Source organism: Cornus florida, unplaced genomic scaffold (genome assembly GCF_030987335.1).
Source record: "Cornus florida cultivar Cherokee Brave unplaced genomic scaffold, ASM3098733v1 CherokeeBrave_3.0.0_Hap2_Chr11, whole genome shotgun sequence".
NCBI classification, from domain to species: Eukaryota; Viridiplantae; Streptophyta; class Magnoliopsida; order Cornales; family Cornaceae; genus Cornus; species Cornus florida.
The window spans coordinates 113763139-113824086 of record NW_026775581.1 but is presented as its reverse complement, the minus strand read 5'-3'; the positions used below and the strand labels follow the sequence as shown (position 1 = coordinate 113824086).

Genomic DNA, 60948 nt, shown 5'->3' with positions numbered 1-60948 from the left:
GAATTTGGTATTGCCATCTTAAAATTATATGCTATTGACGGGATCATGTACATATCTGTGTACATATTGCATAATTTTTTTTCTGTTGGATTGAATTTCCGACCCTAAAAAAATGCTGATGGGACTTTATGAGATGATCACCAATAAAATCTTGTATCTTTTTATGAATTTGTTGCTAGGTCAAACTTCAATCGGCTGAATTACAGTGGCTTCTTAACTGCTATTCTAGAGAGAGTTGGGACATAAATGGAATTACTTTTGAGTATGTTGATTTGTAAAGGGTATTTTTGGTAACCCATAATTTATAATTTACTATCCCTCCCTATCTCTCCCTATCTTCTCAAATTAGGAGAAAAAGCATATAAGGAATAGGGAAGGATAGCTATCCATCTCTATCTCTCCCTATCCTCTCTTTTTTCTCCACTTAACCCACCCAAACACTTTCACACTATCCTCTCTTTTAATTTCTTTCCCTGTGCCTTCAAATCAACCCTATCAAACACACCCTTACATGCAACTTCGCCTACTACAAATTCATTTTCCATTGATGATTTAGGGTGCTCGGTTGGACCCAACACCTTCATTTCAGTGAACAACATAATAGAAGCCATTCAACACAAGTACCAAGTGGAGGGTCACACTTGTTGCCCCTTTGAATTTCAAGTGTTCTTCAATGACCATGTTCAGAATGACTACAATTTCCTCTTTAAAAACCTTCCAACAGATAGCCAATACTTTGCTTGTGGACACTACAACAATTATGGTCTCTAACAACAATTTTTATTTGCTGTTAGAAGTAAAAAAAATGAATTAAATTATACATCAAGATAGATAAAATTTGGACTCTTACGTTCATTTGGTTCGACAAAAAAGGAGAAGGAAAGAGATTTCAACAAAATTCTCAATAATTTTGAATTAAATTATACATCAAGATAGATAAAATTTGAAATAACGTTCTAAAATCAGCTTCAAACTCTTAGAAAGCTAGGGTTTCTTATAAGATTAACATAAATTCCCAATTAAAGCATGAAATCCAACAAAAAAAAAAAACCAATATTGATGGAATTTACCTGCAAGTGAATAGACTGATGAACTCAACAGTTTGGTTTGGCGTTGATTGTTGGCCTGTTTTGGCGAATCAGATGTCGATTTGGCTCCCAAATCAAATAACACAACAGAATATATGCTCAAATAGCACAACCGGGACTTTGTTCGCAGTATAATTTTGGTAGATCAAGTCTCCATTGAAGAGTGAGGAGCGAGGAGACCAGTCTGAGTCGAGCTAGAGAGAGAGAAAGGAGTGGGGTTAGAGAGAGAACGTTAGGAGCCCAAGAGAGAAAACGATGAGCGGCGAGAGAGGATTGGGGGTAGAGAGAGAGTCTGAGTTGAACTAGAGAGAGTGAGGATTGGGGGGAGGGAGAGATTATGGGTAGAGTGAAAAATGAAAATTGGAAAATGAAAAATGAAAAAAGAAAAATAAAAAATGAATAATAAAAATGAAAAATGACGAGGGTTTTTTGGTTTTTTTTTTTTTTGGTAACTCCTGGCGGCATTTCTTATGAAGTGCTTTTAAAAATGATTTTTTAACAGCATTTTTTAGTTTTTGCTGCTAGACCCATCTTTTCTTGTAGTGGCAGGCTCTTTCTATGGCAGACTGTTTCCTAAGTCCTCTCTCAATTTTATTCACTCTGCAAATGCACTCCAATGGCTTTCCAAGGAGTCACCGGAGCTCGGTGACCTAGACTCTCCTTGTTGCAATAGAGGGAGGATTTTTTATGCTAATGCTCCAAAAGTAGTTGGCGAGGCTTATTCAGCGCAGTATGAAAGGGACATGGAAACATTTCTAGGTGCTCATTCGCAAGAGCTTGCTCCCGGGGGGTTAATGGTGCTTCTGATTTCCGGTCGCCACAGTGGGACACTTCCGGGACAGTCATCACTTGGCCCCCGGTTTGAACCCTTGGAATCTAGCCTTGTAGACATGGCTAATGAGGTCAGTAAACATAACCTCTTTTTTTTTTTTGAAATTCAAAATTTAATCAAACTCTTAATAACTTGTATTAGTTTGACAGAATATTGCACCATAGTATATACCATGTTAAACATAATGATATATATATCCAATGTGGTTTTGATTTGAAGGGAATAATAAGCAAGGATAAAGTGGACTTATTTAACTTGCTCATCTATAGCCCATCACCACAAGAGATGCAGAAACTAATAGAAAGAAATGGGAATTACAGCATTGTGAAGATGGAGGAAATGGAAATTAAGTTTGACGGGTTACTTAGTAGTGTAGAGCAGGGTTTGAGGCAATTGTGAAAGCTTAGGCCCTGCTTGGATCAGAACTCCCAAAACAGTTTTCTGTTTTGAGAGTTACCAAAATCTGAAAACTGCCTTTTTGTTCTACTTGGATCTATTTTCACAAAACAATTTTTTAAAAACTGAGAGCTCATAGTCTCAGTTTTTAGAGAACACCTTTTTGCTGTTTTGGCAATTTTCAAAAACTCGGAGACCACATAATGAAAACACGGAGAACAAAAGTTGACTTAAAAAACGACGGAACCCTATCTCGTTTATAACGAATGTCTTGGTTCCATCATCTCCTCAGCCAAAGAAGCCCTCTGTACCGTCCCTGTCCAAGCGCTCTCTCAGATTTCTAAGCCAAAGTCTCTCTTCAACCTCTCTTTCAGTTTCTTGAAGCTTGTCTCTTAGACAAGAAAGTCGATCTGAGATTTTTTTCCTGCGATTGTCTCTCTATTCAGGTAAAAATCTCTATTTTTCTCTATTGGATTCATTGATTTTGTGGTTGTTCACACTTCCGATTTGGGTTGGGGGTTGATAATTTGTTTTGGTTGTGTTGTATTTTCTGTTGTTGTTCGCGATTTTCTGTGCTTTGGTTAAGGGTTGATTATTTGCCGTGATGGATTTGGTTGTGATGGGTTATGGGTTGATTATTTGGCTTTGGTTGTTTATTGTCCAAACTTTCGATTTTGGTTTGGTTGTGTCAATTTGAATGGTTTCTAATCTTATCTAATTAGGGTTAGATAAGAAACAACAGTAAAAATTCATCAAAGTTTGAACTATCCCTAATCTATCTGGATATTGGTATTTGATTATTCATTTTTGGGTTCTCTGTTGAAGCTGCATGTGTGGTAATTTTTTTTTACTTTTTTAATTAATTTGCACCGTTTATTTGGCTTTTGATTTTCTACTTACTGTTATTTTCTATTTGTTCAAAGTTCATTTTTTTTACCCTAAAATGTCAGTTTATTTGGTAAGCAATTTTTATATAACTTCATATCTATATGTGTGTGTGTCTATGGATGCATGTATATAGATAATTTATTAGTTTGTTTTTGTTTTTATTTGTGCTAAAGTTTATATATATATTTTTTGTTGATAGAAATATTACATTATAATTTTATATTTGGGAATTTAGTATTATTTTGTAAGTCAGATATCAAAATTTCATTTTTGGCATTAGTATTAAGTGTATTAATTTGGTCAGATCCCATATTGTTTAGGGTTGAATCTTTTATTTCGAAAATTGATTCTAAATATCTGAATTCAATACAGAGGGCATCACTATGTTTTTGGTTGAGTTTAATAGCTAAGGGGCATTATGATATTTTTTGTTGTTGCCTTTCTTTATGAATATATTTAAAAGAGAACCAGTTAAAGATAAAGATAGAGAACTTGAAAATAAAGAGGCCCCATTGTTGCCTTTGCTTGAAGAATTTCTTAAGACTTGGAAGATCAAGCCCACTCTCTTAAACCTGAAGCTTGAATTGAGAGCTAGTTGGTGCTCCATCTGTGAAGATCAAAGGCAACACTGATATACACTCAAATTGATTGAGAGACTAGATGATATCATAAGTTGTTTGAGAAATTCTTCAGCTTCAGCAAATGACCTAAAAAAAGGAACACCATACATCATCAAGAGAAGAACTTTGAGGCCAAAAGCCTTCTGCAATTGTCTCATTCTCAACACTGAAGCAGGATCTCATTTTAACATTCTTCAACTTCACAATTTCCTCACAAGCATCAGTTACTTGATTTCAAAAGCATGTACAATAGTCAAAGCTCTATTCATTGTGTATGCATGTAAGCTAAATTATATTGTCTCTTAAACATTTTATCTTGCTAGTTTGGGTGGTTGTGGTGTGAGAAAGATATTGTAAACAGGGGGTTGTTCTTGGTGATTTATTGTAAACAAGGGGAGTGATTAGTGAAGAGTCTGTGTCCAAGCTTCTTTGCTGTTTTGAGTGGTTTGTTAGGCAGTCCATGTTGAATTTTCATAGAGGGTATGCTCTCTTTAAGTATGTACTAAATGCTTGATCTTTTGGTTCAATATAATATCTCCATTAATGAAAAAAAATATATATATTTGAATATCAGGATTCAATTTCTTTTATAGAAAGTTTTTTTATTTTTTTTTATTTTTTATTTTTTAATGAATGCAATTTATGGGTCTTTTGATTCACATATCTTATTAAATATCTCTATCCCAATCCATGCATGATACACACGTCTTAATACTAAATATTGGTGTACTGAATGCACTTAATTTATCTGATGGTGGTGCAGCACAAATGGGAGCCCTTAGAACTCATTTGATGAATCAAATGTGGGCATTATTCAGAGGCAATGCTAGATGAAGTTACTCTTATTAAGTTAAGAATACTAATTAAAATGAATTCACCTCCAACAATTATATATATATATACACACACACACACACACACACATTAATAGTTAATATCATAAATTAAAGAAATAAAAGAGTGTATAATAATATTTTTATTTATTTTCTTAGTTCTAAAAATTATTTTCAAAAATTCAAACAACCAAGTAGTTTTATGAATTTTTGTTTTCCGGAAACTGTTTTGTAAATTCTCTTAACCAAGCAGGCTTGAAATCTAAAAAAACTAAAAACTGTTCTCTGAAAATTGTTCTTGAGAACTGTTCTTGAGAACAGTTTTCATAAATTCATTCCAAGCGTGGCCTTACTTTGGGAGTGACATTCTAGACCAGCTGTTCGATCGATATGCCGCCAAAATCACGGGGCATCCCCCTCCAAGCAATACTGGCGTTGGAATGGGAATATTATTCATTTTTCTCAAACTCAAACAATGATTAGGATCTGTTCTTCATTTCTTAGATTACAGTTATGAAATGATATTATTTATCTTTTGTTCTTTGTTTTGAATAAGTATCTCTTCAATCTTGAGGTACAATGTCTGAATTTTTTTTTTTTTTTTTGGCAGTGTAATTGGTTCTCATGTTGTAGAGAATATGATTGAACCTCTTGTTATGTTAGGAAGAGAAATATGTTTGCTTATTGAAATACTATGGAGGGAATCAAATAACTTTAATGATGCTTCTGATAATGACAAATGACACCTTTATTGTTAGTATTAGCCTTCACTTTATGTCATTTATTTTGTTTATTGCAAATTTGAAAACAAAATACTCCTAATATTTTTATAATTCTAAGTAAAATAGATTGATCACTGTGCAATTTTTTTTTGGAAGGGTCCTGCAAAACAACTCTTAATATATTATTATATATTCATCTAAATGTTTTCAGTCTCCAAGTCCTTAATTTACAGTATTCTAATGGAGAATTATGTTCTCTATTATTTAAAATCATTTAGGTATATGTTTTTTTAATTTATTGCATAATTTATTCTATTGAATAAAGTGTAGGAAGAAAATAAAAATGATGATTTTTAATTTCTAGATTAATTTTACTTTATCTCAGTGGCTGCTTGCAAATTTGGCAAAAGTAGCCAAATTATTTTATTCTTGTTTCTTTTAATAAATTGTCTAATTTTGTCATTTTCCCTTAATGATATTTAATGGTATGGAAAGAAAATGTAAATTTTTTAAAATAAAGAGAAGAAAAGTTAATTAACTAATGCCGTAGGATTAGATCCTAAGGCTATAATTAAAAATGAGTATATAATTTCTTATTCTCAGTGAGCAATTGAACACTATTGTGTGTATATATATTATATGATTTACTTGATGATGGTTATGAAAAAAATCTCTAGGGCTAAGGCATAATAAAAGACGGATGATCACTACCAATAAAATAAAGAAAATAAAATTCCTTCTTTAAATTTTTTTTTTTTAACCTCAAAATTGAATTGAGAAAAAGTAAACTTATATGGAAAGTATAGTTTTTTGTTTTTCGGTAAGTAAAGCATTGTTTTTAGTTCCTTCCATTTTTTAATTTATCAAAACACTATAGAAGAAAACAATTACAAAATAAGTTAAATATGTATTATGTTGAAAAAAAATAAGGAAAGAAAAATAATTGACTGTAGGAATAATTTCTTCAGAGTATGAATTAATTTTGTTATTTAGATCATTTTATGGGCAATTTACATGTGAAAAAAATGACTTCGTAAAAATGGTTTATATGGTAAAAAATAACTTAATTTTGTTATTTAGACCATTGTTTTGGACTTGTTTCATTGGTTTACATAGTAAAAATGTTCATTTGGTTGATTTTTTTTAATGGCATATTGAAAAAACGCAAAATAGTTTTTGCAATTTATTATTATTATTATTATTATATATGGCTTGTTACAGATAAATTTGATAAATTGAATGAAGGACAAAATAGTTATGTTAATAGTATAAGAACTTTAGCAAAATTTTTGCGAAACAAATAAAAAAAAAAACTCTTACAACATTAAAAGCTCTTCTACAATGAAGTTCCCAAACACTAACAACCTTTTTTTATTATAAATAATTGACTCATAAATTGTAATTGTTAATCACTTTTTATTCATTAGTGATTCACTCTGTAATTTATGTTCAAACTCATTAAATTTTTGAATATTTTACCTTTATTATCCTTCATTATTCATCGTAATTTTCTTTTTATCTACGTCCGCTTTGATATTCAGACAAAAACATCCAAGGGGCCTGCTAGACAAAATACATGTGGCGGTTCAGTTGGCAAAAAAATTAATCACATTAACATCATCACGTCATCAATTCATCTCTGTCAAAATGATTGGCCATAATATCATTTTTCTTATTCTTTTAAGTATGCTAGTAAAAGTGTACGGATATTTAAGTAAGACAATCAGAAAAATACTGCAAACTGATTTAAAGATTTTTTTTCTATGAAAAAATTTAATTAGGCGGCAGCACGTAGGTGTGCGGTGTGTGTGCACCGTTGGGAGGGGGATGGCTAGCTTCCGTCGCATAAATATTTTCATATGGGGTGATGACCAAACATTATTTTGTGTGTGCGCGTGTGCATGTCTGTGAGAGAGAGATGCTTCTTTCTTTCTCTGCTTCTGAGATAGAGATTTGTGGGAATAAGACCTATTATTTATACTGAAAATTGAGCAAACATTATAGAGAGAGGGATGGGTGATCAGCAAGCAACTTTTCCTATGACTGGTGGAGATGGCGAATACAGCTATGCCAAAAATTCCAATCGACAGGTAATATTCTATTGTTATATTTTTATTGATCAGTTATTATTATTATTATTTTTTTTTGGTCCATTGTAAATATTTTTGCTGTGTATCATTTACAATAAAACAGCACTTTCAATATTTTTCCAATTAGTATAAATTTCAGTGGTAAATGAATTGGCTCAGAATAGTTTCAACTGATTTTATGCCAAAATCTTCCTTGTCTACTCCAAAAAAAAAAAAAAAAAATGGCTGCTGATATGTGTATTCATATCAAGTGTATATGTATCTGTATATTCATCTTTGTATATATGCAGAAAAAGGCGGCTGATTGTGCCAAATCCATGCTTGCCGCGGCAATTGGTGAAAACTTACATGCAGCCTCGCCTACTACAAATTCATTTTCCATTGCTGATTTAGGCTGCTCGGTTGGACCCAACACCTTCATTTCAGTGAACGATATAATAGAAGCCATACAACACAAGTACCAAGTGGAGGGTCACATTTCTTGCCCCTTGGAATTTCAAGTGTTCTTCAATGACCATGTTCAGAATGACTACAATCTCCTCTTTAAAAACCTTCCAACAGACAGGCAATACTTCGCCTGTGGAGTAGCAGGCTCTTTCTATGGCAGACTGTTTCCCAAGGCCTCTCTCAATTTTATTCACTGTGCAAATGCACTCCAATGGCTTTCCAAGGTGCCACCGGAGCTCGGTGACCTAGACTCTCCTTGTTGCAATAGAGGGAGGATTTTTTATGCTAATGCTCCAAAAGAAGTTGGCGAGGCTTATTCAGCACAGTATGAAAGGGACATGGAGGCATTTTTAGGTGCTCGTTCGCAAGAGCTTGCTCCCAGAGGGTTGATGGTGCTTCTGATTTCCGGTCGCCACAGTGGGACACTTCCGGGACAGTCATCACTTGGCCCCCGGTTTGAACACTTGGAATCTAGCCTTGTAGACATGGCTAATGAGGTCAGTAAACATAACCTTTTTTTTTATTTTTTCTGAAATTCAAAATTTAAGCAAACTCTTAATAACTTGTATTAGTTTGACAAAATATTGCACCATAGTATATACCATGTTAAAAATAATGATATATCCAATGTGGTTTTGATTTGAAGGGAATTATAAGCAAGGATAAAGTGGATTTATTTAACTTGCCCATCTATAGCCCATCGCCACAAGAGATGCAGAAACTAATAGAAAGAAATGGGAATTACAGCATTGTGAAGATGGAGGAAATGAAAATTAAGTATGACAGCTTTATTAGTAAGCAAGAGTGCCGAGCTGGGTTTGAGGCTATTGTGAAAGCTCACTTTGGTAGTGAGATTCTAGACCAACTGTTCGATCGATATGCCGCGAAAATCACGGGTCATCCACCTCCTAGTACTGGTGATGGCGTTGGAAATGGATTATTCATTATTCTCAAACTCAAACAATGATTAGGATCTGTTTTTCTTTTCCTTGGATTACATTTATGAAATGAATAAGTATCTCTTGAATCCTGAGGTACAATGTCTGTTTTTTTATTTTTGTCAGTGTAATTGGTGCTCATGTTGTAGAGAATATGATTGAAGCTCTTGTTATGTTAGGAAGAGTATGTTTGCATATTGAAATACTATGGAGGGAATCAAACAACTTCAATGATGTTTCTGAGCCTAATCCCTTTATTGTTGGTATCAGCCTTCGTCTTTATGTTTTATTGCAAATTTGAAAACAAAATACTCCTTAAGATTTTTATAATTCTGAAGGTACCCGAAATTGCTCTCTATATTCAGAAAGAAATCCACTACCCTTCACACAAAAATTCCCCTATTTCCATCTCTTTAACTTCTATTTACAGAAGTGTACATTTGCCCTAACATCCCTCTCAACATTCGCCAACTTGGGGTAATATCAAGGAGTCGGTACATTTGTATACACACTCATAATTCACAAAACTCAATCTCAGATAAAACAAAAAAATTCACCATCAAAACTTAGTCATCTCCGGCCGTAAAAATTTGCACAGTATTTAAGATATTTTAGACTTTTAATCTGTAGTAATTTTTTAGGTTAAAAGAGCTCTATGATAAGTCAAAAGGTATTCAAGTTATTTTGTATAATGCCAGAGCTTTGCAAGTGCGGTTAGGATGTGAATAAAAGACGAAACAAACATTTTGAGTGTGAGTGATAATAATTTTCGAAAGATATTTTAAAATAATATTAATTCTCTATTTCCATATATAGGATAATAGGATACAAGACTTGTCGCCCGCCATTACAAATTATTCTCATTAATTATTAATATTTGAAAGGAATTCTTAATGAGAAATGATAGGTCTTCAAACCTCAATTGCCGACTCCTCCTTCGAATACAATGTGGTTAGGAATGAGTCGAATAGAAAAAGAAATTTATGAATTTTTTTTTTTTAAAGATTTCTAACATGATCTAATCACGTTGTATTTAAAGGAGGAGTCGGCAATTGAGATCGAAGACCTATCATTTCTCATTATTAATATTTAATCCTTGCAAGCAATTTGGATAGTGTTTTGGCTAAATTGCCTAATAATTAAGTCAACTGCCAAATTGCCAATTAACAACTTCATTGAATTGTTATCCCATTACAAATTATTCCCATAATATTTGATCCTTGCAAGCAATTTGGATTGTGTTTTGACAAAATTGCCTAATAATTAAGTCCAGCTGCCAATTAACAACTTCATTGAATTGTTATGATGTGGTTTCTTGTATAAAATCAAGGATTATGCAGAAAAAGAAAGCCCAAATCTCTTATCACTCACGTTAACTCAAGGACCAGGTCCCAAACTCGACATATTTGACTGATGTGCTATCTTTCTTTTCCTAATAAAATGGATAAAGGATATTCGAGACTTTGCCAGTGTAAAATACCACTCCCTTCATGCAAGTCAAATATCAGATCAGATACTTCACAAGGCAAAGATTTAAGTAACCCACCATCGAACCAAATCATATAATTGTTTAATATCAAGATTGGACTTTTATGAATTTGATCACTAGAGAAAAGTTTTAAAAGGGGACAGGTGACAACAATTTATAGGTAGATTAGATTTTGATTTCTTCGTACTTATTGGTTCCAAACTGCCTAATCTCATACACCATGCACAAGGTATTAACCCAAAAATTTGCAATGTCATAAAATTAAAAAAAATATCATTCTATAAATAAATAAATAACAATTCTATAATGCTCAGGGCCTAGGAATGGCAGATTTGATCTTTGAGCCTGGTTGGGTCGTCCTTGAAGTGGGTCGACAGGCCAATAATGCTCAGGTCGAAGTGGACCGGCCCTAACGAAGCCTGGTCCACTTTCTGCTCCTTCAAATTCTAAGTAAAATAAATTGATCACTGTGGAAACTTGGCTCTTGACTACAGTAGAATCGAACAATGTAGTAGTGTTCTTAGCGCTTAGCATCTAATAGGAGAGGGAGTTTCTATAGCCTGCATACAATTGCAAACTTTTTAAATGACAAGATAAAACTGACTGATGATATCAATGAAGTGATATGAGTCTTTTTGGATGATCTCAAATTTTATTATTCTTTTCCAATGAATATTGCTAAATTTTCCTTTAGGGCTTTTAGTCCTTCATCGGCTAAAAAGGGGCAATTGATAAATTAAAGAAGTTTATTGCCAAAAATAAATAAATAAATAAAAATTGAGACAAGTATTATGCTAACTTTTTAAAGCTACAGATAGGTTTAGTGGAATTTGTCCTGTAAATGGGTCAAAGTTGAGGTGGAAAAATTAATTATATGTAAGGAAAAGATTAAATTTGTTACAGACCGACTGAAGTGATTATGTGTCAATCGTAGAATTACGCTTTAAAAGGGCAGATTCCATCTTATGGTGTGATGGCAAAACATTATTGGTGAAACATTTATTGTGAGATAAATGGCTCTCTCCTTTGCTCTGATAAATAGATTTGTGGGAATAACAATTAAGACCTATATAAAATACATATACTCAAAATTAGGCAAACAATTGTAGAGAGATAGAGAGATCAGATGGACAAGCAAGCATCTTTTCCGATGACCGGTGGAGATGGCGAATACAGCTATGCCAAAAATTCCAATCCGCAGGTATTTTTCTATTTGTTACATTTTCACTCATCTGCTTTTTAGGTCCATTGACACCAATTTTTTTTATTCAATTTCCTTTCATGATAGAAATTAGAGAAAGATAAACAATCTGTGGGGTCAAAACTATTTAAAATTTTAATGAAAGATTAATAAACGTATCCTATTATTATATTAGATACATATAAAAATATGAAAAATAATTCTTAAATTGAAGACATTGCAGAATCTTTAATTTTTAAGTAACAAAGTTCAATATTCCTTTTTACAATTAACCCACCCTTAAAGCCTTTTCGACTATATATATAAAAAAAGTTATTTGTAAGGAGAAACTGTCATGTATACAAGTTTTTGCACTTTAATTGCTTTTTTAATTATTGAAAATGTTGCAGGAACCTCCAATATTAGGAGAGGGCACATTATAGCACTTACAATAGTTGAGGGAGGCAGGCGGAGCTAGGGAGGGCCAGTGCCGCCTCAAATATTTTCAAATTTATTCTTATGTCCCCACAAAAGTTGCTATTTTATATAAATACCTTTACTTTTGACACCCAAAATTCATATAAAATTAATTTTTGAAAAAAAAAATCATATAAAATTTTAATTGGCCCCTTCAAAATTTCAAAACACCTATTTATTGCCCGATAATTATGAATTAAAAATAAATATAGCTTGTGCTATCTCAGAACTCATATAAAATTTTAATTTAGACATTTTTAGCATGCTTTCGAAATCTCAAATTTTGTGAAATAAAAATATAAGTTTGCTGTATCTATATCATTGTTTTATTTACATTTACATATATACAAGTAGTATAATATCTATTGTATGAAACCAAGGGAGAGAAGAAAGAATTACTGTGATGACCTTGTGGGCGGGTGTGCCGTGGGCGGGTGCAAGAGACACTGTCAGGCTACCATACTGGTGAGTTACGGGTGCACAAGTCCCACATCGTCTGGGAGAGGGAAATGTGAAGTGCTTATAGGTAAGTGTGTCATCTCCAATTGGTATGAGGCCTTTTGGGGTGAAGACCAAGAGTAAAACCGTGCAGGCTCAGGCTCAAAGCAAACAATATCATACCATGTGGTGGAGTGAGGCGTTACAAATGGTATTAGAGCCTGACTCAGCCGGAAGTGTGCCGATGAGGACGTCGGGCCTCCAAAGGGGGTGGATTGTGATGACCTTGTGGGCGGGTGCAAGAGACACTATCAGGTTACCACACTAGCGAGTTACGGGTGGACAAGTCCCACATCGCCTGGGAGAGGGAAAGGTGAAGTGTTTATATGTACATCTCCAATTAGTATGAGGCATTTTGGGGTGAAGCTCAAGAACAAAACCGTGCGGGCTTAGGCTTAAAGAGGACAATATCATACCATGTGGTGGAGTGGGTTGTTACAATTACTCTAATGTCTCTTCATATTTAATTAAAAAATACTCTAATGTCTTTTCATATTTAATTAAAATGCTTGAACCTTTTTTATAAGTTAATTTCGTAAAAAGTAATAAAAATTAAAATGTTGTGATACCAATGAGACAGGGACACGCTCCTTGACTCTTGTCTAGTAAATGGGGTGGAGATATGTCCTGTCATTGCGGAGTTGGGGGCTGAACTAATACTATGTAATTAAAAATTTAAAACTTATAAATTAATCATAATATAATATTATTCTTATTAGATATATTGAAGAAAATAAAATTCAGAAATATGAATCTAATTAAGTAGTTATGAAATGTGATATAATACCAATTATGAGAGGGAGGGATGGCACCAGGGGCGGAGCCACGGGGGCTACCCCCACCAAAAGTTTTTAAAATTTTTATTATACTCTCAAATAATAATTAATTTACAAATAAATTTTAAATTGAAGTCCTAAATCCCCCTCCCCTAACTTTTTTCAAAATATAGAGTTTGAAAATTAATTTAACTTGTATCATTTTGAAACTTATATAAAATTTTAACTTTGACCATTTTAGTCATATTTTTGAAAACTCAAATCTTCTGAAACATACCTTTAATAATTTAAAAGAGAAAAATACATTGATGTCCCCTGATTTATAATAAAAATGCATTTACTTTTTTTTTTTAATTTTTTTTTGTCACACATATTAGTCTTACGATTTTTACAATTAAAATATCTAAAATTATATAGTAATCACCATTTGCGAGTTTTGGGTTCATTAGAAAAGAGGAGAAATTAAAATTTTGTGAGACCTAAATGGCAAAATGCCAACAGTATCAATGATATTTTATATATTAATACTTCTAATTGTCACTTGCTAAATGGCAAATTGTATGGCTATTAATTTTTTTTGTATAAGTTACTAAAGTTATAAAGCTTGTGTAATTTTATTTAGTTAAAATTATTATTTTTTTGAATCTTTCATGAAGATAATAATGATATATTTTTTCAAAAGTAAAATCAAAGTACTCAAAAGGTTTTTCCAAAATGACTTTTTGAATAATTAAATAATTGTCGAAGAAAATTTGATTCTTTAACACTGCTCTCTTTTTATTTCTTTATTTTTTACTTAAAAGTTATCGTTTGTTCCTCTACATATTTCTTTCTCATATCAATTTTTTTTTTTCTTCTATTTATTAAGTTTGTATTTTTTTCATTTTTAAAATTTCTTAAAGTATATATATTATGAATATATACTATATGCAAAATTATATTATAATTCATTTTAAAAATAAAATTTAATTACAAACTAAAATTTCTGGCTCCCGCCCTCGATGGCACGTACTATGGGGGCACGCTAGAAAGAAACCATGTAGTATTATTGCTTTCAGGGTTTTCTCATTACCTCTCCAATTACTTAATGTGCACTTTAGTTGATGAGAATAAAATAAAATGTATTTTACTTAGTTTTGACAATGACAAGCATAGATATATATATATTCACCTTTGTATGTAGAAAGAGGTTATTGCTTGTGTCAAACCCATGCTAGCCGCTGCAATTCGTGAAAACCTTGACATAGTACATGGCTCTCCTGCTTCAAATCTATTTTCCATTGCTGATTTAGGCTGCTCAGTTGGACCCAACACCTTCATTGCAGTGAACAACATAATAGAAGCCATACAACACAAGTACCAAGTGGAGGGTCACATTTCTTGCCCCTTGGAATTTCAAGTCTTCTTCAATGACCATGTTCAAAATGACTTCAATCTCCTCTTTAAGAACCTTCCAACAGAGAGGCAATACCTCGCTTATGGCGTACCAGGCTCTTTCTATTGCAGACTGTTTCCCAAGGCCTCTCTCAATCTTATTCACTCTGCAAATGCACTCCAATGGCTTTCCAAGGTGCCACCGGAGCTCGGTGACCTCGACTCTCCTTGTTGCAATAGAGGGAGGATTCATTGTTCAAATGCTCCAAAAGAAGTTGGCGAGGCTTATTCAGCACAGTATGCAAGGGACATGGAAACATTTCTAGGTGCTCGGGCGCAGGAGCTCGTTCCCGGGGGATTGATGGTGATTCTGATCCTCGGTCGCCCGAGTAGGACGCTTCCGGTAAAGTCATCATTTGGCACCCGGTTTGAACCCTTGGAATCTAGTCTTGTAGACATAGCTAACGAGGTATGTTAAAACAAAACAGTTTTTATGGTTCATTCTCATATTTCTAGGGCTGGTTTTGCAGTTTGGTATCTACCCAACCTTTTAAACTGGAGACTCTTCCCAACCCGATCGGAGGTGAGACAAGGCTATAAGGTTATTTATTAATTGTGTGGCCCATATAATTTGGACATGTGATATATTTTATTAATTAGTAGTTAAGTAAATAGATATTAGATTAATATTATATTATTTAGTCAACTTATTAAATTACCTTTGTGGTAATTAATTATTGGAGAAGTGTTTTCTTATTTACTTCTTAGATGGAAAGTGAAATTAAAATTACTAAAAAGAAAACTGATCCTCTCTCTGCCTTTATAAAAATGTATATTCTCATCAGTTATGTACGCTAATGAAATAATACGTATAAACTTTTATGATAAATCAGTTTCCAAGCTTTGCTATTGTTTGTACTTACAGTTTATCACGTTGTTATTTCTGCAGAAAGGATCCCGGCGTTTGGTTTGACCTCTATTAAATTTGCAATTACAGATCGAAATATTTATATCTACCTATATTTATTTATGCATTATAGGTATCTGAAAATAATAAAGTTATAAGATTTTAGGGTTCATGTTTATTTGTGATTAATGTTTGACACGAATTAATTATTAATTACATGTGGTATCAGAGCTTATAGTTTAGGGACTCATTATTTTTCACTAAAGTTGGCATAAATAATATGTGTAAGTAAAAATTATAATTATAAAATTATAAAATTTATTTATTTATTAGGATCGTGTATAATTCACCGATTACGATCAAATTGAAATTGGATTGTACTTTATTATAAATTTAAACAAGATGCATCTAGAATGTGTTTATTTATTGATTTTCGTGTGTGATCCAATGAGTATATAAGTATGTGCTTTTGACATACAAGTCATTACTTTTTACAATTACTTATACAAAAGCAATGCAATGGTAAAATAATAAGACAAACAATATGCCAATTCATGTATTTGCCTTTTCATTTTAGTGCATGATGGGAATAACAATTTGATTTGAAAACTGTTAGTAGCTATTTCTTTTGTTACTGTTTTCATGAAATCACTTTGCGTATCAATTGTTATAGTTGATTACAGATTAAATTTTATTAATTATCTAAAAATTAATAAAATATTAATAAATAAAGTATGTGTATTTATTTATTTTATTAAAGAAATTTAAAATTTTAGAATAATGTATGAATCTAGAAATTTAATTTAATCTTATTGGACATGCAAATAACTTATTATTTTATATCCAGACATACATACATACATATTGGAGAATCAATTTTAAATTGATTCAATTATGATCTTCAAGTCCAAAAATAAAAAATAATATGTTTTATTAAGTATATAAAGTAAACTGATATTTTTATTAACTTTTGGACTATTAAGTTTTTGGGATAGAACTTACCTAAACTTAAATCGATCAGTATGAGTATGTGTGTATAATGTTAAATGGGTAAATTAAATATTAATTAGTTACTAACTAATTTAATATTCATATTATGTTGGAGTTAGTAGTTACCAAAGTGGCCTAACTATAACGGTCGATAAATATTAATTTTAGTAGTAAACATAATTAATGATGAATTAGTCACTAGCTAATTTAATATTCATATTATGTAAAGGTTGGTAGCTGCCAAAGTGGCCTAACCATAATAATTGATGAATATTAATTTTAGTAGTAGACATAATTGTAATATTTCATGAATTATTGATGCTTATGATTTTTTGTGATACTCATGAATATTGAGTTTATTTAATTATAAGAAATAATTCTACAAATGAAATTGATTTTCAAGTGATTAAATGAACATTAAGGGATTGTATGTATTTTTAATTATGTAGATATAGGATATCCAAAGGTAACTTATCTGTTTAATTAAATAATGCATCACCAATTAATGTATACATATGAATACAAATAAGTATCATTATTAGTATTTTATAGTTGCCACCCAAAGGAGTACTATAGTTATACATTGTATTTATATTTTTTAAGTTATATATACGTGTTGTTAACTCAAAGTATTATTATTATAAACATTTTATCTTATTATGTTTGTTTTATTATATTTCTTAATTCGCATGTTACATCTGTTCTGATCTCAATAGGACTAATTTTTCATAATGAAATGAGTAAGTTAAGTTCAAAATTTAGTCGTGTTAAATCTTGATTAAGCATTTAAAATTGAGAAACCAACTGTTATTACTGATAAATACAGTGATTAAGATAAGATTCTTCATAAAGCTTGGGAGAGATCGAACAGATTAAGTATTATGGTTATGCGAATAATTGTTCCCATAATGATAGTGCTAAGGAATATTTGCCTATAAGAATGTTTTCGTATTGTAGATAAATATCTAAAACGAAAATTGTTAATTGATATCACTACTATGAATTTTTTGTTGGTACTCGTATCATGTATGAACATAATTATGAGATAACTAATGTTGCTGCAAAATTAAGAACTTTAGGAATGATTGTTGATGAGAATTTTCTCGTTCAATTTATTCTCAATTTCTTATCTACTCAGTATGGGTCATTTCGAATTAACACTATTAAGACAAGTGGAAAGTGAAAGAATTGACCATTATGTTAATTTAGGAGGAGACAAGGCTTAAGAAGCAAAGTAATCATTATGTTCATCTGATAACTCAAGAAGTTAGAAAGAAATTTGAGAAAAAGTTTGAAAAGGCATTAAGTGAGCAACACCCAAAATTAAAAGATTTAGATCAATTTACTAAAAGAAATGAATGTAATAATGTAAAAGTGTCATTTATGTATTGAATACTTTTAGAAAGATTACATGAAACATAAAGAATGATTCGAAAAGAAAGATAAGTCTTTTGACTTTTGTATATTTCGAATCACTTATTGATATTTCTTCTAATACATGATAAGTTGACTTAAGTACTAATGTTTATGTGTCTAATAGATGCAAGGATTTTTAATGGCCTAAACCACAAATTCAGATGAGAATTTCTTATTTATGATAATTGGAAAAAAAATTTGTTGAAACCATTTTGAAACCATTGAGACATTTTGTTTAGTGTTAAACAATGGATTTTATTGAAATTGTTTTAAACTCTTTATATTTTTTCAATTTCTCTCAATTTGATTTTATTTCAAAACTTTATATTAATAATTTTTCCTTTAAGTTTGATAATAATGTTTATTCAAGAAAATCTAATTTGTGAGTTATGGTATTATTGTTGATGATTTTTGTAAATTCAAACTTGATATTTTATTTATTAAAACCCTCTTGACCTTGCATCATAGTGTTAGAATTAAGTGGAGTTCAATTAATGAAAATTCATTTATCTTGTAGCATAAAAGACTGGATAATATTCAGTGAAAGGTTAGAAAAATTAGTAAATGATGTGATTCTTTTGTATCTAAACTTTACTAATTTTGGTGTATATGTAGATTGTATTAAGGGTAAACAAACCAAACACACAAAGAAATGAGCCACAAGAAGTACAGAGCTTTTTGAAAATTTTCATACAGACATTTGTAGACCTTCTGATATTCTATCTTTTGGTGGAGAAAATTATTTTATCGTTTTTATAGTTGATTTTTTCACGTTATGGATATATCTATTTGTTGCATGAAAAATCTCAAGCAGTGGGTACTCTTAAAGTATACATAAATGAGGTTGAAAAACAACTAAATAGAAAAGTGAAAATCATAAGGTCATATAGAGGTGGTGAATATTATGGAAGTATGATGAAACGGGTTAATACTCTAACCGTTTGATAAACTCCTTAAAATGTATGATATTTGTGCTCAATACACTATGTTAGACATGCTACAGCAGAAGCGTGTAACTGAAAGGTATAATCGTACTCTTATGAATGTGGTTAGGAGTATGTTAAGTAATTTTTTGTTACCCATAATCTAAAGGGTACAAGTTTTACTATCCTAAACATAGTATGAGAATTGTTGAAACCAGAAATATAAGATTCATTGAGAATGGTGAAATCAGTCGGAGTGATAAAAATAAGAATGTGATCATTCAAGAAGTTATGGTATAAATTTCTTTACCCATAACTTCTAAGAAAATAATTGTTCCTTCAGTTATTGAATCGTATAACAACAAAAAACAATTGAATGATCAACAACTCCATAATGAGATTGTCACCAATCAATAAATTGTAGAAGAATCATAAGGAATAATATTAAGATGATCTCAAAGAGAAAGAAGATCTGCTATTCCAGATAACTATGTGATATATCTGCAAGAATATGATTTTAATATATAGTGAAATATATACGGATTCGGTTACATATGCACAAGCCATTAACAGTAATGATTTTACTAAATGGATTAGTGTCATGAATGAATATATTATAAAGAAACATTATCTCTAGTATCTAAGAAGAATTCTTTTAAAATATTATGGTATTAGTAGGTTATTATGATTTAGAGTTACATTAAATGGATGTGAATACAACATTTATGAATGAGAGTTTAGAAAGAAGAAGTCTATATGAAACAACTTAAAGGCTTTACACTAGAGAGTAAAGAATTTATGATCTATAAACTTAAGATGTCAATATATGAACTTAAACAAGCTTCCTGATAATAGTATTTTAAGCTTAATGATACCATTATTTCTTTTGGTTTTAAGGAAAATACTGTTTATCAGTGTATATACTATAAGGTTAATGGGAATAAGTTTATATTTCTGATTCTATATATATTTATGATATTTTGTTTACTAGTAGTGATTTTAGTTTATTATATGAAAGTAAAAGTTATCTCTAAGAACTTTGAAATGAAATATATGGATAAGGCATCTTACGTGATAGGAATAGAAATATTTCATGATAGATCACGTGAATTTTTAGGATTGTCTCAGAAAGTATATATTTAAAGAATTCTAGAAAGATTTGGTATGAAACATTATTCAACCAGTATTGTTTCATACATAAAAGAGGATAAATTCAGCCTAATGCAATCCCAAAGAATGAGTTAGCTAGAAGGTAAAGAAACGAAAAATATTCCTTATGCATATATTGTGGAGTTTGATGTATATACAAGTTGGTATGAGATAAAAGATTATATGCTCACACTTAGGAAGACATTTTTTAATTGGTTATTTGTTTCTTTTGGCTAGAGGAACAATATTATGAAAAAGTGTAAAGTAATTTATTATTACTTTGTCTATTATGAATTTTTAATTTGTAACTTGCTTTGAGGTTACAATTTATGGTTGCAGAATTTATTTCAGGATATGAAGTCATGTGTACCATTTTTTCAGATTGCTGAAAATTTATGTTGCAATTGTTAATCTTCTTGTATTTTAAATAATAGGCATTATAAAGTTGAAATAATTTATCGTTAAAAAAGATGTTTAGAAATAATGAATGTCTATTGAACATATAATCACATAACTTATGATTGCAATTCATTAACGAATGGACTACCACCCAAGACATTTATGGAACATGTTGAAAGAATGGGTCTTGAATGTAATCAATGTTGATTATTTTTTAATTGTGAATTGCTTCACAGTGCTTATATATATTTGACATTTTGTGCTCATTAAATGTGTTTCTGATATTTCATATTAATTAATGTACATGTACATATTACTTTAATAAATGGTAATAGGAATAGTCTTGAAAAATATATTATTGTTAGATCATTATTGATATTTCTTATTAGTATTGTGGTACATGGAAGGAACTGCGTCATTTAAGGACATATAACCGCCATGACTTGTATTGATAGTTTATTTACCACGGTATTTATGATGACCAATTTAATAAGTCAATTTGATTTATGGTGCACACTAATGACTATTTTACTAAACCACTACAAAAGTTATCATATGGGCCAAGTGGGAAAATGTAAGATTATTTATTAATTGTGTGACCCACATGATTTGGACATATGATATATTTTATTAATTAGTGGTTAAATAAATAGATATCAGATTAATATTATATTATTTGGTCAACTTATTAAATTACCTTTGTTGTAATTAAATATTGGAGAAGTGTTTTCATATTTATTCCTTACTTTGATGGAAAGTGGAATTAAAGTTATTAAAAGGAAAACTGATCATCTCTCTGTCTTTATAAAAGTGCATATTCCCATCAGTTATGTACGCTAATGAAATAACACGTATAAACTTTTATGTGTGTAAAAGGCCAAAAGAGATAAATTAGTTTTCACGCTTTACTATTGTTTGTACTTGCAGTTTATCACGTTGTTCGTTCTGCAGAAAAGATCTTGGCGTTTGGCTTGACCTCTATTAAATTTGCAATTACAAATCGAGGTATTTATATCTAACTATATTTATTTATACATTATAGATATATGAAAATAATAAAGTTCTAAGATCTTAGGGTTCATGTTTCTTTATGATTAATGTTTGACACGAAATAATTATAGTTTACAAAGGCAGCTATGACAATAAACTCTAGATTCACGAGCTAGAAATATTAAACAACAGTTTACTACAACAGTATAATCATCTAAAGTGGTATTTGATTTGCAGGGAGTCATAAGCAAGGATAAGGTGGCCTTATTTAACTTGCCATCCATACACCATCACCAGAAGAGATACAGAAACTAATAGAAAGCAATGGGAATTATAGCATTGTGAAGATGGCGGAAATGCACTTTAACAGTTTTTGTAGCAAGCAAGAGTGCAGAGCAGGGTTTGAGGCAACTGTGAAAGCTCACTTTGGGAGTGACATTCTAGATCAACTGTTCGATCGATATGCCGCCAAAATCAATGGGTGTCCCCTTCCCGGAACTGTTGATGCTGAAATGGAGTTGTTCATTATTCTCAAACGTAAAAAATGATTAGGATCTCTTCTTTTTTTGGTTTACATGTATGAAAGGATATTAATAATCTGTCAATCTTCAGCTACAATGTCTGAAAAGAACTTATTTTGCAGTGGTATTGTTCTGTTGAAGAGAATATGATTGATTTGAACCTCTTATTATGCTGGGAAGAATAATATGTCAACCTTTAAAAAATTAAAAAAGATTAATATGTTTGCATATTGAAATACTATGGTCGTATTGGCCTAATGGCATATGGAAACCAACATGTAACTTTGGCACGAGTAGGGCTTTGTACCTCGAATTTAGAACATGGTTTGGTAGTTGGTACCTTCAAAATCAGAATCCAACTAATAATAATTCTTGATTTTTTTATTTATTTTTATTTTTTTTATTTTAATCCTTATTGATAATTTGTTCCCATATGTGTATATTCTTTTAAACATACTTGTAACATGTAGGTGCTTATGAAAATTTTATATAAGACAATTCGAAAAGAATTTTAAATTACTCAAAGACTAAAACAGAAAAAGTAATTTAAAATAATTACTGTATCTTACAACAATATATGATATTAAACTAAAACATTTAAATGCGGACAATAAGACCATCTAATCCAACAACATGCAGTACTGATTAGAAACTCTATGTCGTGACTGATTGACTGATTCCTATGAATCATTAAAGCTTTATATGTTCCAGAAAAATCAGCATTATAATAACAATGGGTCAAGTGCAAAAAACACCCCTTAAGTATGCATATAGTGCATATCACACCCCTCCCATGCAAAAAACACCTCTCAAGTTTCAATTTGGTGCAATCAAGTCCCTTTGGCACATTTAAAACCAAACTTGACCAAAATACCCTTAGTCAATAATTTTATAAAAATACAAAAAGGACCATAAACAGTGAACGCCTTGCACACCCATTCTGCAATTCTGTGTTGGGGTTTTTTTTTTTTATTATTATTAGAATAGAGATGTCCCAGGTGGCAATGACCTCGGAGGCTGTGGTGTTGATGGGGGAAACGGTGGCGGAGGACTGTGAACTCAGGGAGGCGGGGATGGAGGACGAGCCAAATGATGAAGAAGATGACTCCAATTATGAGGACGACGGCGATGAGATGGCAGAGGAAAGAGTGGCGACCATGGATATGAAATTGGTGGTGGTAAGCGGAGGGCAGCGGCGCCGCTGCGTTAGGGTATCCTCACTTCTCTTCTTCCTCACCGCCACCACCCATACCATTCCACAGAATTATGTGTTGGGACGGCAACCCCCTCTCTATCTCCCCTCTATAAATATTAATATATAATTAAAGGTTAAATTGTAAACTGGCGCAACTTAATGGGCATTTTCGGAAGATTAAAAGGGCAAAATGGGTATTATAATAATAATTTATATCCGATTTTTGACAAAGGGGTAATTTTGCACAATTTCAAAAGATTAGGGGTGTTTATTGTACACTTTTTCAAATAGGGGGTAAAATTGCTACACAAAGTATACTTGAGGGGTGTTTTCTGCACTTACCCCTAATGACAAAAGTATTCAAATAGAGAGGTTTTGGGTCTGTTTGGTTGGGCTTCTGTTGGGCCACTTGCAGTATTCAGTTGTATCTTTTGATCTAAACCATGTTTGCTTTTCTTCTTTATTTTACACTTCCTGTTTATTTTGTTGCCCAGTGGGCCTAATGACCACTGTTGGGCGGTGGAGTTGGCCCATTTTTCTCTGTAAATTGTTTTTTCTTTTTGTACCATACCCAAAAAATATATATATATACACACACACACACAAACACACACACACAACTACTTTACGAAAGATCACTCGGACACAATACCACATCCATATGGCCCAAAACATGGACATCAAAAACCCAAAACGTCTTATTGCCCCAAAACAGGAACAAAATGTGTACCAAACTTCATTTCTCTTCCTAAAACAATTCTAACAGTTTTCAAAACTCAACATGAAAACTGCTTGCCAACATGATATTGTAAATTTTGATGCCAGAATTGCCAATGTAATAACATTATTGGTTTCTTTTAAACATACGTTGTAAATTAACTCATTGACCATGCTAACTGCCAAGTGTTATTTTGCAAATAGACATATCATGTTAGGAATTATGTCTCAAATTCCCATTATTATTAGTTTCTATTTTGAAGTGTATTTTTATGGTAATTTCTTATAGAGATATGAATTGGGCTCTAAGAAATTGTAATCCTTATCCACAAAGGAATTGGGTATGTGACTCTATAAATAGACACTTATGCTATTATTGAGAGTTATGAGTTGAGAGAGATGTAGCCTCATGTGGGAGTACGTTGATGGTAGGGGTGAGTTATGGGTTTGGTAGAGTGAACACTGATGGCGAGAGGGAGTCTCGTGAAGTACACGGAGAACTCGGTCAAGAGTTTGTATGCATAGTCTGGTGTTGAAATTCTCTAATATTGTAATATCTCTACATATATAGTGAATCTCTTCTCATCCGTGGATGTAACCCTAATTTTGGGTGAATTACGTATATATCTTGTGTCGTGATTTGAATTGTTGTTTTCTTTCTTTCTTTTGCTTCCGCTGTGCCCCAACAACTGGTATCAGAGCCAAAAGTGAAGGAGATCCTGTAACGGCCCGAACCCGTGGGTCCGGACCGTTAACCGGGTCCTTGCCCTGACCCGAAGTTAACTAGGTCATACCACAGACTTCTTGAGTCCACACCTATCATACGATCCTATCCAGGGATTCTAAGCATCCTAAGATGTAACTTTGCAGAGAGGTTCAACTAATACAGGTAAGAAAGGAATGATCAACCGACTGATGGGCCTTCATCAGCCGGTTGACAAGGCAGGATCAGCCGGCTGAAACGAAAATGATTACTCTCGGGACTTTCATTGTGCAAGCGTCGATCGGCTGATGATGGAGGTTCGGTCAGCCAAACCTAAGGTTTCGGTCGGCTGATGGTGAGGATCAGCCGGCCGAGCAAGGCCCTTCACAACCCAACTTACTGGAAATGCATTTTAATTTTGTTCAATACAAGCTCAACCTATTCCGAATCTGTTATGAAGTCAAATTTTCCGAATTCACAGCAAAATATTCAACATTATACAATCAAACATAACTTCACATCCCATGTGTCATTAAATATTAACATAGTCTCAAATCTACATCAAAATACAGTGAAGTATCTTAATTATAATACATTGGCATAGATTTCAATTTTGATTACATCTTTCCAAAGTTTGAGACTTTACAAAAATTAGCAACTACACAAAAGGTGACAAAAATTAGATTTCTAGTCCTCTTCATGCTTATGAAAGGTTTGCGTCTCCTATTTCTTTTTCCGGCCCTGAAAAATATTAAATGTAATGGGATGAGCATAAAACTCAGTAGGTGGTGTCTAAGACACACCTCTTGTAGCCCCATGAATCCAAACAATGAATAGGACAATTGGAAGCGAGGTCATGCTAAACTGGGAAAGATACAATATCAATTACAAGCAAATGACATGCCATGAATGCAATGTTATGCATGTCACTCCCCATTTTCCGAAAACATCCATCGCTTCACAAACTGTTAATATAACCCGGCCTTTGGTGACTTCGCAACGACACAAGAGAAGGGTTGGCTACTGTCCCTGACCTTTGGTACCTCCGTGACATCATTTGGGGCCCAGATAGCTCAACCACGCTAGGACGATCTCCCTAATTCCCTCTAGGTCATATTAACACATCGGCCCTTTGATGACTCCGCGGCGACCGGGTTTTCATAAAATCATTTTAACCAAAACGTTTCCCCAAAATTCCTTTTTCATTTGTTCAAAATCATTTCCCTTCATTTATGCCCCATAATATGCATGTATGTCTCATGTATGCAATACTAGGGTAATAAGGGATTTCCATTCAACACAATAAAGTAAACTTTACAAGAATTCTAAGAAAAATTACTCATGCCTTCATATGTCATCTCTAGCAATTTATCAACACAATAAACATAAAAAATTAACATTTAGACATGCTTTTCATACAAATCAACAATTACATATAATTACATGCTTCATATATACAATTAGGTCATTTATGAGATAATTAAATCAAATTAAGCATGCTTGACAACAATTATAGTAGAACACTCACAATGGTGCAAGAAAATGGGAATTAAAGACCCCTACATCAATCTAAGCAAAAACACCCAATTTCTCAAACCCTAGGATTTAGAGATCCCCCCAAATGGTGGCTAAATGAAGATTGCCTCCGAGCAACTTGAAGATCTCGTCGTGAGCTTTAATTTGACGCAAACGGCACTTAAAAATTCCAAGAAATAAGGGAAAGATCAAGATTTAAAGATCAAAATCAAAAGAAAAAGAAAAAGTCTAGAAAGAGGGAGGAAGAGAGAATCCAGTGGGAGAAGAGAGAGAAAATGAGAGATTCCAATGGCCTTAAAAGCGGCTAATGGTGGACCACACCAAAAATTAGTTTATTTACTTTTTTTCTTTTTCTTTTTAATTCCACCATAAACATATATATGCACTAACTATACAATAACCACATATAACACATTAAATAAAATAAATATGATGCAAATGAATCCAACTAAAGCCCCCGTACTCGACAATTCCGGTAGCAGGTCCCACACGGGATCGTCCGGCTTAAAAACTGAAAAAAAAAAAAAAAAAAAAAAAAAAAGGTGATGACCCTTGCATTTCAAAGAGCCCTGGACTCAATGAAATACCCCAAATAACTCTCGGACACAATCAGCACACTTCACAATGTTTGGTGCGCAAAACGGCAAAAGACGAAAATGCCCTTGCAGGGACAAAAATTCCGGAAAAATGAAAAATGCCGAAAATTGGAAACATCACAGATCCAGAAAACACAAGAAGTCTCAACATGTGCTACAACGGGCTTCAATTGTAGGTGGAGTCAATCGGCTTAGTTACATGGTATGGAGCTTGAGTAGTCAAGGTGAAGCCTTGGGGTTTTAACTAATTGAGCAACGTATAGTGGGGATAATCCGAGTTCTGCAATAAGATCGAGAAGATTGAAATGGCAGAAATTTTCTAAATTCAATTGCCATGAGAAGCAATGATTGATGTAATGGAATTTGAGCCAACGTGGAGATTATTAGGAATTATGTCTCAAATTCCCATTACTATTAGTTTCTATTTTAGAGTGTATTTTTATGGTGGGCTTTAAAAAATTGTAATCCTTGTCCACAAAGGAATTGGATATGTAACTCTATAAATATACACTTAGGCTATTGTTGAGAGTTATGAGTTAAGAAAGATGTAGCCTCGTGAGCTGTCAAGAGTTTGTGTGCATGATCCGGTGTTGAAATTCTCTACTATTGTAATATCTCTGCCTATATAGTGAATCTCTTCTCATCCGTGGATGTAACCCTGATTTTGGGTGAACCATGTATATATTTTGTGTTATGATTTGGATTGTTGTTTTCTTTCTTTCTTTTGCTTCCGCTGTGCCCCAACATATCACTCGGTCTAAATTTTGACATTATACTATATATATATATATATATATTTTATTTATTTATGAAAAGTGATAAAAGTTTTGACTCAATATATATTTATCTTTTATTTATTTAAATATTTTAGATAGAGAAATTATATGTCTATCAATCACTAATTAAAATCGAAAAAAATCTTTGTTGAACACATATGATGCAAAAAAAAAGTAAAAGCCGATAGGCAAGTCTTGGATTACTCTTTAAAAATGATAATATTTTTTTTTTTTTCACTCTGGTAAAATGTACATTCCAAAACAATTATAAATTATTGTAGAAGGTCTGGTGATTAGGTGACAGGATCTTCTGGTGAGGAGGCCAGTTTGGCGAGTTCATACAGATCTTTAAACATATCACGTTAATCCATTCTATATTAATAATTGAAAACCTCGATTCTTAGGACGCCTAGAATAATGCATCAGCCTCTATTATCGACGAGAGTCACGGTTCTGTATATTTCTTTGTCGAGAATAATTTGGCAAATGAGATCTCACCTCCTTATATTGGCATTTGCCCTCTCTAGTTATGTACAATAGAAAGTTCTAGATGAATGTTCTAAAGTTCTCCAAATGCTAAAATATTTTAGAGAAGACTGTACACATAAATCTAGACAACCCTATACCATTCTAGAGAATTTACAAGTTTAGACAACTCCATACCATTATAGAGAATTTTGTAAGGGTCCCAGAGAAGTCTAAAATAATAATTACTGTATCTTACAGCAATATATGATATTAAACTAAAACATTTAAATGCGGACAATAAGACCATCTAATCCAACAACATGCAGTACTGATTAGAAACTCTTATGTCATGGCAGATTCCTCCTATACATCACTAAAGTTCTATGTTCCAAAAAACTAAGCATTATAATGACAAAAGTATTCAAATAGAGAGGTTTTGGGTCTGTTTGGTTGGCTACTTGCAGTATTCAGTTGTCCTTTGATCTGGGCCATGTTTGCTTTTCCTGTTTATTTTGTTGCCCAGTCTACTTTGCCAAAGATCACTCGGACACAATACCACATCCATACGGGAAGCAAATTCAATAAAGAAAAGCACCGAAAACGTTTTTTTCTCAAAAGTATATTGAACATGATTTTGTGATTGGAAAACCCTGAAGCCTGTACTTTGGAAAATGAAGCAAGGACATCAAAAACACAAAACGCCTTATTGCCCCAAAACAGGTGAGGGGACAAAATGTGTACCAAACTTCATTTCTCTTCCTAAAACAATTCTAACAGTCTTCAAAACTCTACATGGAAAATGCTAATAGTGTTGATACCCAAAAAGATATTGTAAATTTTGGTGCCAGAATTGCCAATGTAATAAAATTATTGATTTCTGGAAGTTCCGGAAAAACAGAGGACTAAACTGGATGGAATTAAGCAGCAGACTCCTTGGCAATCTCTTCAATGCCACTAACCATATAAAATGACTGCTCAGGAAGGTCGTCGTATTTACCATCCAAAACCCCCAGTCAAAATGATAAATCAGCATATACATCAAATAACATGATTTGGATTAAAAAGCAACACAATCTGAGAGAGCAAGAAATTTTGTCCATGGTCAGCAAGAGACACTTAAACAGAACACATCCTAGATCTACTCTACAACTCTTACAACAAACATGATCTAATGCTTAAATTTTGCCCCCCAAAAAATAGGGGCATTCATTCAATTGGCAACTTTCAAGCTTTTTACAGTTTTTTTCACTTCATTCTTGGAAGATCTTACCTAGATTTGTTGCTTGATAACATATAATGCTTGTTGGTAGACCTTATTGAAGTTTACACAACTGTTGAGTTTATTTTCAATACTTCATCAAGACAAATGTTACTTACACAGCTATTTTCATTTCTCAAAATCTATACTCATAAACTGTTAGCTAATTATTAGATTACTAGTTTCTTAATTATTTAATGACATTTTAAGTATTTCTATTTCTCTAGTTTTAATTTTTAATTTTTGGTGATTTTACTTTTCTGTTTTTTTCTTTTAGTAAAAAAACTAATTCTTTCTTTTAGATTTTAATTTTCATTTTGATGTAGAGGTTAATGCTTGATGTTAATTTAGTTTTTATGTCATATAGACTTAATTATATGTATACCAATAAAGGTAATGACTATTAACTGAAAACATACTATGGAAGGTTGAGACTTGATAGTAACTGAAAAGAGAACAAGAAAAGGTTGCAGAAGATAGTAACTTGATCTTCCTCGGCTTCGGTTTGGACATTAGAAACAATTATGAGTTTTTGAAACTGGAAATCATATCATTCTTATATTATATGCTCGTATATGATTATGGTTCCCCATATCCCCCTACCTGAACTAATTAGAAACAATTAGGATTTCTCTCGTTTCTATATCCATTTCATGTCATATCCATGTAATGTGTCCATATTCATGCTTGTTAGGTTTCAATTATGCTTATTCTCAATGAAATATTAACTTCAAAATGAAAATGAAAATGAAAATGAAAATATATGATTCAAAGTTCAATTGTGTTCAGATAACTAAAAAGCAAAGGCAGTAATAGACTTACAAGTATATCCCATAAAAAATAAAAATAAAAATGATTCCAATGAAAGAAGAAATATAAGCATCACGAAGCACTACAAAATCAAAATTTAATCACCTGGAAGTTGGTAATGCTTTCTTTCCGGTCCACGTATTTTCCAGGGGGTCCAGTGAACACTTCGGCAACATGGAAAGGTTGGCTTAGGAATCTTTGTATCTTACGAGCACGAGCAACAGTCAACTTGTCATCTTCACTGAGCTCGTCCATCCCCAAAATGGCAATAATATCTTGAAGATTCTTATAGTTCTGAAGAACCTTCTGACCACCCCGTGCAGTATTGTAATGTTCTTCTCCCAAAATATGGGAGAAAGCATGCGAAATGTAGAGTCTAAGGGGTCAACAGCAGGATAGATACCAAGCTCAGAAATCTGACCATAAGAAGCCAACATACACATAAAAAAGTGAAGGTTTGAAGAAATTGGTATCTGTGTTTCCAGTAAGTGCCAATTGTGTATGCCTGCCGGGACTACACGGTTGTGGCATCCAGATGCGCAAATGTCGTAGCAGGCGCTGGATCTGTCAAGTCATCAGCAGGCACATAAATAGCTTGGACAGATGTGATGGAACCTTTCTTGGTAGTGGTAATACGCTCTTGAAGGCCTCCAACATCTGTAGCCAAGGTAGGCTGATAACCGACAGCAGAAGGGATATGACCAAGCAATGCAGACACCTCTGAGTTAACCTAAGTGTAGAAAGCACAGAAAATGGCTGCAATTAGCACCATACCATTAGGAAACAGAAGGTAATATATTTCAACATAAGAAATGGGGGAAGAAAAAGAATTTGCAATGGAGTGAACCTACTTGGGTGAAACAGAAAATATTATCAATAAAGAGTAGCACATCTTGTCCTTCAGCATCTCGAAAATGCTCAGCCACAGTCAGCCCAGTTAGCCCGACACGAACACGAGCGCGAGCACCAGGAGGCTCGTTCATTTGACCATACACGAGAGCACACTTGCTATCACTCTATATACAGAGAAATAAGGGAGGAAAAAAAGAAATGAAATAAGACAAGGAATAATTCATGGAATCACATAATGAAATCACTGATGAAGAAACAAAATAAGAATTGTAATTAATGGGCCTGCTTGTCTCCGAGCTTAATGACACCACTCTCAATCATTTCCCTGTACAAGTCAGTACCCTCTCGAGTACGTTCTCCCACACCACCAAAAACAGAGAAACCACCTAAACAAAGAGAAGGTATGACATTTTATATATTGTAAATATTCGCATAATAACTTAAGAAGGAATTTGCTTGCATTATCAAGGAACCAACCATGAGCCTTGGCAACATTGTTTATAAGTTCCATAATAAGCACAGTCTTTCCTACACCAGCACCACCAAAGAGCCCAATCTTTCCACCTCTTTGGTAAGGGGCAAGGAGATCAACAACCTGATGACAATTTGAAGGGAGATAAAATAAGTAAATATAGACGCTCTAAGCAGATAATAAACAGAATATAGATCAGGTAAATGAAAAAGTAATATCCACATATCATTTCAATAAAAAAGAAGGGAAGGAAGTTAATGTACCTTGATTCCAGTAACAAGGATTTGCTGTTCAGTTGCCTGCTCAACAAAGGCCGGAGCTTCTCAATGAATGGGCAAAAAGTGATCAGTTTCTGTTGGAATTCGAAAATAAAAATATCAATACACAAGCACTAAAGCAGCAACCTCAATATACAACATGTTAATAATTCTGGTTCCTTACTTAATTCACCCTTCTCATCAATAGCCTCCCCAATAACATTCATGATTCGGCCAAGTGTGGCCCTACCAACAGGCACCTAAGCACCCACGGAGGGAACAAAGTGGTATTAGTACCAAGATGTATAACAATGAGAGAAAAAGCGGCGCCAAAATATGTGCATCACCCAGAAATCATATACCAAGGCCATTTCTATTTTATTTTTAATTTAACAAAATGAAGATTGAACCAGTATAATTAACGTCTATACAGAAAATAGCCAGGGGACTGTTGTGAACATTCTTCAGTCAGACTTGTCAAAAAAAAAAAAAAAAAAAAAAAAACCCAAAGTAGAAGAAAGCCCAAGAACAAAAACCTATCCAACCACATACTTATATTTAAACAAGCAGTCAATCATATGAAGACCCAAAAAGAAAATAATAATAATCATCTTAAAGCATAAAGACATTTCATATACATACCCATGAAATGGACAATTTTCGTACAGCAAAAGCTTAAAGGCATTTCATATACAAAATAATGAAATGGACATCAAAGGCAAAATTTAAAAAGAAAAAAGCCTTACAGTGATAGGAGAGCCAGTGTTGAGCACTCTCTGCCCACGAACAAGCCCTTCGGTCCTGTCCATGGCAATGGTCCTCACCATTCTCTCACCCAAATGCTGAGCCACTTCCAGTACCACTCTTATCGAATTGTCCATAACCTCCAGAGCTGTTAAGATCGGAGGTAACCCCTCATCGAACCTCACATTGACCACGGCACCGATCACCTGACAAACGCTTCCGATCGCACCAGCACCCGTGAACTCGTCCGTGATCTTCCCGCTCGGCCCGCCGGGCTTCGCCCACGGAGGCGACGGAGATAACGCCGGAGCGGCAGCGGAGGTGGCGTAATTGACGGCGCGGGTGAGGAGGAAGCCCGTTGGAGAAGGGCGAGGGATGGGAGATGGGGAAGGAGATCTAGGATTTGTGGCTTTGGAGAGAGAACGGCGTAGGGAGGAGGATCGGAGGAGAGAAGAGAGGAGCTTCCGAGAAGACATTTTGGGGGTTTATTTGAATTTTTTTTGATCTGATGAAAATGGGGGTGGTTTGCAGAAGGGTTGTGGATCAAAAGATGAAACCGGTTGTTTTCAGGCTGGCGGAGTGAATAGTTGTGTCAAGTGTGATGCTGAAAGTGTGAGTGATTTCAGAGTAATGCTTGCATCCTGCGCAGGGAGGATGAGCTTCATCCTCCCTGCTGACGTGGCATTCCCATGTTGACACGTGTCTAAAATTAAAAAATAATAAAAATATTGTTAATACCAATTTGTCCGGGTCAAACCCGTTTTCACCACCTCTTTCTCTCTCAAAAGGTAAGTTTGGTGCAATGGAAAAAGGAGGAAAGAAAAGGTGATTTTATTAAAAAATTGTGTTTGGCAAAAATGATTGGAAAGAAAAGAAAAATGATGGAAAGTTTTGGAGGGTTATCAATAGACTTGAATAGTAACTTCCTTATCCTCCCAAAAATGGGAGGAAATGGAAAGAAAGGGAAGGAGAAGCTTGTTGAATAATTTTTTATGTCAAATTTGCCCACACAAAATCAAGGATTTAGTTTGCAAAACAAGAATTACATACCTTGATTAGTTAATTTAGAAAAAAAATTAAAACAAAATCCATACATACAAGTTAGCAGTTGCAGAGAGAAAGAGGGGGGCAAGCTTGTGTGATACTCCCGGATTTCCGAATGCGGGTTGACTAGGCCCACGCCCGAATATCCGAGGATATCAAAAACGAATCGGTAACAAACGAACACAGAGTACAAAAGAATAAATAGGAATAAATAATTTACTGAAAGAAAACTAAAAGAATAATCAAATAATAAAACCACTTATTAAATTTTCATTAATAATAAAATCATTTGATACAACAAATCCACCATTAATACAACTCGGGAACCGATATTGTGTAGACCCCTAAAAACCAAACTGAAAGCTAAAACATAAACGAATCTCCTAAGTAGAATCGGAAGAATGAAGTAGACGGATCCCTGCTCAACACGAACAACCTCTACTCCTGACGAACACCTGAAAAAAATAATGGTGGGTCAAGCCCACAAACAAGCTCCACTCTACTACAGTTCAAGCAGAGATCCGATACACGTATACATCCTAGTCAATCCAATAATAAATAGTAGTCCATATACATATATAGATACACACTATATGATGCTCACTGGAACATAGGTCGGTCTCAACCTGAATAGAAGGTATCACGCAAATCGCACATAAAGTGAGCATGAGTAACTCGACCTATCAGGGCACCTAGATGTCTATTATGCCCAGTTATCCATCCTAGGCAATATATATGCACCCTAACCATGATCCTGAGACTTAAGCTCATATCATGGCACCATAAAATATATATATATATATATATATATATATATATATATATATATATATATATATATAATCCATCCTAATCCAGAACCTAAAACAAACATCCGATATATCATCTAACTGATTCAGCTGACCTGACATGAAAATATATATGTTTAACATTTGTTTGTTAATCCATTCAGTTATATGAATAGGTAAGACTTAACGTTTTTAGTCAATCCGTCCCTAATATGCTACCGTCCTATACCGGTACATATAATGCATATGATTTATAAATGATGCACCATCCAAAGTAATATATCACATAAATCCATAGTTGATGCAATAATCTAAATACATCAAATAATTCATAGATAAACATAATAATATAACATCATGTTATCACAAAAATAGGAATGACTTATAAATTTATTTAAGCTTCCTAAATCACATATCCTACACAAACTGAATCTTATACATGCTAATATTTTATAATACAGTTACGTAAGCATTCTCCATATCCAATTCATCCTACACATTTAATTTCAACCACTAGAACAATTTAAAAGATTAAATCCATTCGTTTGTTTAAAACATTCAAATAGCAAGTATTGTTATGATCAAGTCTATTTAAAATTTAGGGTAAAGTACAGCCACACCTCCTGAGATTTGACAAAAGGACACTCGGATGAAACTTATCTATTTTTTGGACAAAGACACCCCCCGAAGGTTTAAAAATGGACAAAGACACCCCTTTACATGAAAAATTGACCAAATTACCCTTTAACCGTTAAGGAGACTTTTTTAACTTTACAATTTAATAAATTGGACCAATCTACCCTCATGAACAATTGATGCATAAAAAAAAAAAGTAAAAAAAAAAAAAAAAAAAACTTTATATTGTTTACTTTTTTTTTTTTTTTTTTTTTGTTATTTACTTTATAAATGTCCCAACTTCTTAAAAATGTATACGTCTAAAATGATTTTTTGATCCAATACATATATTTCAAGCAGATACCATCTAAACTTTATGCATGCCTTTGTTTTTTTGTTTTTTTTTTTTTTTTTTTTCCTTTGGTTTATTATTATTATAATTTTTTTAGATGAAAGAATTAAGCATCTTAATTTAAAAATAAAAAGAAAAAGAAAAGAAGTAATAACCAAATATAATTTATTTGAAATATATGTATTGAATCAAAAAATCATTTTAGACGTCTACATTTTTAAGAAGTTAGGACATTTATAAAGTAAAAAACAAAAACAAAAAGTGAACAAAATAAAGTTTTTTTTTTTTCTTTTTTTTTTTATGCATAAATTATTCATGATGATAGATTGGTTCAATTTATTAAATTCTAAAGTTAAAAAAGTCCCTTAAACAATGGTCAAAGGGTAATTTGGTTAATTTTTCATGTAAAGGGGTATCTTTGTCCATTTTTGAACCTTCAGGAGGTGTCTTTGTCCAAAAAATAGGTAAGTTTCCTCTGAGTGTCCTTTTGCCAAACCTCAGGGGGTGTGGCTGTACTTTACCCTAAAATTTATTTAAACTCATACCTAGTCCCTATTTAATGTTCAGGACCCTCTAAAATCAATTAAGATCTATTTAATGCTGTTTCCGAAACTTCCCCAGGTAAGGCTCGAGCTTTTGTCCTAATTCTCGAGCACCCTGCTTCAGGCTCGAGCATCCTATTTTAGGCTCGAGCTTTTTACCCAATTGCTCGAGTTTTTTCCTTCAGACTCGAGCTTTTCATCCAATTGCTCAAGCTTTCATTTTCAGACTCGAGCTTTTCATCCAAGGCTCGAGCTTTGCCCCCAAGGCTCGAGCACTATAACAAAGGACCGAGCCTTGTTAAGCGAATCAACCTAGAATTTTACTGTGAATTCATTCCTTATTTGTTTCAGGAATCCTAGGCATGTTTTTACGTTCCATCAATCTACAGATATGAAAAATACATAATTTAAACATGTAAAACTTCATAAAAGAAAACAAATCAAATATGTGAATTTAACCATTCATACTACAAGAACAACTATGAACCAAATTCATAAACCTATGTTCTAATCCAATTAAACATGCATAAATATTAAATTTTATATGATAAAAAATCCTGAAATCTCCTAGGCATGTATAGAAACACAAATCTAAAAGAGAGAGATAGAAGAAGAACTTGCCTTAAATTTTCGGATCAAAAGTTAAACCTCTTCTTCCTTGATCTTCTCTTTAAAAGATTTTCTCCTCATTTCTTCCTCTTCCTCTTTCTCTCTCTAACTTTCTCTCTCTAGAATATATCACGTACTATAATATTTTGAAGCCTCCTACAGACTTATACTTATGTACATATAGGCTAAAGAAAATTAACCATAATCCTAATTCCATTCCAAGTCAACTTAATAAAGAAAATAAAAAAAATAAAATATTAAAAAGGTAACGTAAAATATGTTACGTATATAATTTATGTATCCTTATTAAATAAATAAATTATATACATCCCATTATTTATTAACAGATTATCTAATAATACTTAAGTTGCCATAATATTATCCATAATATTATAAAGTAATTTAAAACATGATACGTATAAAATCTATATATATCCTTATTATATAAATATATAAAAATATACGTCAAGTTAAATATTAATACTCTAGTTACCATAAAAGTAATTTATAAATTACTTTTCCTTTTATATATGTATATAATATATATCTATATATATACATACACAACTATCCATGGGTAATAATCCATACTCATCCAACTTCCTAATCAAGTAGTTCATGAGACTCAATTGGTTGGCCTATTACTACTAACCATAATTGTGATACCCTTCGGATCCGAGACACGGGTTGATCAGGCCCAGGCCCAAACCCGAGGGAATATCAAACAATTAAAGTATTTTAAAGCGAACACAGATGACAAAATGAAATAATAAAGATGGAATAAAACTGAAAGAAACATTAATTATAAAACCCTTCATGCACAACTGAAAAATAAAACTCCAATCCTCCAAAACTTCAAGGTTACAACTTGGGAATCCACTGGTGGACCCCTAACCAAAAGTTTAATTGAAACTGAAACTAAAAATAGATAATGCTAGAAACATCGAGAGAAATCCTACGTAATCTGATGAAGGTGAGACTGTCCTCGACAAGCACGATCAAGCTCTAAGGCTGGAACCGTCCTGTACCTGAAAAGAATAATGAAGGAGTGGGTCAGACCCACGAGCAAATTCTAATCTAACTGCAATTCATACAGTGACCCGATACGCAATAGACACCTCACAATATCTATCTAGTCCATACGTATAAATATATCCACACTAAGGGACATTCATTAGTCTATAATAGGGGTCTCAACCTGAGTAGAATGCAACATGCGAATACGCAACCAAAGGTGGGCATGAGTACCTAGACCTAACAGGGTACACCTCAACCTATTATAACCAGCTACGCATCCACTGCATATACGCACCCTAACCAACGAGTCTGAGACTCAAGCTCAACTCGTGGTACCATAAACATATATATAAAGTCCGTCCAAATCTAAGGTATGTAGTTCAACTATTTATTAAACTGACATACAATAAACCAACTAGTTAGTCACTCAACTTATTCAGTTAATATGACTTAACTACCATCCGTTAATCCAGGAAGTCATCCAACTTGGTTACAGCTGATCTGACTTAGTCACAATTAGGATTCGATATCTTTCAATCCATTCCATTAATCCATTAGGTTAGGTTTATGCGTTTTGAGCTAAACCGTCCCTAGTATGTCACCGTCCCATACCGGTACATACAATCCTCCATATCCATGTAAATTACAACATATATAACAGTTCAATAATTTACAGACCAAAAACCACCATCCAAATAATTGCAAAAAGATATTTAAAGTTTCAGCAATTTAAATCCAAGCATTTAATCATATAGTTGCAAGAGACGATTTAATAAATCAACAACTAACATCCAGAGCATGCATAGACCAAATTTAATATGTTAAGGACTCCATCATGCATGTGAATAGGTTAAATAGTCCTATTATTATCCAATAAATTGCTAAAACAATTTCAGAAGATTGTTTAATATTTCAGTAATTTAAATCCAAGCATTAACCATATAGTTGCAGGAAACGATTTAATAATTTAGCAACTAGCCTCCTAAGCATGCATAGATCAAAATTAATAATTAAATGACCTTATCATGCATTTGAATGCATTTAAAAACAAGTTTTATAAACACATTACATTCCATCAAATTGCTGAATTTTAATTCAACAATTAATTTATCTTCCATTTGTTAACAACATAGGAAGTGCCTTAACTTTTACATTGTTTGTCCCAACAATTTAGAATTAAACCTTAATCAATTTAAGGTCTTATTAACACCCGAATTCAGCCTTCTAATCTCTCTGTGGAACCTAGAACCAATAGATTAAATCCCATGCTGCAATAGTAAAACACAGTACGTAGAAAACTAAAAAAAAAAATCAAAACAAAACGTAAAATGAAAAGGGAGCCTGCTCCAAATTTTGGGAGCAGGCTCTTTCAGCCTAGAACCGGCTCTAGGTTTCCTTAGAGCCAGCTCTACTTGTTGTGGGAGCCGGCTCTCACCTCCTTTGAGAGCCTTCAGTCCCCGGTACTTCGTTTCAGCTTTTGTGCTCCTTCTCCGGCTTATTCCTATCACTCTATTAGTTTTTAAAATTAATCTTAGGTGTCATATTCATACCCAGTAGCATTCTAATGGCTTGATAACAACAATTAGAATCAATTACAGAGATTAAATTTGCTACCGAACTAACCCGCGTTAGGAACAAAACTGAAACTATAATTCTATTCCAACCTCTCTGTTCCTCTTCACAAACTGATCTTAGGAGTCTTATATCATCCCATTAACATTGTGATACCCCCGAATTTCCGGATGCGGGTTGGCCAGGCCCACGCCCGATAACCCGAGGATATCAAATCAATTAGCAATAATCGAACACAGAATACAAATAAGAAAAACAAGAATAAATAAATTGCTGAAAAGAAATAAGAATAATAATCCAAAAACCTCAGAATAAAATTTAATTAACAAAGAATGATTCTGATACATCCTACTTCTCCATTTCTATTACAACTCGGGAATCCATCTAGTGGACCCCTAAAATATCTCACTGAACTCAAAAGATTGGAAATGAAACCCAAGTCTAAAGTATGAAATAAAACCCCGGTCATCGGTGGAGTGAATAACTGTATCTGCTCAGTACGATCCAGCTCCAAGTCTGGAACTAACAAACACCTGTAAAAATAAGAGTGGGTCAGGCCCACATGCAAATTCTTCTCTAACTATAATCCAAACAGTGACTCGATACGCAGATACACCCTAGATATCTCAACAATAGCTATCTAGTCCATACATATATATATATCCACATTAAGGGACATTCACTGGACTACAGTAGGGGTCTCAACCTGAATAGAAGGCAACATGCGAAAACGCACCCAAAGGTGGGCATGAGTACCTACACCTAACAGGGTACACCTCAACCTACTATAGCCAGCTACGCATCCACTGCATATACGCACCCTAACCAACGAGTTTGAGGCTCAAGCTCATCTCGTGGTACCATAAACATATATATAAAGTCCGTCCAAAACCAGGGTATGTAGTTCAAATATTTATAGAACTGACATACAATAAATAAGCTAGTTAGTCTATCAACTTATTCAGTTGATATGACTTAACTATCATCCATTAATCCAGGAAGCCACTCAACTTAGTTGCAGTTGATTTAACTTAACACAATTAGGATTCAATATTTTTAAATCCATTCCTTTAATCCATTAGGTTAGGTTTAGGCGTTTTGAGCTAAACCGTCCCCTAGTATGTCACCGTCCCATACCGGTGCATACAATCCTCCATATCCATGTAATTGACAGAATATATTTATTCAACAATTTAAATCCAAAACCATGTAAAAATTACAGACTATCAATAACAGTACAACAATTTAATAACTAAGACCAAAAGCCAGGTAATTGCAGAATAGTTTATACCACACTACAGCAATTACAGTTCAAAACCATAATCCAATTACTTGTATGATAATATCTAAGATCCCATAATTAACATCCAAACCAAGTAAATTACAACCTATAAATAACAGTATAGCAATTTACAATCCAAAACCATCCCAAATAATTACATAAGACTATTTATAGTTTCAGCAATTTAAATCCAAAAGTTAAACAATGTATTTGCAGGAAACGGTTTAAAGGTTCAACAACTAGCATCCATAGAATGCGTAGATCACATCTAATATATCAATGACTCTATCATGCATTAAAAATAAGTTTTTAAATCACATTATAGTCCCATAAATTGCTAGATTAATTTGAGCAACTTAATTTTCTCCATCAAGTAACCGCGTGCTAAGTTGTATACTGATATTTTGTTTAATCTGTTAGCACAGAGCCCCAATAAGCTACAAGTCTAATTCTTATTCAAAATACTCCATCACACATTTAAACTTTAATTTAGAACTATATTATAGCCCCTTAAATTGTCAAATTAAAATTATACAATAAATTTCCTTCCAACCGTTACCCGTACGCACAATTGTTAAATTAGCACACTGTTAATTTCATTCACTTAGAGGTCAACCTTACTCAATTTAAGGACTTAATAACTCTCAAAGCCAACCCTCTAATCCCTCTGTAAAACCCCAGAGTCAACAGAAACGTTCCCATGCTTCTACAATATCCAAACAGTTCGTAGAAAAAAAAATTAAAAAACTACTATTTGAAAGAGCTTGCTCTAAATTCCAAGAGCAGGCTCTTTTTTTTGAGCCTGGTGTGATACCCCTCGATTCTAGAGCCACGGGTGATCAAGTCCGAGCACAGATCCGAAGGAATATCAAACAATTAATATTTTTAAAGCGAACACAGAATACAAAATTGAATTTAATAAATAAAGTTTAAGCTGGAAGAAACTAAAAGTAAAACCCTTTATAATTAAATACTTAGAATCTGATAATCCAAAACTCCATCAGTTTAACAACTCGGGAATCCATCTCTAGTGGACCCCTAATAAAAATCCCAAACTGAATGAAAGTAATATCTGAAGATAAAATCCAAATCTAATATCTGGAAAGAAGTCCTACATCGTCGGTAGAATGGAAGACTGTCTCTGCTCAGCACGAACAAGCTCTAGACTGGAAATGTCCGATACCTGAAAAATGATGAGTGGGTCAGGCCCACATACAAGTTCTATACTACTACTACCCAAGCAGAGACCCGATACGCATGTACATCCTAACCAATCCAACAATAGCTAATAGTCCGTAGATAAATATATATATAATCACACTACAGGACTCTCACTGGACTACAGGCCGGTCTCAACCTGACTAGTAGGCACCATGCGAAAACGCACCCAAAGGTGGGCATGACTACCTAGTCCTAGCAGGGTACACATCCAACCATCACAGCCAGCTATGCATCCTAATGCATATACGCTCCCTAACCAACGACTCTAAGACTCAGGCTCATATCGTGGCATTATAAAAATATATTTAAATTCCAGTCCAAACCAAAGTGCCACTCAACTATTTATTGATCTAACACAAAATATAGGTAGGACTTAACTTTTGTAGTTAATCCGTCCCTTAATAGAGAGTAGGTAGGACTTAACATTTTTGAGCTAATCCCCCTAATATGACACCATCCCATACCGGTGCATACAAACCATCCATCCAGTATTGATAATATATATATGATAGCATAACATATCAATATCAACATATCCAATCATAAGCATAACAAGAATGTTTAATTAGCATGCTTGTTCAATACATCCAGTACCTGATTCTCTGACAAATTTTTAAGTGCAGAGAAGAAATATAACCATCCTGTAACTCACAATAAACATAATAATAATAACAATAGTATATACATGCTTACTTGTAATTACTCCATAACATCCCACAAGTTGACATAAACAAATTCTTAGTAACATCAACTAGTTTCACATTAAGTATTAACTGAATTTATATTAGTTAATAGGCTTAATCCCATACCACTGATATATGACTTACATACCAAACTCCTAATTCAATTGCTAATTTAAAATTAATCAACTTGAATCATCTACAAAATTTCAACCATGTAAACTTCCTTAAAAGTGTCTTACTATCACTTATAAATATATATAATCATTCTGTAATCTAATAAACTTAACTTAAATTACGGAAAGATGATTTAACAATATTACCGTTCCCAGATAAGTTGCAACTCACAGGGTTATGCACTTAAAATCCTCTGCCTCCAAGAACAGTCCACAAGTTCACCTGAAATTATAACGGTTTAAATCTACCGATTTCTTTGTAATTTATTATGTATCATCACACCTTCAGAATTTCTAATAGGACTTAGATGCTACTGAACCATCCCTGCATAGCTCCTAATAGCATCTGAAAGCACCAAATTCTGAAACCCGTAGCCAAAACCATCACCGAAGAGGCGAAAAACTGAAACCTGTTGAAGGAGCCGGCTCCACACAAAGTGGAGCCGCCTCCACTACCAAGTAGAGCCGGCTCTACTACAAAGTAGAGCTTGCTCCACTTTTTAATTGAGCCTGCTCTACTTGAAATAGAGCAGGCTCTTTCCCCTGTGCGTCGTCTTCTCCAGTTGCGGCGGTGTCCGGCATCTGTATTCCTCCAACTAAGTTTATTACTGATTAAAACTAAGTCTTAGGGTGTTCCAAAGTTAATTAAATTCATAACTTATTAACCAAATCATATGGAACAAGAATTACACAAAACTGCTTCTAAGTGGATTAAAATCCATACAAGAACACATACTGTTTCAGGTATCTAGCCCTGCGACCCAGATTAATTTTAATATTTCCCACTATGTTTTAGAACTATTAAAATTCTTAATCCTTCAATTGAAATCATTAAAATCGTGAATTAAGTAAAACAAAACAGTAAAATCACAACACTGTAAAACAAACAACTTAACAAATCATACACATATGGTTATTAAACAATGCAAGCATGCGAACCAGATTTGTTTTAATCCTTATTTCATCCTGAGACTATGTTAGGGATGCAAAGAACACAGGTCAAAGAGGTAGAGCTAGTTATAAAACTTGCCTGTGAGACTCGGTTCAGAAATCTCAGCGTCTTTCTTCTAAGTTTTCCCGGCGCCCTTTTGGTTTTCCTTCTCTCTGTTTCTTGTTTCCAGTATGCCGTGAATAGGATTTTTAAAGCCCTAGGCAGATGCTCATTACATATATTTATAGGTTTTCACAAAACCCTAATCCATGTCTAATTCGGCCCATAAGCAAACCTAGGATATACAATGTCGGCTGCCTATGAAAACTATAAACCCCATGAAAATATATTCACGTTGCCAACTAACTAAAACCAACTAAATGTAATTTAACTAATCTAATTAAATTTAATTCTAACTTAACACAATTAAACCCATATGTAAGACAATTAAATAAATTAACTCAATTACATGCAAGTAACCTAAACCAGTAATCAAATGCAACAATTAAATCCATCACCAATCTAATTAAATTAAAACAAAACAAATTTATTAAACAATTACATCCAATAATTAAAACCTAATTAAATAAACAATTAAATAAAAACAAATAAAATAAAACAATCAAAGAAAAACAAGTCATTTAAATAATTCACAATTAAATCAACAAATTCACAACTAAATCAATAAAGCATAATTTAAATAATTAAATAAATTCCAGAATTTATCCTTGTTAAATTAGGGGTATTACATTCTTCCTTCCTAACAACAGGGATTCCGTCCTCGGAATTCGCTCTTACCTTCTTCCCGTAATTCTGGAAACTACGAGCGAATGTCATCCTCCTGTTCCTAAGTAGACTTAGCCTCATTGTGATGACTCCACTGGATACAAACTCAAAGAAATAACCTTATTACGAAGGATTTGATCCCAACGGTTGACAATACGACACGGTGGCTCCAAATAAGTTGCATCCGACTACAACTCAAACTCCCCAACATCGATATACTGATACCGAACATCATCTCGCAGAAATTTCCGTAACATTGAAACGTGGAACCCATTATGTATGCGATCTAATTTATCCGGCAATGCCAACCTATAAAATACAGCTCCAACGCGATCCGTAAGCATGAATGGACCGACAAATCGTGGAGACAACTTCCCTTTCTTCCCAAAGCGCATTACACCTTTCATAGGAAACACTTTGAGTAGAACCTGATCCCCAACCTGAAACTCCAAAACACGAGTGCGACGATCCGCATAACTCTTCTGCCTACTCTGAGTAGTACGCATGCGATCCCTAATAAGAGTTATCTTCTCAGAAGTATTCTTGATGAATTCAGGACCCAAGAATCTACTCTCACCAACCTCCAACCAACAAACAGGCGATCGACACGGTCGGCCGTATAACGCCTCAAATGGTGCCAACCCAATAGTCTTCTGAAAGCTATTGTTATAAGCAAACTCCACAAGTGGTAAGTAATCCTCCCAATGGCCCTTGAAGTCAAGAATACAGGACCGAATCATATCCTCCATAATCTGGTTCACCCGCTCAGTCTGTCCGTCAGTCTGAGGATGATAAACAGTGCTAAGGTGCAATTCTGTAATGAAAGCCTATTGAGAACTCTTTCAGAATCCAGATACAAAGCTCGAATCCCTGTCCGATATAATAGACAATTGTAATACCCCTAGTTTTCTAAAGAATAAAATTGGAATTTAAATTTTATTTTGTGTGAAATTTTAATTTGTTTTTGTTGCTAGGTGTTTATGTGTCAAATTGGTTATTTGTTTGATTTTATTTTAATTAATTGTTGATTTTATTTTATTGGTTGATTTAAATAGATTGTTTTCTTTACTTGTATTTTTTTAATTAAATTAATTGGCTTGTGTGTTTAAATGGATTAATTTAGTAATTATTAATTTTGAAATAAATAAGTTAAATGAGTTTTTGGTTATTACGTTAGTTAACTAGGGTCTCTAGGAAGACAGTGTGTTTAACCGACATGGATACATCTTGGTTGCTTTATGGGTCGACTTGGGGTAACATTAGGGCTCTGTCTCTATTATTACAAGGATTAGGATTTTAGAATTTAAGTTTCTAAATACAACCATTATGCTGTAGTCTAGGGTTTACGCTTATACCTCATAGCACAAAAACGGGGAGATAATTCTGTAAAAACAGAGGGTAGAAGGAACGGAACACTGTATAGTTGGCAAAGAAAAGAACAGAGGGGATCAAGGTGGGATTTTGGTGGACTATTCCAGAGCACTAGGAGGCTTTACAGAGGTTTGTGTTGCCAGAACAGTGGACACGACGCCGAGATTTCATAATTGAAATCACAGGCAAGTTTTATTCTCTCTCTATCCCTTTGTCCTGTGTTCTGTGCATACCTAGATGTCTCTAGGATTTTAATTGAATTTTAATCTAATCTAGCATGCGAAATATATGTCAAGTTGATTATCAATATATATATGGTTGTTTAAAACAATTCTTGAATGACTTGTGTGTTTGGTTTATTTTAAGCTTACAGATTGGTTCTGTTTTAATGAATGATTTAATTCGTATTATTATAAACAAGGGATTAGGATGTCAAGGAATATATATAGGATGGTTAAGATCAGTTTTGATTATCTATATATGTTCTAGTATTACCTGTAGTTATGTCTACAAATCGAAGATCAAGTTGTATGTTAACGCATAAGGAATCGGTAGAGGTTTTAAATCACTGTAATAAATTTCAATTGTCGAACCAAACCATTGGGATGCTATTTGGTATTAATAAGACCCTTAGGATTAGTTTTAGAAACCAACTGAAGAGTAAAAAGTGGCCGGGGTCGAAGCAGATCATCGGAAACGAAGAAGGAAGCGGAACAGTGGGCTCCCCCTTTTTGGAGGCGGCTCTAAAATGTTTTGGAGGTGGCTCCAAACACTTTGAGCCTGCTCCAAAAGTTTTTAGAGCCGGCTCAATGTTGGTTTGAGCCTGCTCTATTTTTTTTTAGAGCAGGCTCTTTCAATTTTGATGCGTACTGTAAGTTTTTAGAAACTGTTTAGGCTCTTGGGGTTTCTGAATAGTTTTAAAACTTTAATTGGGGTTTCAATAATTAATTTAGGATGTAATTAAGGTCTTGTATTGCATAAAATACCCTCTTTGTATTAATGGAATTAACAGTGCGCTATTTAACAACTGGTGCGCGGTTAACTGCTGGAAGGAAGTTAAGTTGTCTAATTCTAATTTGACAATTTAGGGTGCTATAATATGATTCTAAATTAAATTTTAGATGTATGAGGGAGTCTTTTAATTAACAAATTGGACTTGTAGCATAGTTTATGGCTCGGTGCTAAAACAATAAAACCGTATGCAAAGATGCAACCTAGCATGCTATTGATGGGAAAAAGGAACTGAATTAATAGAATTAATTTTAGCAATTTCTTGGACAATATTATGATTTTAAAACTTACTTATATGCATGATAGAGTTATTGTTTTATTAAAACTGATCTATTCATGCTCTGGATGTTAGTCGTTGAACTGTTAAACAATACATGGTTTAACTCTTGGATTTAAATTGTTGAACCTTTAAACATCTTTCTGCAATTATTTGGGTTATAGTTTGGACTTAGATTGCTGAACTAATACTTAGGTTCTGTTAAGCTAATTGGATGTTGGCCTAGAATTAATTATATATATTTTCTGTCAATTACTTGGATGGATGCTGGATAATTAACTTGATGAACTATTAAATCTTGTTTTGTTAGTTACATGGATGGATTCTGGATTATAGATGATGAACTATTTAAATTCTGTTTATTATCTATTTGGATTATATGGATGTGTTTGATGTACTGCATAAAATGTTGCATCATTTACGGATCATATGCATGGTATGTACCGGTATGGGACGGTGACATACGGAGGGATGGATTAGATCAAAACACTAATTCCAACCCATTCATACATACGGAATGGATTAACTAAAATAGTTAAATCCTACATGGTTTCATGTCCTGTCAACTAAAATAGTTGAACGACATATTGGATGGTTATTTATATTTTCTGTTAATAGGAAGGATAGGGATTTAATTAAAATATTTAAATCCTAATTATATGTTGTGTTTTGGCAACGAATAGTTGACCGGCTCAACATTGTATTTGGAAGGAACTTATATATATAATTGGAGTAGGGATTTAATTAAAACACTTAAATCCTAATTTTATGTCGTGTCATGGCAACGAATCAGTTGAGCGGCACTACATTGGTTTGGATAGGAATTTATATATATAAATTATGGTACCATGATTTGAGCTTTAGTCTCATAGTCGACGGTTAGGGAGCGTATATGCAGTAGGATGCGTAGCTAGCTATGCTGGTTAAGGTATACCCTGTTAGGCTTAGGTAGTCGTGCCCACTCAGGTGCGTTTTTGCATATTGCCTTCTATTCAGGTTGAGACCCTCAGCATAGCCTAGTGAGAGTCCTGTAGTGTGGTTATATGTATATATCTATTTACGGACTATATAGATATGGTTGAGACATCTAGGATGTATCTGCGTATCGGGTCTCTGTTTGGATTGTAGTTAGGATAGAACTTGTTCGTGGGCCTGACCCACTATTATTTTTCAGGTAACGGACGGTATCTGGTCTTAGAGCTTGTTCGTGCTGAGCAGAGACAACTACTCACTCTACCGACGATGTAGGCAGTTCCTGTATGATTTAGCATTGGATTCCTTTCCGGTGGTTCATTTCTCAGTGTTGGTTTTATTAGGGGTCCACCAGATTGGATTCCCGAGTTGTATTAGAATTGGAGAAGTTGGATGTATCAGACTAATTATTTATTTATAAAATTTTTATTCTGAGGTTTTTTTATAAAGGATTTTCATTTTTAGTTTCTTTTCAGTAAATCTTTATTCATTCCTGCTATTCAAATTGTATTATGTGTTCGTTAATTGCTAATTGGTTTGATGTTCTCGGGTAATCGGGCGTGGGCCTGGCCAACTCGCATCCGAAAATCCGGGGGTATCACAACAATGGAATGCCATGCAGCTTCACAATCTCTGAAATGTAAAGCCTCGCCAACTGCTCCGAAGTGTAGTCAGTGCAAATAGGCAAGAAATGAGCTGACTTGGTTAACCTATCCACAATGACCCATATGGAATTATGCCCGTAGAAATGCTCTCCCATTTCCACTCGGGAATTGGTAGTGGCTGTAGAGCTCCTGGCGGCCTCTGATGATCAATCTTAACCATCTGACAAGTACTACACTGAGAAACAAAAAGAGCAATGTCCCTCTTCATACCTGCCCACCAAAACTGCTGTTTCATATCTTGATACATCTTATCGCCTCCTGGATGAACAGAGAACTCAGAGTGATGAGTCTCAGTCATCACATCCTTCCTCAAATTATTAGCAGAAGGTACCACTAACCGTCCCTTGTACCTTAAACCTCCATCTGCCTCAACATGATAAAATGGATCCTCCCCAGAAGCTATCTCTGCAACATTATCGATACACTACTGATCAGTGAGTTGTGCTTGTAAACCTTGCGAATGATGGAAGGTGTGAACACCATGCACGCCATAAAAGCATCTGACAACTCATCTTTATTCTTTAAAGCATTCCACTCAGTGGTGAATAAGGCAGAAAGACTACCAATAGGTCGGTGACTGAGCGTATCCGCCACCACATTCGCTTTCCCTGGATGGTATTGTATAGAAAAATGATAGTCTTTTACAAATTCCAACCACCTGCGCTGTCTTATATTCAGCTCCTGCTGAGTGAACAAATACTGCAGACTCTTGTGGTCACTAAACAATCTGAAGGACTCACCTAACAGATAATGCCTCCAAATACGTAAGGCAAAGACCACTGCTGCCAATTCCAAATTATGTGTTGGATAATTAAGCTCATAAGGCTTAAGTTTCTGAGATCCATAAGAAATCGGTCGCTCCTCCTGCATTAATACACATCCAAGACCCTGCAACGAAGCATCTGTGTAAATAAGATACTCTATCCTGCTCTGCGTAGTTGCCAGAACCGGTGCAGAAGTCAGCTTCCTTTTCAACTCATCAAAAGCTCGCTGACAGTGTTCATCCCACACGAACTGTACACCCTTTTTGGTCAGATGAGTGAGTGGTCCTGCTATCTTGGAGAACCCCTGGATGAATCTCCTATAATATCCCGCCAGACCGAGAAAACTCCGAATCTCAGTAGGTGATATAGGCTGTCCCCACTCAACCACCGCTGAAACCTTGGCCGGATCCACTGCTATCCCCTTTTTTGACACCACGTGACCCAGAAATTTCATCTCCCGCTGCCAAAATTCACACTTCTCGAGCTTGGCATATAACTGGTGCTCACGAAGCGTCTGCAAGACTATGCAAAGATGTCTAGCATGATCGTCCTCCGACCGAGAATAGATCAAGATGTCATCAATAAAGACAATAACAAACTGATCCAAATAAGCCCGGAAGACTCTATTCATTAAGTCCATGAATACTGCAGGTGCACTAGTCAATCCAACCGGCATCACCCGAATCTCATAAGATCCATGTCTAGTGAGAAACGCTGTCCTCAGAACATCCTGCTCCCGAACCCGAAGTTGATGACATTCAGACCGCAGATCAATCTTAGAGAAATAGGTGACTCCCTTCAAGTGATCAAATTAGTCATCAATCCTGGGTAACGGATACTGGGTACGAATAGTAACCTTGTTTAACTCCCTGTAATCTATACATAAGCGGAGCGAACCATCCTTCTTTTTCACAAATAGCACTAGTGCTCCCCAGGGTAAAGTACTCCTGCGAATGAAACCCTGGCTGAATAGCTACTGAATCTGATCCCTCAGCTTTCTCATCTCTACCGGTGCCATCCCATATGGTGCCCTAGCAATAGGTGTAGTGCCCGGAGCAAAGTCTATCACAAAGTCGATCTCGCGACTACTCGACAACCCTGGAATCTCCTAAAATACATCCGGGAAATCCAGTACAATTGGTATGTTATCCAAAGATACAGTAATCCCCTCCTCCATTTCCTACTCTACCCAAAACAAATAGGTGCTATTGTCCCTGCTAGAGCGTGGCATAGCAATGACGTAAAATATCCTGACTAGGTATGGTGAACATAATAGACCTTTCCAACATAAATAATTTGAGCATGGCAGTGATAACCAATCCATCTCAAGTATCACGTCATACGTGTGCATGTCCAGGATCAAAAGATTTGTTAGAAATCTGAGTCTACCAATATCTAGTGTCACAGGCCCATCCTTCTATGTAAGATGGCGGTATTGCCAAAAAGGTGTAGAAATACCCTGAGGTCTATTGCATACATGTGTCACCAACCTAAATCCTAACTGTTCAAAACACGTAAAAATAAACAAAATGCTCTGAAATCTACTCAGAGTTAGAACGTCTGATAAGCGCTGAATACTGTATATTCAAGCGCCCTAAATTACATTAACAAAGTCTAGTTATTAATAATTTTATGTAGATTAACTCCATTTGCATGTTTTTATGCATTTTCAGGTTAAAGTGCAAAAAGGAAGCAAAAATGATGCCTTGTGGAATTTTGAACAAAAAGGATGCCATTTCTGAATTTCTGGCAGCAGTGATCCTGACTTTTGTCACCATTTTCGACCTAGCAAACTTAAGAACTAGACTTCCATCATAACATGAAAGATTTAGATCTCTGAATCAGCTTTCCAAATCTTCAAGTGGTTCATCATTCGGAGTTCGGAGCAGAGAGTTATGATCTTCGTAACAAAGGTGCGCAGAACTGCCTGGCAGCACTAAAGTACTGCCTTTCTCCCCATTTTCGACCAACCAGACTTGAGAATTGGGTCTTCATCAAAACATGAAGTTTTTAAAGCACTAAATCAGATCTCTAAATCTTCAAAGAGATCATTATTCGGAGTTCAGGGTACAAAGTTATAACAGTTTTACCAAAGTAGGTCAGCGCTGAGCAAGAAGAGCATGTTACACATTGCACTAATTTAGAGTGCTCGAGACCACTTTTCGAGTGCTCGAAAATCAGGCAGATTGCACTCGGAAATGGCTCAATTCCAGCCACTTGCACATTGGTTTCCTCAATGCCATCTTCCTTCTTTATGAAGTGGTTGGAGGTGTTCCTTGGAGGAGAGAGAGGGTTTTTGTTGGAAAATAAAAAGCTACCAAAGGCCACACAATGGCTATCCTACATTTTCTACAAGATAGAGGAGAGAGAAGAGAGCAAGAGAAGGGAGTTCTTCAAGCTAACAAAGGGAAGCTCGAAAATTGGAGATGGAGTTCAAGCTTCTTCTTCATTCTAAGGCCCCAATGGGTAACTAACTCTTCTTCTAGGGAGGTGATGAAGTCCCTCCCTTGTAAGCATGTTCTAGTGTAGATTTATTTTGGGATTTCAATGTATAACCTATGGTCTTTTCATGGTTTAGAGCATTTTGCTTCTTGTAATGGATCTTCATGTATTTTAATGATTATTGTTGAATTAATTATCTATCTTAGATGGTTTATTCTTTTAATCATAGTGCTTGCACTCTCATGGTGACAATGGTAGTGAGATCATGGAATAGTTTTAATGGCATGAAGTTGGAGAACTTTGATAGTCCATTGCTTAGGTTCCCCCTTTGATGGTCTATTCTTGATTCCTAACTTTATGTGCTTTTATCATTCAATTAAGGGCTTGATAATCTTTGGCTTAGGGAGCATGTTGAAGACTACACCCTAGTTTAGGTAGTTTAAGCATGTATTTCTTTGATAGATTATTCTTGTTTTTGATTCAATGAACCTCTTGAGGATATTATAGCAACCAAGGGTTGTTATGTATCATGACCATCGTTTATGTTGATTTCCCGAATTTAAATTTAGCCTAGCATGTGTATAGGGATGGAGACGGATTCACTTCCTTAGTTTTTCTTACTCGTATCTTATCTTGCTTCAATTATTGCAAGTTTCTATTTCATGCACTTCACATATTCAATTTAGTGACAAACAAACAACTCCTTATTTCCCCTTCATCATTCTAAGAACGATTCTAGACATTTAGGTTGCCTTAGACTAGCGCAGTCCTAGTGGTTCGACTTACCTGACCAATAGCCCTATTTTACAATGATTCGTGCTATTGCGAAGGTTGATGTATGACTGACCAACCGATCAACGTCGCTCTATTTTGAGAAACTTCCTTCTATACCAAACCTAACATATTGAGTTTACACAAGTTCTTTTATAACTCCTTGGTAGTCATCCTATTTCAAGACAATGAACCTATAAGCAAAACTTTATTTGCTTGCCCAAAAACCAATCACCCTACTGTGACTGACTTTCTTTCCTTATCGCAACGTACGCATTCTAATACAGTTAAATAAAACCATTCATGTATACATCACAACACAACTTCAAATAAACAAAAATTGAGATAGCCAAAACCACAAGTTTACTTATTAAGAACTTTTCAAACCAAAACTGTCAAACAAATAACCGTAAGGTGTTCTTTAACATAATCCTAATGTACGTGATTAAATCCGTACTACATTCTTACTAATACCCCCTCCACTACTAGTAATTAAAAGTACTCTTAAAAGAGCAGTCATCCTTGAACTCCGGTGCCCTCCATCTCGGATGCTCCGGTATCTCCTCCATCCTGATCTTCTTCGGGGTCTTCCTCTCCCCTTGGCTCAGCTTCGAGCACCACCGAAGTTGTGTTAGGTCCACAGTATGGTGGCCAATCCCGCACGCAAGAAACTTTCCTTGACTTGTCTGCCGATGCAACGCCTATTGGAATCAACTCCCTGGTTTCCAATCCCGTCTTCTTAATTGGCCTTCGTAGGGGAATTACCGGAGTAACCTTCCTCGGCCTTGGGCCCTTCTTTGCTTTCATTGTGGCCCTCATCCTCCTCCTAGTGCCAAACATTCTGCAATTATATAATACACTTGACATCAGTACTTTCTAAACGAACCGTAAAGGAATTCTATGAATCCTGATCCTAAAGCTCTAAACAAGAGAAAACGCTACGCTGAAGTCTTATACGATAGAATCCTAGAGACACTTGAACCTGGAGTGCTCTGATACCAACTGTGATACCCCTCGATTCTAGAGCCACGGGTGATAAAGTCCGAGCACAGATCCGAAGGAATATAAAACAATTAATATTTTTAAAGCGAACACAGAATACAAAATTGAATTTAATAAATAAAGTTTAAGCTGGAAGAAACTAAAAGTAAAACCCTTTATAATTAAATACTTAGAATCTGATAATCCAAAACTCCATCAGTTTAACAACTCGGGAATCCATATCTAGTGGACCCCTAATAAAAATCCAAAACTGAATGAAAGTAATATCTGAAGATAAAATCCAAATCTAATATCTGGAAAGAAGTCCTACGTCGTCGGTAGAATGGAAGATCGTCTCTGCTCAGCACGAATAAGCTCTAGACTGGAAATGTCCGATACCTAAAAAATGATGAGTGGGTCAGGCCCACATGCAAGTTCTATACTACTACTACCCAAGCAGAGACCCGATACGCATGTACATACTAACCAATCCAACAATAGCTAATAGTCCGTAGATAAATATATATATAATCACACTACAGGACTCTCACTGGACTATAGGCCCGTCTCAACCTGACTAGTAGGCACCATGCGAAAACGCACCCAAAGGTGGGCATGGCTACCTAGTCCTAGCAGGGTACACATCCAACCATCACAGCCAGCTATGCATCCCAATGCATATACGCTCCCTAACCAACGACTCTGAGACTCAGGCTCATATCGTGGCATCATAAAAATATATTTAAATTCTATTCCAAACCAAAGTGCCACTCAACTATTTATTGATCTGACACAAAATATAGGTAGGACTTAACTTTTGTAGTTAATCCGTCCCTTAATCTAGAGTAGGTAGGACTTAGCATTTTTGAGCTAATCCCCCTAGTATGACACCGTCCCATACCGGTGCATACAAACCATCCATCCAGTATTGATAATATAAATATGATAGCATAACATATCAATATCAACATATCCAATCATAAGCATAACAAGAATGTTTAATTAGCATGCTTGTTCAATACATCCAGTACCTGATTCTCTGACAAATTTTTAAGTGCGGAGAAGAAATATAACCATCCTGTAACTCACAATAAGCATAATAATAATAACAATAGTATATACATGCTTACTTGTAATTACTCCACAACATCCCACAAGTTGACATAAACAAATTCTTAGTAACATCAACTAGTTTCACATTAAGTATTAACTGAATTTATATTAGTTAATAGGCTTAATCCTATACCACTGATATATGACTTACATACCAAACTCCTAATTCAATTGCTAATTTAAAATTAATCAACTTGAATCATCTACAAAATTTCAACCATGTAAACTTCCTTAAAAGTGTCTTACTGTCACTTATAAATATATATAATCATTCTGTAATCTAATAAACTTAACTTAAATTACAGAAAGATGATTTAACAATATTACCGTTCCCAGATAAATTGCAACTCACAGGGTTATGCACTTAAAATCCTTTGCCTCCAAGAACAGTCCACAAGTTCACCTGAAACTATAACGGTTTAAATCTACCGATTTCTTTGTAATTTATTATGTATCATCACACCTTCAGAATTTCTAATAGGACTTAGATGCTACTGAAACATCCCTGCATAGCTCCTAATAGCATCTGAAAACACCAAATTCTGAAACCCGTAGCCAAAACCATCACCGAAGAGGCGAAAAACTGAAACCTGTTGAAGGAGCCGGCTCCACACAAAGTGGAGCCGCCTCTACTACCAAGTAGAGCCTGCTCCACTTTTTAATTGAGCCTGCTCTACTTGAAATAGAGCAGGCTCCTTCCCCTGTGCGTCGTCTTCTCCAGTTGCGGCGGTGTCCGGCATCTGTATTCCTCCAACTAAGTTTATTACTGATTAAAACTAAGTCTTAGGGTGTTCCAAAGTTAATTAAATTCATAACTTATTAACCAAATCATATGGAACAAGAATTACACAAAACTGCTTCTAAGTGGATTAAAATCCATACAAGAACACATACTGTTTCAGGTATCTAGCCCTGCGACCCAGATTAATTTTAATATTTCCCACTATGTTTTAGAACTATTAAAATTCTTAATCCTTCAATTGAAATCATTAAAATCGTGAATTAAGTAAAACAAAACAGTAAAATCACAACACTGTAAAACAAACAACTTAATAGATCATACACATATAGTTATTAAACAATGCAAGCATGCGAACCAGATTTGTTTTAATCCTTATTTCATCCTGAAACTGTGTTAGGGATGCAAAGAACACAGGTCAAAGAGGTAGAGCTAGTTATAAAACTTGCCTGTGAGACTCGGTTCAGAAATCTCAGCGTCTTTCTTCTAAGTTTTCTCGGCGCCCCTTTGGTTTTCTTTCTCTCTGTTTCTTGTTTCCAGTATGCCGTGAATAGGATTTTTAAAGCCCTAGGCAGATGCTCATTACATATATTTATAGGTTTTCACAAAACCCTAATCCATGTCTAATTCGGCCCATAAGCAAACCTAGGATATACAATGTCGGCTGCCTATGAAAACTATAAACCCCATGAAAATATATTCACGTTGCCAACTAACTAAAACCAACTAAATGTAATTTAACTAATCTAATTAAATTTAATTTTAACTTAACACAATTAAACCCATATGTAAGACAATTAAATAAATTAACTCAATTACATGCAAGTAACCTAAACCAGTAATCAAATGCAACAATTAAATCCATCACCAATCCAATTAAATTAAAACAAAACAAATTTATTAAACAATTACATCCAATAATTAAAACCCAATTAAATAAACAATTAAATAAAAGCAAATAAAATAAAACAATCAAAGAAAAACAAGTCATTTAAATAATTCACAATTAAATCAACAAATTCACAACTAAATCAATAAAACATAATTTAAATAATTAAATAAATTCCAGAATTTATCCTTGTTAAATTAGGGGTATTACACCTGGAACCGGCTTTAAGAATGTAGAGCCGGCTCAATGAGTATGGGAGCCGGCTCCCACATCCATGGAGCCGGCTCTCACCTCTTTTGAGAGCCTCTGTCCCTGTTATACTCCGTTCTGACTTTCTGCTCTTCTCCGGCATGTTTCTACCCTTCAGTTGGTTTCAAAAACTGAGCCTAAGGGTCTTATTAATATCCACTAGCATCCCAAAGGTTTGATTTTAACCATTTAAATCAATTACATAGATCAAATTTGCTACCGAACTAGACATGCTTTAGGGACAACATTGAAACTATTTTGTAACCACAGCTCCATTCCATCCCTTTGTTCCTCAATAATACTGAACCTAAGGTCTTTTATCACCCCATTAATATCCCCATGGTTCGTTTATAGAAGATGGAAGCAAGTACAGTAACAAACATTACAACAGAACTTAATATGCTTTTAAGAACAAAACTAGAAGCGGTTAATACATGAACTGTAAACAGATTTGAATTTACGACAACCAGATCATTCATATAACATATATTAAACATATAACTTCCAGTTATTGATTGATTAAACCCTAGAGATTATCTAGGTGCACAGAACACGAGCCAAAGAGAAGGAGAAAGGGAAGAACTTGCCTGTGATTTCAGTTATGAAATCCCTGCGTCGTCTCTAAGTTTCCGGCAACTACTAACTTCCTTCAAGCCTCCTATGGGTGTGATCTAATCCACCACAACCCTCCTTTTACCCTCTCTGTTCTTGTCCTTGGTAGCTCTTACCATTGCCTCTGTTCTCTCAACTCTCTCTATGTTACGTTCTATTTTTACTGTGCCGTGAATAGGGTTCTTCCAAAACCCTTAGTGAAACTCATACAGGTATATATATAGGCCTTTAGAAAACCCTAATTAAACTAGAGCTAAGGCAGAACCCTAATTAAACTAGAGTCGGCCCATAAACTTAAGTCACATACACGTTAAATACTTGTATGACGGCTCCAAAAAACCCTAACTGAAAACTGTTAATTCTACTTCTACTTAAGCACTTATTAAAGACAATTAAATAATTAACCAAATAAGGCATTTAAAATACAATTTAAAATAAAATAAACAATACAATTAACTCAGATAACTAAACAAACCATAATTCAAATAAAGAAAATAATTAACCAAATAAGGAAATACAAGTACATAAGTAACAATTTACAAATAATTAAATAAAATAAACAAAATACAAAAATTACAAAATCAATAGACAAAAATGCACATAGAATGAAATTTAAATCCCAATTTTATCCTTTTTAATTTTAGGGGTATTACAAACATCCCCAGGGTTCGTTTACTGAGGATCAAAGCAAGAATCGTAACTAAAATCTCAACAGATTTTAATATGCTTTAATGAACAGAACTGGGAGCAACCATACACGAACTATAAACAGATTTGAATTCAATGCAAACAGATCATCAATGTCACCCTAACCTTCTTGTGCCAACAATACCATAGACAAAAACTAAAAAATGAAGTAAATGCTTCCAATTGTCCATGAAAACCTAGGATATATGCCTCAAACATATCTTTTATGGTCTAATTTAATCTCTCGATTAATTCCTCCGTCTATAGATATAAAGTAGAGCTGTTGCTCCAAAATCTTCATTAAGTTCCTTTGAAATAGCACTTTGCATCCACTATAATGGCATCCATATGCTATAACACCACTATCACTGAAGTATAGAACTATTATGAAGTTCTAAAATAAGCATTATTCAACTTAATGTCCTTAAGTGAACTTTCTCAATCCACCATTTTTATTCCATATGGAAAATTAAAATTCCAAATCAATGTCGATAATTCCCACCAACCATCCACTCATGTTTAGTCCTACTTCCATATTCGTTATAAGAAGTGGCTAAAGATTTCTATGATATCCGATGATCAACTTTCCACCTTTCTAGCAGATGTTACACTTAGGGCAAATATATACGTCCCTATCCGTACTTATTCACCAAAACTGACATTTGATGTCCTGATATACCTTCTAACCGTCTAAGCGTACCAAGAAAAATTCTAAACTTTCCATCTCAGTTGTCCAACCGTCATATCACTATTTACAGAAACTACTAAATCCTCCTCTAGTACCTTAAACTCCATCTGAGTAAGGTAACACTGTGTCCAGGATCAGCTTCGATATTAAAAGTTGACTTTCTCAATTACCTTAGTAATAACAAGTGTTATTATTACACATGTTATAAATACATCTAATAACTCATTAATGAACCGAAAGATTTAAATATCTTATTGGTTGTTGAGAGCATTCACTTCCATAATTGCTTTCACCAAACAGAACTTGATGCAAAGTGTGAATCACCACTGTAATCCATTTAACTCGTCTCGTGATCCGTTCTATTCATATGAACTGAAGTCCTACCAGTTTGAAATAAGCTGACCTAATTTAATCAGTCAACCAATATCCCATCCAGAATCCTAACCCTTATGTAAAATCAGCAATCCCTTAACTAAATCCGTAAAATACTCGCTCAGTTCCACTTCAGTATAGGAAATGGCTCCAAAGGGTCCGGTGATCTCTGATGGTCCATCTCGACTATCTAATAAATATTACACTGGAGAAAAAAAAAAAAAAAGACAATGTCCCTCCTTCTGCCTGTCCTTCAAACATCTGCTTCATATCGTGAAGCATCATATTTCCACCAGGATGAATACAGAACTAAGAGTTGTGAAACTTAGTCCTTGCATCCTCCATCCAATTTGTCTACAGAAAGTACCGTTAGTGCGGTACCACCAGCTTTCATTTGCATCCACTGTTTAAATTGGAGCATCTTCTAATGCGAACTCTGCAACTGAATCCATGCATCATTCATCAGTGATAAACTCATCGATATTGAAAGTCAATAGGTAATTTCATTTATCAATAGTCAACTATTACTTTAACTCAATAAAAGTCAACAAACTACGACCTTTCCATACACACCATGCACATTTTCTTATTATATAGGTGATCGGTCTTACCATCTTGTCTTTGACACACTCTATTTCTTTAACATAAGTAAGTGTCAATCAGACTGCTTATCTAACTTCAAAGAATATGAAATCTCTCCATCCTCCAAATAAGACATCAATTTCCTAGCAACAGCTAATTGTTGCAAATTGTGACCTAAAAAAAAAAAATCCATATTATTTATGTAAATAAAGAGACTTGGTTTCCTCCTCTATGTGCAACACCGGCAACTCCTCCTAATAAGACACCCTCGTGACTAAAATTCTTGATTAAGAATTAACTGAGGAAGATTTATTCAGCCTACTATCCTCACTCGGTGTCATTCCAATTAATACCTAAACCAGTACTAAATCCTCCTTCCGACTTGGTAACAACTTCTGAAATTTCCAAGAAGATGTTTAGCCAATCCGGCACCTCTGATAAATCATCGTGGCGTTACAGTGGTCCTAACTTACCACCATCTCACGCATACCGAAATATTAACAACCACCATTATCATGGCGTTGTAATATGATACAAATCCATACCTAGCGTAAAGTATATCAAACTAATCGTTCTAGATTGTTTGACTCGTAGTGATGGTTTAACTATCCCATCCCAAATAACATACCATAATGACACATGTTCAGGTCCAATAGATTGACTAGAATTATGTGTATATACCATATCCTACGACCGTATGCTCACAAATCTAGCGTAAATAGTGTTATTACTCCATGTTATTAAAAATAATAGTTGGTTGATCACACACTTGTGTCCCCAACTAAACCACATACCAAATCCTGAATAATTAACGAAAATAAAACACGTATGACAAACACAATAGCACAAAATATACTCCTACTTAGGACCTCGTTCTTTCTAGAAAAGAAAGTCTCCTTTAAAATCAACCCTACTAGATTGTTTCACAATTTCCTTTTATAGTTTCGTAGATAATCATCCAACCTCGAAACATATCCTTTAAAACATAGCTTAAAAGTAACATATGTTTGCCTAAGTAAATACCAAGGGCTTAACCCTCATCCTTCCTATACGCGGAATATAAACAGTCTAACTTGGCTTTATAAAGCGAATTCTGAACATCACAACATAATCCACATACTCTTTTGAACGTGATACAAAATCATACGTTTTGTTCTGATAAGAACTCCATTAAATCCCCAAACTCCTGAAGAATACTTCTTATATATCTCCTTTAGAGATGATAAGAAAATTTAATTATATGTAGATTGATCAATACCAATTCTACAAATAACATTCGCTATACTACTAGCAATTAAGATCACCTCGCGCGATCATCCATCTTCAATATTTAGTACCCTCTTTATTAAATACACAGAAATCTCCTCCATTAGGATCCTCTTCAGTTCCTACTCCTCGCTTGTCTCCTTTTTTAGATCAACTGAAGTCGTGTTGGCCCCGATATGCAGTAACCAATCATGTACACTTCAATCCTTCCTTGGCTTATACTTTTAAAGTAACGCTAACCTGAAACTAAACCTTCGATCCTTAAATTTTTCCTTCTGGCAAAGAAATCGATAGTGTACTCCTTTACTTCTTTGGGTCTTTATTGCTTTCGCATTGAACCCAATCCTCCTCCTAGTGTCAACCATTTTGTAACTACAGAATCTAATTGACATTAGCTCCTCCTAACGAATCGTAAATAGAGTACAACGAATCCTAATGTGGGTTCTAAGTTTTAAGAGACGCAACGCGGAAGTCACATAACGAAAGACACTCCCAAGGACACTTGAACCTGGAGTGCTCTGATACCAACTGTGATACCCCCGGATTTTCAAATGC

At 34.2% G+C, this 60948-nt stretch overlaps 1 protein-coding gene and 2 pseudogenes across 1 annotated transcript; 2 read left to right on the top strand and 1 right to left on the bottom strand.

The window, feature by feature from the left end:
* Positions 1-7391: 7391 nt before the first annotated feature.
* On the top strand, positions 7392-8968 carry LOC132281899 (loganic acid O-methyltransferase-like). The gene is made up of 3 exons (XM_059783558.1): positions 7392-7469; positions 7760-8413; positions 8563-8968. Exons 1-3 carry the CDS (start codon positions 7392-7394, stop codon positions 8881-8883), a joined length of 1053 nt encoding a protein of 350 aa, XP_059639541.1. The 3' UTR covers positions 8884-8968.
* A 2501-nt stretch (positions 8969-11469) lies between these two features.
* LOC132281898 (loganic acid O-methyltransferase-like) lies at positions 11470-21970 on the top strand (annotated as a pseudogene).
* A 7964-nt stretch (positions 21971-29934) lies between these two features.
* On the bottom strand, positions 29935-32955 carry LOC132283968 (ATP synthase subunit beta, mitochondrial-like; annotated as a pseudogene).
* Between the last annotated feature and the right edge of the window lie 27993 nt (positions 32956-60948).

Excerpts from the sequence above, each read along its gene's own strand:
- LOC132281899 (XM_059783558.1), top strand. The coding sequence starts at position 7,392 with ATGGGTGATCAGCAAGCAACTTTTCCTATGACTGGTGGAGATGGCGAA. Across the intron at positions 7,470-7,759 it reads CCAAAAATTCCAATCGACAG|AAAAAGGCGGCTGATTGTGC; the intron begins GTAATATTCTAT and ends GTATATATGCAG. Across the intron at positions 8,414-8,562 it reads TTGTAGACATGGCTAATGAG|GGAATTATAAGCAAGGATAA; the intron begins GTCAGTAAACAT and ends TTTGATTTGAAG.